Source organism: Melanotaenia boesemani, chromosome 4, assembly GCF_017639745.1.
Source record: "Melanotaenia boesemani isolate fMelBoe1 chromosome 4, fMelBoe1.pri, whole genome shotgun sequence".
Taxonomy (NCBI): Eukaryota; Metazoa; Chordata; class Actinopteri; order Atheriniformes; family Melanotaeniidae; genus Melanotaenia; species Melanotaenia boesemani.
Genome location: NC_055685.1, coordinates 32387375 through 32459463, shown reverse-complemented (window position 1 = coordinate 32459463; position 72089 = coordinate 32387375). Strand labels below are relative to the sequence as shown.

Below are 72089 nucleotides of genomic sequence, written 5' to 3'. Positions count from 1 at the left end.
TAAACAGTAATGACAGCCTACTTTTCCAGTCGTTGCATGCAGGCACCAGCGAATCTTCCATTCCACCTCGGGCACAGACCATCTACTCTGAAACATTCCCCTGCTCTTTAAAACCTCTGTGCTGAACTGTGAATATAGAATAAACATATGAGATGCCAACTGAGTTCTTATGGTGCATAGGTCACATCCACCAAGTTGCATATAACTCAATAGCCATATACTGTTAGATTGACCCAAAAACATAGAAAATGTTTCTAAAACTGGCAAACACCAATATGCCATCAAATTAAGCAAGATGTTAAGGTTTTCTTTTTACAATCTTCCAACAAATTAAAGACAGGGAAGTGAAATAGGTAGCTGCAATTAAGAGAGATAATTGGAGTTTAGGCTAGAACATGATATATTTTACGCCACTAGACTCGGTAAAATTGGGGACTCTGTTCAATTGGGGTCTGCAATATTCAGCCAGTCTGAATTTGCTTCAGACTGCAGTTAGTCAAACAAGCCAAACTTCTTCGATAACATATTTCACTCTTCTCATGAGGTGGTGCAGCATAAAGACAATTAATAATGACTAACTAGACTTGCTCCTGCTAAACCCAACATAAGATTGGTTATGACTAGGGGTGGGACTTAAATGTATTAATTACGGTTAATTAATTACAAAAAAAAAAAAAAGAAAATGTTAAAAAATTAAGGCATTTGATCGCAGTTTGAGTTCCAAACAATGCGGAACTTTCATCAGTGCACGAGTTCCTGGTACACAATTTAAGGGGCCATCCCCACGACGCTGGATTGCAGTAAAACCACAAAATCACCCTTTCATCCCCACGAAGCCAGGGTTTCGCCTACATGAAACGACCATGTCTGAAGCCAGGCACCAAAGTGGATAGATTTGAGTCCTCTGCCGTCTGCGGTACTGTGCGTACAGTGAAGCAGCACAGCTCGAGGATATGACGTCAGTGTGACGAACACGCACCCATTCCCAATCCACCCTTCCTCAAGTTTTTTAGGCTTTGTAATCCAGCGTTTTTTGAAGAAGAAGCTCAACTTCTTCATTAGTCCAAAGAAATGTTTCTCTTTTGCTTAGCAGTAAATCCTCAGCTATATTCTCTTCTCTGCTTCCGATGTGTACTTCCTGTAACACGCAGTGAGCCTTTATATGCGCTGTTTTGTTTTAGCTTTGGAGTGTTACTCTTTTAGCACCCCCCACAGCCTTGTAGTATGAACTACAGCGGTGTCATGGGGATGTTGAAGCCTTTCTCCTAGTTTTTACCACCATTTTCACACCTGAACCAGCTTCGGTGCCATGTGGACATAGCATAAATTGAAACACACATCAGAGCTCAGCCAAATTACCATTGCTAGTTTAGCTACTTTGGCATTATAGTTACCGAATTTTCAGACCCATCTAGTGACTCTAATAGATTTTATTTTTATTTATTTATTTACTTACTTACTTACTTTTCTTGTCCAGCATGGTAGCAGCAGAATGAGGGTCTGGATGCTTTGTTGTCCTGAACAAATTTGCTTTGCCAGGGTGAGATTTATGGGTATAAGGCTCCTCTTAATAATCAGATTTTTTTTTATTTATTTATTCATTTAGAGTTATGGAATTTATATAATCTTGATTGACCTGACCAGAGAGGACAGAAAAAAAGGAGAGTAATGAAGAGAAGTAAAAAATAAAATAGAAAAAAGGAAGAGGAGACAAAGATACAGAAGGCAACAACCCTTCAATCCAACCTAACACCAGACAACCAGCTGCTACACCTGTACAGTAAAACAAGAGAGAATTACAGCTTTTACACATAAAATAAGCTGACAATCATCAGGAGTTCCCTTAAAAAAACAAAACAAAGCAACAACATGTATCACAAGAAAAACCAAAACTAAAAACAAACACACAAAAAAGGGAGGAAAACATTTAAAAGTACTGTAATATGTTGTAGAGTCTTAATCTGAGAACAGCTGGAGCTGCTAGTTAAAGTACTTAAAATGACACTTCAGCTTTAGGTCAGTGTCGGGTTTGTTCAAGCAGGGATACATTGAAAACCTGCAGGACTACAGCCCTCATGGGACCAAATTGAGTAGACCTGGTCTACAAGATTCTCATCTTGTAAAGCAGGGCTACTCAGTTTGCATGAAGTAAAGCTTATGCTTGGATTCCATAACTGCACAAGCATTTTTTTCACTCTTGTTTTAGTCACAAGTGCATTGTGCCTTCCCATTAAATTAGCGGCAGTTTCTGATGCATCACATAGTTACTGCATTGAGTCACTATTTTCCTTCCTATGCTACTTCTATTTAGCCTTGCCTCTAGCAGTGTGTCTGTTTCTTATTTCTTTTTTTCACTTGTGGTTTTGGACAACCATGGTATAAAGATTGCATGTTGTTTTCCTTTTATGTCCCTGGATGATAGAACACATCGTTGTTAGGAGTAGTCAAAGAGTTTGTAATCTTATTAAAAGAGTGGTCACCGTTCAGTTTTCGAAGATAAATACGTTGCTTTTTTATCCATCTAATATGCAAGATTACATGTTCCAATTTCTCAGATTTTTTCCCCTCAATGTACAAGTGAAGCTGATTATTTTTAAAATAATATCAATATCTCTTTAATTGAAAAACAAAAATTGTTTATCTTTGTATTCTGGATTCCCCCCCCAAAAAAAGCTGTAATATTTCTTGTACTGGGTTTTTGTTGTTTAAAAAAACTATTCAAAAGTCTGAAAATATTCTAACAGCAGCCCCTCAGTTTTGTTTTAGAGCTTGTTGTTACCAGAAAGCCACAACTGTTGACTGTTACATGCGCCATCCTTCCTGTCAGACAGAACAAGAATGATTTCACAGATTAAATGACTGAAAATGACTGAAAGCTCCCTGAACCACTCCTGAATATAAACCATGTTAGTTCATTAAGCTCGGTCTACTGTTGATCTCCATATGTTGATTATTCCCTTTCACTCACACCTTTTCCCTTTTCTTTTCACTGCTCTAATCTTTGGTTTCCAGCACACACCCTCACAAATGGAAAGGTGCCTGTGTTCTGGTTGTTGTTATGTTGCTCATGTCAGGGTGTATTTTCTCTTCTTGCCAGTAATTGCAGCCTAAAACCCCAGAATGGTTTGTGTTCAGCTTTGCCCCACATCATGAGCACAACTGTTGCAGCCTCACAATTCTTAGCCTGCATATGCTTGGTTGGCTCAGGAAATATCTGGTTTGATCCAAGTGTGCCTGCATTGTGCCAGCTGTCTGGCAGACAAGCAAAGAACAGCTCAGATTCCTGTTCTTGTCACATAAATGACTGTGCTGCTTTTTGGTATCTGGCAACCTTGCCAGTGATGTAACTGCAAGAGATTCTGTAATTAATGGAATTTAAAAAAAAGAAGAAGAAGAAGAAGAGAGAAGGCTTAATCAATTTCTACAGAAAGTTTTCAGATTAATCAAAATTTCATACTTTATTGTATAGTAAATTTATTTTTAAATTGATAAATTTAGGTATTCCCACTAATCTACAGTTAAAAAGTCATAAAATCATAGTAAAAACACATTGTAGGCATGTTGTGTGTAGACACTGCAGCAGTATTTACAAGACAAAGTCATCTTTGGTAAGTCAATTTGCACACCTTGACTGAGGCAGTTTATCCGATTATTCCTTTCAGATACAGTCAGTCTCTGTAAGACTGGATGGAGAGAGGCTATGAACTGCCATCTTTCGATGTCTTCAGAATCTCTTCTGGGATTTAAGTGTGGGTTTTACCAGTCAAAGACAGAAAGTCACTTAAGCTTTGTTTTGGCTGTGTGCTGTGGGTTCATTAATGTGCTCAAAAGTGATTCATCATCCCAGCTTCAGCTGTTCCTGCAACCAAGAAACACTTTTCAGTAGCATGATGCTGTTACTGCCATGTATCATGAAGGTTAATAGCAGGTACTTTTGTTGGTGTTAGTGAGACACAGTGTTTGGAGTTTTGAGAGAATTTAAGTTATCTGATATACGACTGGAGAAAAATAAAGTTTCCAGTACTCTCACAGTTCCAGTTCAGCTAACTCCATGTGGGCTGCCATGTGCTTTTTACTGCAGCTGCTTCCATGTGGGCGCTCTACCATAAAGGACTGACTGATAAAGTGCTGCTTAAATGGCCATCCCTCTGCCAGGCTCTCAGATCTGTACGGAGGATTTCATGCCAGGCCTTTTGGACCTGACTTGCAGTGTGGATTCTGAGTGCCTTTTATGACACACAATCTTTTCTAAAGTCTTTCTAGTCCGTATGAAATCCAGACAGATCTCAAGAATAACACAACACACCTACAGCCTTAAAGTAAAGAATCAGCCTGAAATATAAATTTATCTTTTTTTTATAACTCAAAAAAGATGTGTAATGCACCTACTGTAAAAGAAACACAAAAGCAATTGTAAAATGCATCTCTCATGCATTATTGTTATTATTATTGTTGTTGTTGAAATTTTTTTAGCCCCCCCTCAAAAAAAAAAAAAAAAGCTGAACATTAGTGAGAGATGGGATGGCAGTTAATCCTTTATGTGTATGCGTGTTGTCTGCGAGCATAGTGGCCATGAAAGAACAGTTAACACAGCAGGTGGGTACAAAAATCACAATTTTTGTTCTGAATACATGATGCCCTTTTGTATTGATCTTTACCTCAAGGGAAAGCAAGTTGCTAATGGCAACAGACAAACAACCAGGATGGTTGAGATAAAACATTTCTACCATGCTGTTTAATGCATTTGTACGGCCAAATCATGATACATGCTCATATCAAGCCACAGTTTTTGAAGTAATTTCTAAAATTAATCTGAACTGTAAAAGGTCATCTCCACAGTGATAGTTAAACCAGATAATGTGCACACTTCTAACAGTTTTTTTCATGTGCACTAACCATCTCATCCACCCACAGAGCCAGTACACCACACATGCACGTTATATACATGCAGCATGTTACCATGTTGTGTTTGTTCCCTGCTACTCACTACTCGTTAACAGCTTTATGTAGAAACATTTAAAAAAAACTTTGATGAAGGAAGAAATGTAGATTTTACATTTAACCATCATAAAGTCTCAATAGTAAAATTTATAAGCATGCTGTAAATGCAACCTTCTCTATTATTATTTTTTCCTTCACTTCAATAAGCAACATAATTCACTCTCAGCTACTTTTATGCTTTTTCTTTACTTATTTTTATTCTTTTTGGATAGTATATGTTGATTTTGTGATGTTTTTATATCACCCTGTAGTGGAAGAACAGTCACAACATTAAAACTTCCTTCACCTAACCATTTGTACAGCAAAATTATAATACATGCTTATATGAAACAACAGTAATCTTCTCTGTATTTATATTTAATATTAATCTGTGTATATTAAATGCATGTATATTTATATGTGTGTGTGTGTGTGTGTGTGTGTGTGTGTGTGTGTGTGTGTGTGTGTGTGTGTGTGTGTGTGTGGTGTGTGTGGTCCTGAAGATTTTTGCTGTGAGGTAGGGTCCAAAGTGAAAAGAAAAAAAATGATCTTGTGCTGGTGTGTGTGTGTGTGGTCTTCAGCCATTTTTAAGGGTACTAGTAAATGTCAACACCTGCACGAATTCCAGGATGCAAGGTTTCCTGGCAGAACATTGCCCGAAGCACATCACTGCCTCTGCCAGTTTGCCTTTTTTCTCATACTGAGTTGTGTTCCAGTTCTTATGCTCAGATGGCTGTTGTAAACCCCAGACACAGAAAGTTGAAATCTGTGGAGTGCTCCCTGTCACAGCAGCCAACAAGGTATTCAGCTGTTTGTGCCGTCGTTGCTCCTATGTGACTGGACCAAATGAGTTGGCTCTTTCTTTGCGTACTTAACAAGGAGCTATAAGGACCTTCCCCATGATGCCAAATTGCAGTAAAACCCCAGAAGTATTTTAGTAATCCACCCTTTCATCCCCACGAAACCATGGATTAGCCTCCATGAAACGGATCATGTCTGAAACCAGGTTTGAGACCTCTACCGTCAGTGGTCCTGTGAGGACAGTAACTGCACAACTGGAGGATATGACATCAATGTGACGAACACTCACCAGACACAAAAATAATGGCACCAGTGACCAACTGTGTTGTGGGCTGCTCCAGACAGTCCTGGCTTGTGTACAGCTTTAGCACCAAAATGTACTGCTTTTACAGCACAGTGCTGCGCTGCTCAACAGCGGGAGCAAGCGGATATATCATTATCTGCGCATGCTCTACATCTTGTTCTAGCTTTGGAGCGTTACTCTTTAATCACCATAGCGCCCCCAACAGTCTTGTAGTATGTACTACATCGGTTTCGTGGGAATGGTGAAGCCTTTCTCATAGTTTTTGCCACCATTTTCACACCTGAACCGGCTTCAGCTCTGTGTGGATATAGCCATAATTTCCTTCTCTGCAGAATGTGACCATTCAGTTCCGTTCTGTGGCCTTTTTCGGGGAAGTGCAACAGAATTTTAAATTAGACATACTGCCTCAACTTCAAACTACAGTAACTTCAAACTACAGTAACTTCAAACTACAGTCCCATTTGCTATTGTTGTTTTATTTTTTATCTGTCACCTAGATAAAATTAGAATTGGTGTTGTGAGTATACTGTAAACATACATATGTGAGCCTGTTTTCACTGCTGTGTTTGGTCACAGTTGCTCAGATTGTCTTTCTGTGTCAGATTAATAAGCAGATTACTGTCACTTCACAAATAATTGTTTAGGTCCTCCTCTCACTCTAGAGTCTCAAATTTTTTACATTTTTACAACACAATTTAGAATAAGCACGTGATCTCAGTTTCTCCTGACAAGGAACATTTTGAGCTGTTTGTGAGATAAAGATGCTGCAAAGAGAAGAACACTGGGGATTTTCTGGAACGTTCTTGCTATCTTGCTGTTTTTGCTAAAGCAAAGAGTGACTTAGACAGATCTGCTTTGACTGAATTGCAGGACATCTGCCAGCAGCCTTTTTAAGGCAGGACTCCACTTATTAATCATTGTAAGTGAGAGCTTCAGTTCACTACATTCCTGGTTTAATTTAATCATTAAAAAAGCAAAACAAGTTCAACTGAGTCCGACTCAGAAATGAAATAGTAGCTCATTGGAAGTGAGACTGATTTGTGAGCCAATTAACCTCATTAGTCAACATGTAACTCAAGATTACATTTCATCCATCTTAAAAAAAAATGGTTTGGCAATGAACTCACAAACTGCTTACAGAAAATGCCAAACTGTGCTTCTAGTTCACAGGAAAACATTAACACAAATTAATCCATTTATAACACATATTTTTTTTAAAAAGAAGGCTACTGGTTCGTCTTTTTCATATGAAGCACCATTTCACTCTGACACGCTTTACCCTTGAAACAAAACAGTAGCTGAATAATTTCTGTAAAATGACTCTTTAAAACCAGTTCAGTCATTTCTTACTCATGTAGTCAAGGCTGAAAAAAATATGAAAGGATTAAAGTAAAGTTCATTCAAAAACTGTGCTCCTAGATTTTATGCTGTCAGTGCTAAAATTTTCAGATCGGAGCTGCTAATGGAAAAGGTTAGCCCGGAGCCCCGTGCTGGTTCACTGGATGGTCACTCCTGGGCTACTTTTTTTTTCCTAGAGTGAGGAGGTTCCATTAGTGGGACCTTAACAAGACCTGTTTCCTTTAAAATGTTGTGATGCAGTCATACAGCTATCAGCTATCACAATTTGGCCCGTGCCGGATCCTCATGCTATTCCATTTTGCTTTCACCACATCAACAAGCAGCGAATGTTCAGATGCCAAATCTTCAAAAATGACTGTCTCCAAGTGGGCTTTTAATGTTGTTGCTGTTTTTGAATATCTTGTAAATATATGGTACTTTTCAAATCAAAGAATTACCCAAATATATATATCTTAATACACACATTTGAGAATTTTACAGTCTTCTACGTCTCCTGATGGTTTATCTTCAGATATTAGCTCATTGGCAAAATGTAAGAAAAACAAGATGAAAAATAAAATGATTTGCCAATTAAATGTTTTGGACAAGTGTGTGTCTAATTTCATGTCACTTAACCTTATATGAGTAGATAAAAACCTATATACATGTATACAGTACATATATTTTATACAGCAGTAATAACTCAAATCAGTCCAATAGTTAAGAGTCATCAGAACCTGCCCAGCTTTACATTCTCTTCCTACAAGCTGCTCTCACAAATGATTTGTATGATTTCTTACTAAAAATAATTCACGGATATTCATACATATCTTATGAACTTGTGAGCCCATCAGGGCAAGGCAAAATCAATGGAGGCGCACTGTCATGTTGTCTGCAGGACTTCTCTGGTCATCATGTCATATCATTTTGAATGAAACCTGACCACTAATTCTTGGACTGGACTCTTGAAAGGCTCATTCAACACTGAACTGCCTGAACCACCCTCTTCAGAGTAAGTTTGTCTTACTAACTTTGGGTCGTTGTTTCAGGGCCCCTATAGGGATGACAAAGACCCTTAAGGGGTTGTTTGTCCCTATGCTGTTCACCTCCCAAATGGTAACAGCCACCAACGTGACCTAGTTGGTCTCTCTTTTTGTTCATAGCTGAGATTTTATTTATCCTTTTTTATATATATCCTTATTGGACTGTTTGAATTTTTTTACATCTGCCATTGGTTCTGATTTTGTTTTTGATTATTGTGATGTATGACCTGTATGTCTGTGATCTGGCTGCAAAACCAATTTGTCTTAATTTGGACTTAATTAATTAATTGGTTGGCTGGTTGGTTGGCTGGTTGGTTGGTTGGTTGGCTGGCTGGTTGGTTGGTTGGTTGGTTGGTTGGTTGGTTGGTTGGGTGGTTGGGTGGTTGGTTGGTTGGTTGGTTGGTTGGTTGGTTGGTTGGTTGGTTGGTTGGTTGGTGTGACATCTGGCTAGGATGCCTCCCTGGTGGGGTGTTTCAGGCATGTCTCACTGGGAGGACGGACTGGGGAGACCCCGGACACACTGGAGGAATGATGTTTCTCAGTCAGCGTGGGAACATCTCAGGATTCCACCAGACAAGCTGGAAGAAGTGGTTGGGGAAAGGGTAAGTCTGGGCTTCCCTGTTTTGGCTGCTGGCCCTACGACCTGACTCCAGAAAAATAGGAAAAAATGGACGGGTGGATGGATATTAGCGGAGAATTGAAATGTGCACACAAAAAATTACGTTATTAGAGAGCAAAACGTTCACAGATTACCAGGAAATTGCTTCTTTTTCTCTTAATCTTCATCAAGTAAATACATATGATCCATAGTTTGCTATCAATGTCGAATTTTGAACAAAGGTGCAGGCTCTGCAGGCACACTGATCGCTCATCTTGTGTGCATAACTTTTTGCACGATGTTCTACAAACAGGTAATGATAATACGTTGAACCCTAAGATATGAACATGCATTCCACTCGTTTTTTTTCTGAGAAAGATTTGTTATGCGTCTCTGTTGTTTCCACTTTTCTTCACAATGCTTTGTTTACTTCCACTTCAGTAAAGTCTCCGACGACATTCAGCAAACCCTGGGGAGCTTGTCTAGACTTGTATCCTGCTAGCTTTTTACATGCAGGTTCAGGGAGCCATATTAATAGCTGCAGAAAAAAAACAAACAAGAAAGCTAAAGCTACATCTGAGAAGGAGCAGGTGGTGTGGATGCCCATCCATCAAAACACAATATGTCTTTTGGAGTGTGTGATGAATGATGATCTAAAGGGGTTTACATAGTCTTTTTGTTGGATTCAGTCTCCCTGAAAGTCTGAATGTTATTGTTAGCTGAAAGGATACCTAAAAGACCTCAGTCCCTCTATTACACTGTGTTGCCCTCATTCAACACAACAATTTTTGGTCAGGCATATTTACAAAATGCATCCTTTTGAATGATGTAATACTTTAAATAGGAGGGAAGACCACAGGGGCAAATAATAACAATCCTTTAATTAACTTTCAGGAAGCCACACTGAAACCTTTTGTTGTGCATCTTCTCAAAGGAAACAAGTTTGCTATTTTGCTCCACAAAAAGGATCTCAAAACATAATTTTCTGCCTTTCTGTCTGGAAAAATATATTCACACTACAAGGTGAGTAAACTTTGGTAGTTTAATACAAAAGATCAACATTTAATCTTTTATTTCCAAATAAAATTTTGTGTTTTTTCCAAAACACAAAATTTGTAGGTAAGCAAAAGTATTGGAACATGTTGTTGACCAAGTGTGTCCATTTGCTCTCATTAGGGTTTTACCTGTGCAGAAAACATGTATGGTTACCAGAGTAACCAGCATGAAAACCAGAGAACTGTCTATAGGTGAAAAACAAGCAATTGTGAAGATGAGAGAAGCTGGAAACCCAATCAGAACCATTGCACAAACACTGGCCATGGTCTGTACAATTCTCAGGAATGTTCTAAAAAACTGATGTTCTAAGTAACAGACACTGAATGGATTAACAAAGGAGAATATCAGCAACTGACAACAGAAACAATGTGAAAGCTTTAAAGAAGAACTCTCTAACAACTGTAATAACCGACATCAGCAACAATCTCCAAAGGACTGGAGTAAAGGTATCACAATCTACTCTTCGCAGAAGATTTTATTAACAAAAGTACAGGGGCTACACCAGAAGATGCAAACCACTTCTTAGCAAGAAGAACAGGCCAGACTTGAATTTGCCAAAAAGTACAGGAAAAGCCACAAATATTCTGTGACAAAGTTTGATGGACTGATAAGATAATGATTAGCCTTTACCCAAGTCATGAAAAGGCTAAAGTTTCGAGAAAGAGAGGATCTGCTCATGATCCTAACCATACAAGTTAATCTGTGAAACATAATGGAGGTAACGTCTTAGCTCAGGCTTGCATGGCTTCTTCTGGGATGGGCTCATTAATATTTGATGATGTAATGGCAGCAGCAAAATGAACTACAGTGAAAGCCTGGGAAAGCATTTCAAAAACAGAATACAAAATGTGATGTCAATGAATCACAGACTAGATTCAGTCATTGCATAACAAGTGTTGACCAGCAACATGACAAATGATGATGCTGCAACTTTTATGTCTTCAATTACTTTTTGATTCAAGTGACTAATGTCTCTTATATATATATATATATAAGAGACATTAGTCACTTAAATATAGTCTATTTTAAGACATATAAACATTGTGAACATTTTTCCTAACTGGCATAATGCATGAAAAAGAGGGTTAGATTAACACCAAACGTTGACATTTAGTCTATTTCTAAAGGAAATTCTCCACCATTGTTATTTACCTTTATTAAAGTTGCACCCCTTAACATAATAACTTTTGTTGACAGGCTAAACATAGTAGTATGGACCTTATACTGTCATTATCCTTGACTTTTTTTCTCCCCCTCTTTAACTAAACTGCATTATATCCCTCTGAATCTATCTAGGATTTAATCAATTTTAACTAGCCACACTGAGGACTCTAACTTTATGTAGCTGTACATACAGTTCTGTCTCTATTTCTCATTCCAAGAGCCCATGGAGAAGCTCTGAGAGTGGCATGGAACATTAACACTTCATTGCAGTGCTGTTTCCACACATCACTCAGCAATGTGAAACCAGATGGATAGCTTCTTATTGGGCGAGCACTGCATTGTTGCAATTTAATTGCTTCTGGACCCCAAAAACGGCAGTTACCCAACCTCTCATGTGGGGTGCATGCTGAGTCAAAATTAAATGAATGCACTTCGCTGAATCCTTTGTATTTGGAAGAAACCACTTGCAGGTGTGTGTGTGTGTCTGTGTCTGTTTGTGTGTGTGTTTATGTCAGACACTCGTGAATCTAAAGTATTACGGTAATCATTGTAGTGAGTGGAAAAATTATGAAGTGGCACTTGGGATGTATTGATTAGATGAATGTGTTTTGGTTCTCTCCACTTCTGCTGTTCGGCTCGCTGCCACTTCTGCTCTTTAACCGGCTTCTTTAAGAGAGGTCCTGGAGTTATTCTCTTCAGAGATCCTGCCAATAAACCTTAGGAAATGTATGAAAATGCCTTTGAAACTTGGAAAATTGTACTTTTTAAGCCAACAAAAGGAGAAGCAAAATGTAAACCTTTTTACAAAATGTATGAGTACATAACATAATGTCTACATAACTGAGGCGATTGAACCCTGTCTCCCATCCCTCAGTTCCTTGGCTTAGAGCCATCCCAAGGCTTTTTCCATTGCCTAGTAACAGAATCTGCTCATACTTCTTTGACTCCAGCAAGCAAATCGGTCAATCTAGCTCCTGGCAGGCTCTAGGTTTGAAACCAAAGAGAGAGAAAAAAAACAAAAGAACATATAATATTTGTACATAAAATGCAATTGACACAGCTACATCTCCATCTACACATAACACCTCATGCAAACCTGCAGGGAGACTAAAAGAAGCTTGTTTTGTTGGCAGCCCATATTTTTAGCCATTCATGTGGCCTTCGCTTAATAGACCTTTTCATATTCTGCTCAGCAGGCTCATGTAGGAAGTCATAACATGGCAAGTTCAGCTTTAGAAAATGATGTCAGAAGACAATAAGCACACGAGACCTCAGACAAGATTTGACCACGTGCTGCATGAACTGTTTGTCCAGGTGTCCCAGCAACAGCATACAGAGTAGAGATGGGATTTATGGCTCTTTGAAGGGAGCCGGATCTTGAGGAGCCGTTCCTTTCAAAGAGCCATTCAAAAGACTGGCTTGTTCTCACAATATCTTACAAAATTTCACAATAAATAAGAATGACAAACAATCAAAATATGTACCTATATAAAATCTACTATACAAGATTAAATAATTATAGGAAAAATATAGATAAAAAAAAGGATAAACCTGAGCAGTCAGTGCAAATTCTAGTAAATGTTTTGGACAGAACTCACAGTATTTGTTTCCAGACAATACTCTCTGCCCACAGATGCTTCACATGAATGGAGTGTGTTGGGCATCAGACTTCTATGATGTCACAAATGTTATTTATTTTATTTTCATTTTACTCAAACTACTTCTTATTTACTTATTTATTCATTTATTTATTCATTCAGTTATTTTTAGCTGGAAGGGGGGTGAGGGGGTGGGGGGAGGGGTTGGGCTTGGCGTGTGTGTGTGTGTATATGTGTGTGCGTCTGACTGTGTGAAAGATTTCATTGAGTGTTTTTATTCTTATGTTTTTAATCATGTAAAGAACTTGCTGATGGCATAAAAAGTGCTTTATAAATAAAGTTTGATTTGATTTGATGCTAAACTAGGTGTGAAAGTAAAAGTTGCATCCCCATGTGACATATTTATTGAGCCACCATGTATTAACCGATCCTCCCTGTGAATGTTTTCTGAGAGATGCAAAACATTTGTTGCTGTTGTAATTTTATGATCTCAGCTGTTCATCTGTTGTTACAGTCGTTACCGTGTCCTTTAATGTTCCATAATGTATAAAAAAAGCAGCATTAACATTGAAATATGTTCATTCATATAAGCAATTTTCAACAGTAATGCTCTCACTGCACAGGCTGCAAAATTGTCCCCAGTGTTTTGCGTTTTTATTAGAAGAAAATCTCCTCAATTTTAAATGAAACATAGCCAACTGCTCATGTTGCACTTTGTATGCAGACAATTGTATCTCAGGATGTGCCTTTGGTTCACAAACAGTACTATAGCTCCACATAAAACTCCTGTCTTGAATGATATACATAGCCATGGGAACACTGACTGATTACACCCATGGAAAGTGGAAAAGCGATATCATGCAGTAAGAAGGTCTTCAACATGAGAAAGGTCATTACCACTTTCTTTTTCTTTCCCCATGAATTCCCTGTGGTGAGGGAGTGTGTTGAGTTTTAACTTGCATGCAATTATGCATGCTCAAGAAGAACATACAATCACACACACACACACGCTAACTCATAGTGTGATGGATGACAGCACATTTCCCCAGTGGCAAAGACAGTTCATGCAAACAGACAGGTGTCATCAGTAGTTAAAGGTCACGTTAACTATATACAGCCTTCCAAGACCTAACCAGCCTCTCACTTGCATAGGATTTTCTTTTTGCATATGAGATGGTTAAACATCTCTACTTTGATCTTCTCTGTCCAAAGAAGTCTTGTTGTTTGTTTAGATGCAACCTTGCAAACATTAGACAAGCTGCCATGCTCTTTTAGAAAGATAAGTATATGTCCTGCAATCCTACCAACCAGGTCATACTTTAAATTTTAACATTTAATGTGCTAATATTTTTTTATCATACCAACCATACTCTGTTTTTTCATATATTCTTTGTAAATGGCATTCTTTGCAAATGGAAGCAACAATTACTACATTTTTTGTAATATCTTACCTACAAGACATTGTGTTAACATACTTAAATGGTTCAGAGCAGCAAATAGCAAAACCTTTTATATTTATAGGGATGCATCACATCAGCTGATGATCAGTTAATCAAGCGCAAGTAATTGGTAACATCTGGCTGCTACTAAGGGTCTACTTAGTCGTTGACACACTGCCACTGCATTTTGACTGTTTCTGTTGTATAGATGATCGATTATAAGTTGTTCTGCTGATGTTTTCTGATGTTCTGATTTATTAAAACTTCTGTCAGCAAATCATGAAGACCATAATGACTTTTCCTCCATGACATCTGTTGTGGAATTTTTAGTTATCAAAGATCACACACTAAGTGAGAATCGAACAAAGTAGTTTTATTAAGAGCCGGCCGGCAATGAGAGTCACACAGTCAAAGGAGTTTGTCTGCGAGAGTCTGCCAGATACAAGTGAGCTTAGTTAATATACCAGGCATGAGCTGATAACATCACAGTAGGAGGTCATTGTTTTAAATTTCTCACATAGCTGTTAACAAATGTTACGGAGTGAAGGGTGCAAAGGAGGAAGCTCATTAAACTCTCAACATCTGTTGGGGGGATGAGAAAGGGGGGGAAGGTGTGAGAAGGAGTTCTTATCTAAATACACAGACATACAAAGTGTAACCTACAAACTATAAGGGTATATGAATAAATTTTCCATTACAATCCACCCCTTTGATTAAAATGTAACATATTAATCACAATTAAAGAATAAAGAAAAATTTCACTCAAGGAATTCCAAATCACCACTGTCATAATAGGGAGTGACATCCTCTGGGGTATAATGATGAACATGGAAATTAAATGTTCTGTTAAGCGTACATTTGATCAGAGGAAGAACACAGCAAAAAACAACTAGAACACACAAGAGAAATATAGTCAGGACAGTAGTAACCCTGGTCAGAACCAAGATCCAGGAACCACTAGTAAGTCAGTTCCAGAAATCCCACTCCTTAGAGGGCAAACTAGCATTGTTGCGGTCATGTAGGGTGTCCCAGAGATCAGTAAGGGCATCATGAATCACAGACAAGTTAGTAGATGTATCAGGGACAAAAGTACAACATTGATCTCCAATCAGAGCGCAAGTGCCACCTTGTGCAGCTAGTAGAAAATCGAGGGCCATCCGGTTTTGTAGGGACATTATTCTCAAGGCTTGGACTTCCTTTTGCAGCAAGCTAAACCCAGAATCCACCAGAGAGGTTAAATTTTCCAAAGAGATTGATAGATCTTCCACAGTCCATGCTAGTTCCCCAACCCCCCACCAGGGCAAAGCCATCATAAATCCTTTCATCTGTGGAGAGAAGATACCGCGTTTAACACGATGGGGGTGATGAAAGGGTTCGGGAAAAGGCCGTAATGTACCATTTGGGGTTAGAGTAAACGCAGAGACATCAGGGAGCAGATAAGCCAGATAACATGTTCCAGACCAATTGACAGGAAGGTAAATATAAGAGTGTCTGCCACATGTCCAAACCATGTTCTGAGGACATCCAAAGCCGGTATCTGATGGGATATAAGACCAAATGGTGTTAAGAACAGAATTATTGTACATAGGAAGGTCAGGAAAAGGTAAGAGAGCTGTAAGGTTAAACACAACGACTCCTGAGGCCCACTCTGTAGAGGGAGAACTATCAGGGAATAAATCACGAGGATTTAAAGTGAACGGGTCAGAGCGTTTGGGGCAAGGTGAGGATATACATGAGGCTGAAATGATACGCTGACAACCTAGAGTGTGTCCTAAAAAGAATAGTGCATCTGTCCCATTTCGCTGAAAACAAAGAGGTGGAGAAGAATATGGATTTGTACGATCCCTTAAGCGGAAGACAGTTCTGGATGAAACACAAGTGGAGTTTGTGTTGCTGGAAAACTCAGCTGGTCTCCTCCAGGAGAGGGGAGGGCGCTGGTGTGGCCAAGTAATGTTCCTAGGGTGTAATCTATTACCCATGATCAGAGTCCACAAAGTGGTATTCAAAGGGACTGGATATGGAATAAAAACTGATTGAGTGGGTGTGGCATGCGGCACCAGTCCACAAACATAGCAACTGTCATTTGTCAATTTATGAGCAGACAAATTGGCAACTTGCCACCAAAGATTCTCAGTGTGATCATGATGCTGAAGGATGTGGTTATCTCGGCGGTGCCTCCTGAGGGAGGGTGCTTCTGTCCCCTGCAGTCGTCTGGCGGGTTGGGACGAAGCTGGGGTGCGTTGTGTCAGGTGAGGTCCGGTTGGATCCAGGTACCAGAGGAGGGAGGTGATAAGGATGAAGAGGATGACGCACGACCATCCCCTCACGGCAGTCTGGGTGTACTTCATGTTGTCCCGTGGAGAATGGACCATCTCGCACGGGGCTGACCTCAGGGATTATTCTGCCCTGTGGTTGAGAGGTCAGCTGGAGTTGGGGTACTTTGAAACCTTCTACAGTGGGACGCGTGAATCCACGTGGACCTTTCAGCGACCTTCACGGCTGTATGAGTGACCAACAGGACCTGGAAGGGACCCAGCCACCTTTTAGACCGCCAGTGCTTTCTCCTCGTCTCTCGAACCAAGATCCAATCTCCCGGAACCAAGGAGTGAAGCAGATCTGATGCTGGGCGTGGCAGGGCCTCTTTCACCACACTCTGCACCTGTGAGAGAACTTTGGACAGATTTTGACAATAAGCAAGCATGTTACTTTCACAGTATGTGGTAGACACGGAGAGTCCTGGAGGATCCAGACCAGTGTAGGGAGGTCTGCCAAACAGAATCTCAAATGGACTAAGATTTGTCCGGGCACGTTTCCTCATTCTCATGTGCATAAGAATGAGTGGGAGGGCTTTTGGCCAAGACAGTCCTGTTTCTTCACAACATTTAGCCAACTTACCTTTTAAAGTGGCGTTCTCTCTTTCAATTGCTCCGCCTGATTGCGGGTGATAAGCACAATGAGTCTTAAGCTGGAACCCCAATAGTCCACTTACCTCTTTCAGGGCCGCATTTACAAAGTGTGAACCATTGTCAGATGAGACCTTAACTGGAATCCCCCATCTTGGAATGATTTCGGTCACCAGAGTCTTAGCCACGACTGAACTTGTGGCATGCTTTGCTGGAAAAGCTTCAACCCACTTTGACCACATGTCTACCATAACTAGACAATATTTCTTACCTTCTGCAGGTGTTAACTCAATGAAATCCATCATCAAATGATCAAAAGGCTGATTAGGTGGTGTATGACCAGCTGGAGGGCAGGCAAGAGGGCGGGCGGTGTTATAGCCTGCACAGATCAAACATTTTTTACAGTAATTTTCAGCCACCACAGTGAAGCCTTTTGTGAACCACAGAGATGTTGTGGAAGATACCATCCCCCCTTTTGACACATGGTCCAACCCATGTGACAACTTAGCAAACCAGGGGAAGAAATGGCGAGGAAGGCAAGGTTTTTCATCAACAGAGCGCCATACACCTGCAGAATCAGGGGTGCAGGAGTTAGCCTTCCAGACAGAGCGTTCCTCTGGAGTAGAAAAAGACTGGATGTCCCGCAGAGAACAGGGAGGAGAGTGATCCTCTTCTGTGAGAGGAGAAGAGGTGAGAATGTGCGGCGAGGCTGACAGAGCTGCCTGCTTAGCAGCCTGGTCGGCCAAGGCGTTGCCACGGGCAACAGAGGAAGTGTCATTAGTGTGAGCTTGACATTTCACTACAGCGACATCTGAAGGAAGAAGAATAGCGTCAAGGAGAGCCGCAACCTGTGTGGAGTTCAAAATAGGCTTACCATCAGATTTCAAAAAATTACGGTGACGCCACAACGCACCAAAGTCATGAACTACACCAAAGGCGTAACGCGAATCGGTATACACAGTCAGGGACTTACCTTGTGCGAATTTACAGGCCTCAGTGAGAGCAACAAGTTCAGCTGTCTGAGCAGAGAATTGTGAAGGGAGGGAGCCAGAGAAGAGAACCTGATGCTCATCACAGACAGCAAAACCCACTCTGTTCTTACCAGAATGGTCTCTGAAGGAGGAGCCATCACAAAAAAGAATGAGATCAGAGTTAAGAAGAGGCTCATCAGATAAATCTGGTCTCGGAGTGCAGATTTCAGACAGAACAGTCTCACAACAGTGATGAACACCATCTTCTGCGGTAGGAAGAAGAGTGGCAGGGTTAAGTGATGTACACCGTTTCATAGTGATGTTAGGCATATCGAGAAGAACTGTGGTGTATCTCAGCCATCTAGCTGCAGACAGATGAGAAGTCTTTTGTTCGAGCAAAATGATGGATACAGAATGAGGAACAAAAACAGTTAGTTCACTGTATCCCACAATGTCACGTGATGCAAGTACAGCCTTCTCACATGCAGCCACAGCTCTCAGACAGCCAGGAAGCCCCGCAGCAACAGAGTCGAGCTTGGAAGAGTAATAGGCCACCGGGCGCTTGTGAGAGCCGTGCTGTTGAAGGAGAACAGAAGACATGAAACCATGTTTTTCATCAACAAACTGAAAGAAAGGTTTGGCTGGGTCTGGCAGAGCCAGGGCTGGAGCAGAACACAGCGCTTGTTTCACAGACAGGAAAGCCTGCTCAGCCTCCGGGGTCCAGAAGAAATGGTCATGAGCAGATAGATTCTTACCATGTATACAGGAAGTCAGGGGGGCCTCAAGTTCAGAAAAATGTGGAATAAAGGCCCGACAAAACCCTACCATACCTAGAAATGACATCAGCTGTTTCTTGGTAACAGGTTTTGGTGCTTTCTGAATGGCCTCAATCCGTTTAGGGGTCAGGGCCTTGGTGGTGGCAGAAATGTGATGCCCTAGAAAGATGACTTGAGGCTGGCAGAACTGTAGTTTACGCAGACTGGCTTTATGACCCTCAGAATGAAGATGGAGGAGGAGGGCCAGTGTGGCCTCCTCACACAAGGAGGCAGAAGGACAGCAGAGCAGAAGGTCATCAACGTAAGTTAATAAAACTACGCCCTGTGGAAGCTGCAAAGAAGAAAGAGAATCTCTTAGTACCTCATTGTAGATTGTGGGGGACTCACAGTACCCCTGGGGAAGCCGGGTCCAAGTGTATGGTTTCCCATTGAACTCAAAAGCGAACCAGAATTGGCTGTCTGGATGAACAGGAACAGACGTAAAAGCATTTGCCAGATCTACCACGGAGAAATGTGTAGCAGTAGGAGGAATCTGCGACACGATGGTGTGGGGGTTGGGCATCATAGGGGCCCATGAAATAACTGCTTTATTGACAGCTTGGAGATCTTGGACAAAACGCCAGTCAGGTTTGGCTGGTGGTTTACGTGGTTTCATGATTGGGAAAATAGGAGTGCGAACAGGTGAATTTGGACAAGAAACAACAATACCACTCCTAAGATGTGAATTGAAGACAGGTGTAATACCCTCCAAAGCTTCAGGTTTGAGAGGATATTGCTTCTGGCAGGGGCGGTAGTCAGATTTCGGAGTGATGACTACTGGGGGGCAGTTCTTAACCAGGCCCACATCATGGGGAGAGGTAGCCCACAAATCAGAGGGAACCTGAGAGAGGGCTGGGGGAACAGGTGGCAAGGGTGAGTCAGCAGATAAACATGTCAGAAAATCATCATCTACCAACTGAACACTTTTCTGGCAATGAATCACAGAGAGCATGCTCTGCTTAAACACACCCAGCCTTGGAGAAAACAAAACTGCTGAGTCATGAGTGGATTTCCACTGAGACTCTCTGAGAGCAGTAGCAACAAAGGGGCCCAAATCCTTCCACTCAGTCGAGTGGGACTTGGAAAGAGACACGTGTGGGTGTGTGTGAAGTTTAAACAACTTCTGTTGGTCAGGACAAACTTTGGACAAAAGAAAGGAATGTGTAAATGGATGCTCACCTTGTACTGAGCAGGTTAAAGGTACCGTGAATTTTTCTTTGTCATGATGGCCTCCAGCAGACACAGAAATAACAGTCTTACCACTGAGTGGTGGTGTGGGATTTAGGGTGCCTGTCTTAAGAACTGAGTGAGTTGCACCACTGTCAACCATAAAAGAAACTGGTTGATTATTTACAGACAATGTAAACAAAGGAAAACGTTTATAAGCTATAGCAGCTAAATGAGTGTATGTGTGTGTGTATGTGTGTGTGTGCATTTCACTTCCCTCAACAGTTGCTGCAGCGAAAACTGTGGTGGGTGGAGAAAAAAGCTCCTCTGGAGTCCTGTCTCCCGGGTCCGCCCCTCAGTCAGCCTGCTGGTATTCCTTCTGGTGGGTGGGCCCATTATCCTGAGGGCAGTTATCCTTCCAGTGTCCATATTGGCCACAGCGATGACACGGCCCATGTCGTTGTGGGCAGTTATCCTTCCAGTGTCCATATTTGTCACAGCGATGACACGGCCCACGCTGTTGTTGGTTGCCGCCCCTCTCTCGTCTTCCTCTGCCCCTTCCTCTGCCTCTCCTATCCCTATTGGATTGTGGCTGATTTTGGGAGGTGAACAGAGTCAGGGCTGTTGACATCTGTTTTTCTTTCTTGGATTCAGCTTTTTTCTTGTTTTCATCCATGTCAGGAAGATTTTTAGCATGTTCCATGATTTCAGAGGGGGACCAAGGGCGATAAACCAATATGGGGCCGGTGGGTCCTGATACTTCCACCATGGGGGCACTAAAAACCTCAGTGTCTTCATCTTCAGCAGTATTTTGTCCCAAAAATAGGCCCTTTGCAGTCTGTCCAAATTTGTAGAAAGGGGAGGTTGCTGACACCTCCGGTCCGTAGATCTTCCCGGACTTGGTACGTGAAGGGCTGGTCATGTCTGCTGACGGTCTTTCGGTTCCCCCTGTAGCTTGGCCATGGTTGGAGTCAGTGGGACCCGATGTCTCATCTCTCCATCGGTCCTCTGGATGACGCTGCTGAGGCTGCTGGGGCTGTTGTAACACCGGGGGACAGGAGTCCAGATCTGGATCCACCTTCAGCGCCTGTAATCGTTCCTGCAGTGAACGATATGGAGAGGGTTGTGAATGTCCTAAATTATTATTATATGGTGGAGGTGCACTAGGCAGGGATGCATTATCCCTCCTGTTTCCTATATCTCCAGTCATATCTAATCCCCCACCCATTTCTTTAGTATTAGCTTTCCTAACCCTACATTCACTCTCATTTTTCCACATTTCAATGCATTTAGTATGCCGTTCCCACTTCTCTACATCCGTTGCCTTGATTTTCTTTTTTTTCTTTTTCTCATCCCAGTCCTTCTGTGCTGCCTCATTCAGCTTATCTAATTCCTTCTTACTCAAACTCCCGTTCTCTGGAAAACCATGTTTCTTTGTCCAGTAAGTCATGCAGTCCGTACAGTCAGGTCCATATTTCTTTTTCATATCTCTTAAGATTTGGGAGTCCCATTTACTCTCCTTCCCCGTCACAGCTGTGTTTCCCATTATGCAGCTAGGACGTCTCCTTGCTGGATTTTTCTTCTTCGAGGAGCCCAAACTCAGGCACAAAAATTGACTAAAACGCCTATTATTACCACCGAAGTTTTCACCTCAGTGCCGGACTAACTCTACTCTACCGCAATAGAATAGTAATCTACCTTGCCTCACAAGATAGCGGGACCCTGCGAAAAGGAGCAGTAAATGGGAGTCTGATATGAAAACTTCTCACCGTGTGTGATTCTGGATGCTGCTCCACATGCAGACTTCGTTCTGGATATCAGTGGTGCCTGAACGGAGTTCCTCCGCCGTCCCCTGATGGTTAAGGCTGACCCAGGGGCTGAAGTATCCTTCAGGATGATCAATCACGGGTTCTGGTCCTCCGGTCAGTCACTCAAGATATCCTGTTCGTGACGCCAAATTGTTGTGGAATTTTTAGTTATCAAAGATCACACACTAAGTGAGAATCGAACAAAGTAGTTTTATTAAGAGCCGGCCGGCAATGAGAGTCACACAGTCAAAGGAGTTTGTCTGCGAGAGTCTGCCAGATACAAGTGAGCTTAGTTAATATACCAGGCATGAGCTGATAACATCACAGTAGGAGGTCATTGTTTTAAATTTCTCACATAGCTGTTAACAAATGTTACGGAGTGAAGGGTGCAAAGGAGGAAGCTCATTAAACTCTCAACATCTGTTGGGGGGATGAGAAAGGGGGGGAAGGTGTGAGAAGGAGTTCTTATCTAAATACACAGACATACAAAGTGTAACCTACAAACTATAAGGGTATATGAATAAATTTTCCATTACACATCACATAATAAAGCAGCCCAGTCTGATTCCTTGCTTTGGGGTCCTGTGCTGCATTTTTTTAACTTGATATCAAAATTGTAAACTTCTTACACTCTGTTTCCACCTTCATTGCCTCCATCCTAATTGATTTCCATTAGGTGAAGCATTTGATTTTTCTTCATCGATCAATGGAGACCAAAGCTGTTGCCTGAATTTAACTTTATTTTCAGCCTGCATGGATGTGTAACCTTTCCAAAATATGTGGTTTGCAAGAGTTTTATAAGTGAAGCAAAGCAGTGTAAAAAGAACATTCCTGCACGTTTCATTGCACTTGAATGCAGAAAATAGCACACAATTCTTCTTTAAAATATTATAAAAGTGCACAGATTGACAACTGCAGACAACGGCTTGTGTCATATTAGACAATTCAGTTCAAAGGTTTGGACCAAGGCAAGCAAGTCATTAATCTGCTTTTCCCCCTATGTCCCCCTTACTTTCATCACTGATTGCAACCAAAGGAAGAACAGTGGACAACTCTGCTGTATTTAAGCCAAAGGCCTGTTTACTTGTTATGAGTTTTTAAAAACTAGTACAGACAGAGCTGTAAGCTGTTATCTTTCTTGTGACTTGAGTAACAAAATAAAGGATTTTAGTTTCTGTATGTGCACACATTTGGTTGGGTTGTGTGGCCTGCAGCTTGGCAGCTTTATAGGTAATGGCTGCAACTATGTATCAGGAAGAGCTGTGTATTCACTCTCCTCTGTGACCTTTTTCATGTTGTTTCTCTCAGCAGGAAATGCAATATTGCCACTGCCTAGGGCTGCTGAGCTTCTAATGTGGTTACTATTGTCTTTTCTCCGACATCCACCCACATGTCACTATCTCTCCATCTCATTCTGTCCTGATTCATTCTTGTCGCCCAGGGTTCTCCCATCTCTTTACCCTGTTAAGACATTTCAATATTTTATTCATCTTCTTTTTTTTCTTCATCCTCCATCTTTCCAAATCATAGTTCAATCTCTACACTTGGTCAGACTACATTCAGAGAAATGTTTGAAAATAATTAGACCAATTTCTACTTGTGATTTTAACATCTGAGTGATTGCAGGTGAGGATGTCTTTTTTATTCACCTAAAGCGCTGGCTGGGCTGTGCAGAAAGAGAGCAAAGGCAAGTGCAAATAGAGAAATAGAAATTAAATTAAATTCATAAAAGAGAGAAAAAAGATTATTTCCAACTGATGAAAGGAGACATAAGAGAGAGAGAGAGAGAGAGAGAGAGAGAGAGAGAGAGAGAGAGAGAGAGAGAGAGAGAGAGAAGTCAGGGCTTGCCGTTGTTGTTGTTGGCTACTCCTCCCTGCGCTGTCCCTGTCATTTACAAAGTAGCCTATCAAACATCCCTGAACCTAATGCATGGAAGTAGAGCCACCTCACAGAGCCTCACTGCATACATGCATGAATGACCATCTCTATTTGCTGTCCATCACACAAAAACACACACTTATAAGTAAAGGGTTAACTATGCAGTAGCAGAAACACTGGTTCAGGATGAGGTGCTTGCTCACTCTGTCTGCATCCTGATTTGGTAATTTATGGCCTGTGATTACCTCAGTAGCTTCCACACACACAGATATATACTTCAGTGGCTTGCAGTATTACCACAGCTGTCCCTTTTAGTGCTGCAGTATGAACCACTGGAGCAAGTGATAAGTTGGGACGAGAGAGGGAGAGGACTGAATGCAAGAAAGTAGCAAAGTAGAGAGGGACAGGAGCTGGCATATTTTTATTTCTTCTGCATCCGCAAGGTGTTATCAGTGAGAAAAGACCACCACAGCATGTAATAAGGGAGGGCCATAAGATGGAAAGCAAGGAAAATAAGGAGCAGAAGGATTAACTGAAAGGAAAAGACTGAGAGGAAAATGAAAAGTAAACCCTACATGGTGTCATACTCAACAAGAGTCTCCAGAAAAAGTGAATTAACTTATATGCAGAGACAGCCATAAGGTAGGGAGATTGCACAGAGACAGAGGGATCATTCTTTCCCAGTATAAACCTGTGGTTCTTTGGGGAAATTATGAGGGATGCAAGGGGGGCAGTAAAATAGAAAGGCCTCCAAGGTTGTGTATGTGGAGAGGTGGACTAACAAATGTAGTGGTATAAATAGCAAGTTCAGGCAAAAATTCAGAAATATTAGAGAGTAGAAGAAGAAGAAATTGAAACACTTATATCACTGAAAGAAAGTCTTGGCATGAAGGACAGAGAAAGCAGTTTGAAAGAGGCAGTGTTTTATATTTCAAGATGTGAACTGTTTAAAAAATGAGTTCTTGCTTGTTACTGTCGAGCAAATGTGGCCTCAGGCTCTGTCCCTGGTGCTGAATCAGAGGGAGCATGTTGCATGCAACAGGACTGAATTGCTCCATCTGTTTTCACTTTCTGGGAAAGAGCGTACAGACAACAGAAGGAATGATGGAACAAAAGGATGACAGCATGATGAATAGACAGTGTTAGACTTCATATAAACTACATGTCAAACCATGCTGAAGCTTCAGCAGCTGAAATAAAGACAGGAGAGAAGAACTGGCAGCTGAGCTAGTCAAAGACAACAGGAAAGATGTATAAGCAAGGGAAATAAAATAGAAAGAGGACATTTTAAAATTTCTTTCCCTCTGAATATTATCTGAATATCTTTTTGTAATGTTTTTGCTGACAGATATGCCATTACTATTGTCTTATGAACTGTTGGCCAATATTATGTCCTGCTAGAATAGCTGCAAAGGCAAGATAGCGAACACCTGTGTTAGCTCACCATTTTTATTTACGTTGTACACAAATGATTGTGTCAGCTCCCTTTCGGGCAATTATGTGGTGAAGTTTTCAGATGACACAGAAATCCTCAATCTGCTAAAAAAGTAATAGCAAAGTTATAAGCGAAGCATGTGCAATGTAAAATATGCCTTCCATGGCAGTACAATAGTGATGTCCTGGCATCTTAAAATCAAAATCACAATCAGAATCAGAATACTTTATTGATCCTGGCAGAAATTGTTTACACATAGTTGCCCCATACCAAATAAAGAAATGATAAGATAAAGATAAAAGTCTCAATAAGAAAAAGTACAAATTACAGTCTATATGAACAGATACAGAATAAATCCTGCCAGTGAGTACTATGTACATTATTATCAATATGATAAACAATAAAATGTAAATGTAGTGCAAAGTGCAAATGTATATCAGTGGATGTGGCTGCTATATGGAGGAGTTGTATGGTTTGATAGCCACTGGTAGGAAGGACTTCCTGTGTCATTTAGTGGAGCATTTAGGTGGTATCAGTCTCTCACTGAACATGCTCCTGTGACTGATCAGCAGGTTGTGAAGTGGGTGGGAGGTATTGTTCAGTATTGTCTTTATTATAGACGACATTCTCGTCTCCGACACCTCCGTCAGAGAGTCCAGCTCCATCCCTGCAACATTACTGGCTGGAATCAGTTTGTTCAATTTATTTGTGTCTGTAACTCTCAGCCTGCTGCCCCAGCATGCAACAGCATAGAGTATAGCACTGGCCACAACAGACCCATAAAACATCCTAAGCAGTGTTTGGCAAATGTTAAACGACCTCTAAAAATAGAAATGGCTCCTGTCCTTCTTCTAAAGTGCAGTAGTGTTCTTAACTCAGTCCGGATTATTGTCAATATGCACTCCAAGGTATTTGTAATCCTTCACCACTTCCACATTAATGCCCTGTATTAAAACAGGTGTCGCTGGTGTTTTGGATCTCCTGAAATCCACAATGCACTGGTTGATCTACGTTCCTACCCTCAACTATAGTCACAAGCTGTGGGTAGTGACCAAAAGAACAAGATTGCAAATACAAGCGGCCGAAATGAGTTTTCTCTGCAGGGTGCTTTCTCTTAGAGATAGGGTCAGAAGCATGGTGATCCGGGAGGGGCTCAGAGTAGAGCCGCTGCTCTTCCACATCGAGAGGAGCCAGATGAGGTGGCTCAGGCATCTGGTCAGGATGACTTCTGGACGCCTCCCTGGTGAGATGTTCTGGGCACGTCCCACTGGAAAGAGGCCCTGGAAAGACTCAGGACACGCTGGACGGACTACATCTTGCGGTTGGCCTGGGAACGCCTTGGGATCCCCCCGGAGGAGCTGTTGAATGTGGCTGGGGAGAGTGAAGTCTAGGTTTTCCTGCTTAGGCAGCTGCCCCCGCGACCCCACTCCAGATAAGCAGCAGATAATGGATGGATGGTTGGAAAATCAACAATCAGTTCCTTAGTATTTGTCACAGTAAGCTGCAGATGATTCTGCTCACACTATGTGACAAAGGAGTCCACAGCAGTGTGATATTCCTCCTCATCTCCTCAACTGATACATCCAACTACAGCAGAATCATCAGAAAACTTCTGAAGGTGGCAGGTCTCTGTGGAGTAGCTGAAGTCAGATGTGTAAAGGGTGAAAAGAAAGGGGGAGAGGACAGTACCTTGTGGTGCCCCAGTGTTGCTGACCACCGTGTCCGACACACAGTGCTGCAGATGCACATACTGTCCTCTTCCGGTCAGGTAGTCCACAGTCCAGGACACGAGAGAATCATCCACCTGCATCGCTCTCAGATTCTCAACCAGGAGGATGGGCTTGATTGTATTGAATGCACTGGAAAAGTAAAAAAAACATAACCTTCACAGTGCTCGTCGGCTGGTCCAGGTGGGTGTAGACATGATTGAGCAGGTAGATGATGTCATCCTCAACTCCAAGACAAGGCTGGTATGTGAACTGAAGGGGATCCATATGTGGTCTAACCATTGGTCAGAGTTGATCCAGTATGAGTCTCTCAAGGGTCTTCATGACATGCAAAGTCAGTGAATGGGCCTCTAATCCTGGGGCCACCGGGACATGGGGTCTTTGGTACTGGAGCATTGTGGCCAGTTCAATTTCTGACAAAGAGTTGTCTCTGTAAGCTAATTGGCTAGTTAGCTACTAACATTAACGTGAACAGTAAGCTACTTAAGCTACTTGTACTGATAGCTGTAATGTTCACAGTGATGGCGATTCCATTGTTCTTAGCACACATATGTCATGTCTTTGCTGTAATTTTATAACAGGAGTTTCATGTTTCAGTAGGAAATGTGATAGCGCTTTGTTTAATAACGCTATGTTACAGTCTTTAAAAAATGTGTTCATTTTTAATGGATGAGTTTGTTACCAATCTCACAACATGTGCACCTTGGCAAGCAAATATATTAAACAAATCAATCTTGAACATGTTGGTGATGGACATAAGACCTGTGTCTATGGTTGGCAATCAAAGAGATGATCTAGCAGTTCAACCCAGAAAACCATGATATGTACCTACCAGTACAACCTTTAGAACTATAAGTGAGCTGTCATCCTAATTGTCTTTATTATTAGAATGCACATAACACTTACAGATAACACTTCAAGCTGGAAGCTAACATTAGTTATATATGAAAAGCTAAATGCTTTAAGCTACAATTTACATATGATCTGATTAGTCGACTAATCGCCAAAATAATTGGTAACATGTTGATTATCAAAATAATCGTTTGTGGCAGCCCTAATCGGCCCAATGAGACAGGTCCAACATGTTGAGTCAAAGTTTAACTTTTTTTCAACTCTTTTTAACTCTCAGTTAAAAAGAGTTAAAAACTCATTGAATGTGTTTGTAGCTCTCAGAAGAAAAGACACCCTAAGGACTGCTATTGGTAGCAGATTTCATAATGCTTCTTTAATATTAAAAAATAATAGATTTTTTAAACGTATTTTGAATGAATAGAAAGTGTCAGTGTGACAGAATTAGAGTGGTTCAGGGAGACATAAAGAGACATAATTTTCACACATGGATTGGCCACCACAAGGTCAAGCCCTAAATACAATTGGGAATCTATGGGATGTGCTTGAGAAGGTTTTGGGCTGTAGTCCAACTCTCCCATCATCATTACAACATCTCACAAAAAAAATAATGCAACTCTAGATAATGCAGAAGCTGGAGTTTAGATTTAGCTTTGATTATGTGTCATAATCAAAACAAAGGGGATCCAAGGGAATATTGGAGTAAAGGACTTTGTTGTTGAGTGGAATTTAGTACATTCTTGTTACTATCAGTATCCCATGAAAGACACACAAGTTAAAAGCTTTTTCAGATTGAGCTTTTAATATAATTATATGTAGAAAATGTAGAAAAAGTAGAGTGGCACTGTTAATAAGACTGAAAATATTCTTACAAACAAGACATGTACACTACCGTTCAAAACGGTAGTGTATATTGTTCCCTATTAGATTATTTTACTCGATACTAATGAGCAGAAACTGGATATAATGAGAACAACATGGGGCAAAAAAAAAAAAAAAAAGACTGATAGAATAAATTTGTGAAAGTTTTAAGACAAGAAAGCTTTGGTATGTTTTCCTTTCGTATGACCAGGGTCTAAATGATTCTACTCTTGATCTTGATAACAAGCCCGATAAAATGGACTTATCACATAAAATCGACTTGTCCTTATCTGATTACTTTTCTGTAGACTCTCCCATTTCTTTCTCGTCCTCCTTTTTCACTGCTGTTCCTCCGAGGTGCCATAAGTCCCAGGGAGGCAGATCCTAAACCCATGCAGATATAAAATACAATAATAGCCCCAATCGCAGAACAACAATATACTTAAAATCTTTTTCATAATCATCTATGACATTGGATATATGAAAAAGTTAGATTTGGGGATCCTTGTGCATTTACCTTAGAATACCTTCTTTTAAAAAAATAAGATCAAAAAGTTTTCTGTTTTATTGTTCAGTAGTAATTCAAAGCATTTGGCTGGTCTGTCAAACTAATTAGCTCTGCTTTTTAAAGTTATAACAGGACAAAAACTTTAATTAGTGCTTGAAATGTCTGAGTTACCTGATCAAAGCCTCATAAATCCTGGCCTAAGTGTGCTCTACTGAAATTATTTTTGTCCAAATGAAACCCAAAACTTGCATGAAATATTTAAAACTAAGTTTTAAAACTTTTAAAAATTATTTTTCTATTGAATTAATTGATTTTCATTTAATTTGGAGCACTATGTTATTTAGGTTGTTTTTCCAACTAAAAGTGTGCTTTGTTTAAACACACTGTTTAAACAGAAATCAAAGACTGTTTTCTTAGCTATGCATCGGCACACTCCCTTGTGTATCACTCAGTATAAATCCGTGATGTATATCTCTGAGTACACTGCACTGACCCAGTAAATTTTCAATTCTTATCATGCAGCAGTGCAGACTTGACTCTATTGAAGTTCATTTCTATCAGTCCTCCCACTGACCCTATGCAAATGCTATTTCCCTCTGTGATCATGTGACAGCTCTGTGGCAATATAAATAATGTATATAAGAGCAAAAGGAGCACATTACTGGGTGCCTTGTGCTTTATTTAATTCACTCATTAATTCAATATATATATATATATATATATATATATATATATAGAGAGAGAGAGAGAGAGAGAGAGAGAGAGAGAGAGAGAGAGAGAGAGAAAGAAAGAAAAAAAAAAGGAGGTTTAAACAGTGGACGTTCTGTGTGGAGTGTGCGTGTTCTCGCCTTCCCCATATATGTGTGGGTTCTCTCCGGGTTCTCAGGCTTCCCCCCACGGTCTAAAGACATGCATGTTAGGTTAATCTGTAACTCTATAACCCTCTCTCTCTATATTTATATATGAAGGGAAATGATGGGAACACTTAAACAACACAATGTAACTCCAAGTCAGTCACACTTCTGTGAAATCAAACTGTCCACTTAGGAAGCAACACTGATTGACAATCAATTTCACATGCTGTTGAAATTGAAAATGAAACAGATAACTGGTGGAAATTATGGGCAATTAGCAAGATACCCCCAATAAAGAAGTGGTTCTGCAGGTGGTGACCACAAACCACTTCTCAGTTCCTGCTTTCTGGCTGATGTTTTGGTCACTTTTGAATGCTGGCGGTGCTTTCACTCTAGTGATAGCATGAGACGGAGTCTACAACCCTCACAAGTGGCTCAGGTAGTGCAGCTCATCCAGGATGGCACATCAATGTAAGCTGTGGCAAGAAGGTTTGCTGTGTCTGTCAGTGTAGTGTCCAGAGCATGGAGGCACTACCAGGAGACAGGCCAGTACATCAGGAGACGTGGAGGAGGCAGTAGGAGGGCAACAACCCTCCGCCTTTGTGCAAAGAGAAACAGGAGGAGCACTGCCAGAGCCCTGCAAAATGACCTCCGTCAGGCCACAAATGTGCATGTGTCTGCTCAAACGGTCAGAAACAGACTCCATGAGGATGGTACAAGGGCTCGACGTCCACAGGTGGGGGTTGTGCTTACAGCCCAACTCCATGCTTACAGCCCAACTCTGTGCAGGACGTTTGGCATTTGCCAGAGAACACCAAGAATGGCAACTTTGCCACTGGCGCCTTGTGCTCTTCACAGATGAAAGCAGGTTCACACTGAGCACATGTGACAGACATGACTCTGGAGATGCTGTGGAAAACATTTTGTTGCCTGCAACATCCTCCAGCATGACCGGTTTGGCAGTGGGTCACACAGCCCTTCATGTGCTCGCCAGAGGTAGCCTGACTGCCATTAGGTACCGAGATGAGATCCTCAGACCCTTTGTGAGACCATATGCTAGTGCGGTTGGCCCTGGGTTCCTCCTAATGCAAGACAATGCTAGACCTCATGTGGCTGGAGTGTGTCAGCAGTTCCTGCAAGACAAAGGCATTGATGCTATGGACTGGCCCGCCCGTTCCCCAGACCTGAATCCAACTGAGCACATCTGGGACATCATGTCTCGCCCCATCCACCAACGCCACGTTGCACCACAGACTGTCCAGGAGTTGGTGGATGCTTTAGTCCAGGTTTGGGAGTAGTTTTTTTTTTTTTTTTTTTTGTAGTTTTTGTAAGTCATTTTGTTTAAATACAAACATCACAATTTCATCAAACAATATCAACTGGACATGCACAAAACAGTACAAAACAGCATAAGTAAGACATACTTGATGATTTTGGCAGCTTGTTCACAGACAAAGTGATGAGACAGACATTTTTGTAATGAACAGAGTCTCTGCTTTTAAATGACACCTTGTTTGTGTAGTTTCTTGAAGTGGAGAAATTAGCAGAAGCTCTAAGCTGTTCTCATGAATATGTTTTATGTGGATACCAATGCTTGGTAGAGTCTTTTAGCTGAGTTCATGTTCAGGATTGGTGATTCCTCCTGTGAGCAAAGAAAAAAAAAGATAAAAAATAAGAGCAGCACATAACGAGAACTTCTGGCACATAAAATGAGGCTCTGAGAACGTTCAGGTTGAAATTACTGAAACATCTCTGGACCCAAAATCTGCTTTTCCAGATGAGCAAAGATAATCTGTACTGCACATATCTCAGCTGCCCCCAATATAGGAGGCTCCCATGAAAATCAGTGAATCAGTGATTCTGAACTGACCCTTAAAATAACTTTAAATGTGCATTGTTGTCTTGTCTCTCTGTTCAAGAAGTTCCAGTGCCTGTTTCATAGTGTCATTTGACCCCCTTGGTCCACAATAGGATACAGTAGCCATGTGTTTAGCTGTTAAATCTACAACTCTTCATTTGAAGTTAGTATGTTTCACTCTGCCAGGTATAAGATGTCTTATCAGGTTTTGTTATATAGGCACAAGAAAAATTTTTGTCAAGATACCATGGTAATGCAGCTTCTGTTTTGTAATACACAGACATGTGACACATCAGGATGGCAGCTATATTGACATATTCAATCAGAAGAAAAGCCATAACAACACAATCAATAACAAAGAACACAACAGGACTACAGAAGTAAGTTTTATTGGCTCAGACAAAGGATCTGTCACATTTGCAATAGACATAGACAACGGACATGTAATAATGACTTTTGCATACATGATAAATGGAGATGGAGAAAAAAATGGAGAATTGTGAGTGTGTGTGTGTGTGTAGTCAGTTTTAATAAAGGAAAACGACAGTCATGTAAGTGAGAGGCTAAATTATCTTAATTGCTTTTTTTATGTAAAATTTTCCATCTATTACAAGACTAACTGTGTAAAAGCTTTTTGCCACCACAATGATGAGCAGCTTCAAATGAACAGAAAATCCCGTTTCTGGAGTGTGGTAAGGTGCAGTAGAGAGGGACTGAATGTGGAAATGGTTGTTAAGGGGACTTTCTCATAGGTAGTGCTCAGCAAAGCGAATCAGCTGAAGTGTGCACTTTACTAGCAGCGTCTGCTTAATGATGTAAGCTTCTCTTTCACATCTAGCGTTACATGAAGTTGAGGAATTTTAAGTGTGTCCCAAGGCAAAGACATCACACTGTCCATTTTCAGAACATACTTGAGGTTTTTCTATATCATGAAAAATTTCTTTATCTCTTTCTTTCACCCTGGGGGATGAGGAATTCAACCCTTTTTCATAGTAAGGTAGATATTTCTTTGCTGTTTCCCATCTTCAGATCATATAGCTGTTATGTAAACACAAGGAATTGACAGTTTTGGTAATGCATGTTGCTATGGGTTGTAATCCATATAAACCTGCCATTGCAGATGTAACAATATCCTCCCTAAATAAGCAGCAGCAGAGATGCTGCCTCTTTTGCTCACTACTTCCATTAACGCCGCACATGGGTCATAATTGTCTTCAAATCGGCTGTTGTTAATATCTATTTATGAACAGAATGTATTGAATAATTTACGGGAAGAAAAGCTCTAACTCTAACTAACTCTAATAACTGATGATTCAAAGGTGTTTTTCTAGAAACGCAATGTTATACCTGCTTAAATCAAAGTAATCAGGAGCTAAAATCAGATATGGTATAAAGTAGCTTAAAGTAGTTTTTGGGCACTTGATTTCTTAGTTGTCAAAGATGCCAGTTTAGAAAAGCATGCCCTGAAAAAGCAGGCATCTGTTGGACTGGGATCACATCCAGCTCGTCATGACAGACTCAAGCACAGAGCTGAGGTTCATCTCAGTTTCAGCTGTGTGCTGGTAGGGTGGAGACAGACGTTTGGTGTTACTGATGCTGCTTCAAGTGAACATGCAAGAGGAGAATTACACAAATTTACACAATCACTAGGAAATATTATAATTTGGTAATGAGCACCTTAGAAAGATGTTCACTTTAATCATGTGACAATTACTTTTTTTTTTTTTAATTTCTCATGAAAGCCAGGGGTATAACTAGTGGGAGGAAACCCTTTTGATTCTAGGCAAACTTATCAGATAGTATTAATATGGTTTTATACCTCAAGCATGCATTTATTTATTTGTTTATCAATTGATTCTTTGTAAATGACAATGATGTGTTCCCCCTCTGTGATACTGCAAGAAACCAAATGACTTAAGTATTGCTGACTTCACCCTCAAACTAATTAAGAAAAGGAAACATTGATTAAAAGAAAAATTAGCAGTTGGTTTAGTTAAATCCCCCAGATAATCCTGCATAATAAAACTGACACATGGACAGTATTTAGTCAATCAGATGTCATGTGTATTTCACCTTTTCTGCTGCTTTACAGTTAATGTATGGAAATTTGTTTTGTTGAATGATAAAACTACAAAATAAGAATAATAGACATTAATGAGATGAATTAAAATGATTAGAATGATGTAACAGATGAATGATGAAAGATAATTACAATATAAAAAGCATTCTCATTTAAAACAGAATGGAACAAATACTCAGCAGATTAAACATGTGACAAAAACATCTGTTAAAAAAACAGGTATGTCAGCATTAATTTGATCTGTTGTCATTTTTTTCTTTACCAGAAAAAAAAATAAATAAATAAATAAATAAAGTCTTACTCTATTAGGTGGGGTGGGGGTGTTAAACGGGTAACCCCACACTTACATTTATTATTACTATTACTAGTGCATTTTATCACTGTATTTTCTTGACTATTTTACTGTATTTTCACTATGTAATGTACCCTATTTCATTTTTTTTATTTAACTGTTATTTATCAGTAAATACTTTATTGTATTTGATTTATGCCACATTTATTAATACAGGGAGTCCCGTTGAGACACACATGCCTCATTTGTGAGACAGTTCTAATAACACAGAGCTTCAGTATTTCAAAATATTTTATAGGTTGAAAACAGACACATAAATGTAGGTAATTTATATAGTTTTTACTTGTTTTCATCAGGCGTCTCCATTAGAGACACTAAATCTTTCTCTGAGCTTATCAGGACCTCTGTTCAGTGAAGTCCTTTATCCCAGCTACTCTCCATAAATCCACCATGATCCCCCTACAATTTTCTTATTCTTTTCACATTTCTTTATCTCTGTTCATGCACCAACCAACATATCTCTTCTTCCTCTTTGTTTCTCCATCCTCTGCTCTCTGAACCCCAGGCACACGAGCTGAATTTTGACAAGACTACAATTCAGTCCAGGGACCAGACCAGGCTCGCCCATTTACAAATTAGGTCCTCCGATCCAGAAATGAGCCTTTTTTTATTATATATAATATATATTATTATAATTAATTATTATAAACTTATTATTATAATTTGTATACATCTGAAAATCATTTAAATTTATTTAACAGCTATTTTAAACAGCTATTATAATTCAAATCTATTGCTGTTTGTGCCCTTTTGGCGCTGAGAAAACTGATCTATTGAGATATTTACAACTTGTGTGAGACTGTATATTAAATCTATACATGGATTTATAATCATCAAATCTCGCGAGAACATAAATGGCACTTTATATTCTGTAAGTTATCGCGATATTTGGCGTGAAATCATTGGCTGGCTGTCATGAAGGAGTAGTAGACTGATACCTTTTGACAATAGACAAACGGAAATGTTTCAACAATAACATGAAGAAAAGAGCATGTTTCAAGCTTCAAGTTGCAAGAATCAACCACTTCCAGCAGCTTGGATGATTCCAGAAATGTAACCTAGCAAGATAGTAACCATAGCACCCACAGGTGTGTGCCCCACCTAATCCTCTTTGTCTTAAGTCATCATCTGTAGCTGGATTAAACTTAGTTCTTACTCATGATTACTGACTGTAGTAAGTTGAACATTACCTTTTTACAGACAGTATTTTTGTGTGTTTTTTGACAGGTTTATGTTTCCTTGATATTTTAAAGTGTTGAAGTTGCACAAAATTAAACATGATCAGTTTAGTTGCCTTTCTCTAATATGAATTTATACAAATTTATGGACCTGTTCAGGTTAGTAACTGAGCTCTTCTCAGTTCCTCTTTGACTGTATGTAGATGTTTTTTGAGAAGTAAAAGCATGATGAAAACGTCTGGACTCAGCATCTGTGTTGTTCTGTGTGAAATGTGATGCATGGTGCTGAAAATATCGCTCATAAAACCGTTGTTAAGTCTGATGATTGGTTGAGATTTGTAGTGAATGAAATGTTCATTTTTCTGTCAATCACAACTGATATCAGCTTGATCCAATTTAAGGCTACGTGTCGCTAAATTTTATTTATTTCATATTAGAGGAAAATGGTACTATATCCCTAATCTGCCTCAATATGGGTGATATATTGAATTATTAATCTAGAATTTTGCCTTATTTAAATTCAAAGAACACAGCTGACCTGTTACTGTGTCTTGGCGTCAGGACTGTGTGTATGTTAATATCAACGTCTAAATTGTTACAATTAAATGGTGATCATTGTTCAAGGACAACTGTCCCCACTTTGTCCCTCTACAATACTCCTTTATCCGCTAAAAAAAACTTCATAACTGCACACTGGAACAAAGGTCCTCACTATTTTGCATGGCAAAAGGTTTCTTTCTTTCATTAATAATCCATTCAAGGATTGAGGGATGGAGAAACCGAAACCACAGCATAATCTGTGTTTTTAAGCAGAAGTTGGAGAAGAGCGTGCTTACGCCACTGGCATAGGTGGAATGAAATCCTGTTTCCTAATTTCTTTTTTTGTGTGTGCTTGTATTGAGCGTTGCTGTACACGGCAGTATTTCACCTCATCAGACTGTTTGGATAAAACAATGACTGATGAAAAAGAAGATGGTCACTACTTAACTGCTGCAAGCTGAAATATTACTCCCCATCATGACAAATTAGTCCCACATTTCACCACTTTTCTGACATATGTGCACATTTTCTTTTGTGTTACTGCATTTATAGTTTTGTTTTGTTGTATGGGATTAAAATCTCCTTTAGAATTATTGTGACATTGACAAGACTAGACCCTTTAAGTACCCTTAAAGACATAACAAGACCTTATTTGGTTTGATCATGTGAGTTTTGGCATGCTATCAAAACAGTGCTCAACACTTTTGATTCATGAGGTTGATATAGAATCGAGCAGATGGACTCTAGCAGCACAACACTGTAAGGATTTAGCAGCTTTCTTCCTTTCTTTTTGTGTGTGTGTGTTTTGTTTTGTTTTTTTTTTTTTTTTTTTGTAAGTTACAATGCATGATTTTTCTGCTGCAACAATCTATGCTGCAACAAGAATAGTTTTTTTTTTCTTGCAAAATCATAATATGTATTGTGTTACGATCCCAGGCCTGCTGGCCGAGGTCGTATGGCTAACAGCAGCGTCCTCAACAAGAGATGGCAGCTCCGCCCGCTCACGCCCTTCTGGCTGCATCCTGATTAGGCTCCCTCTACACCTGGTCAGCTGCGTTGATCCCGCCTCCCCTCTCTGCCAGCCAATCCGTCACTCCAGTCGGGACTTCAAAAGGCAGGGGAATACAGCAATCGAGGCAGCTGTGTTCTTTCAGGATCACAGTGTGCCAGGCTGGGATTTGTGGTGGTTTAGAGATCGGTCTTCGTGCATGCTTAGTATTGGATTTGGATGCTCTTGGAGCTAGAACTTTGGAACTGTGAACAGAGAGTTCAGGGGTGATAACGAGCGGAGAAGCTCTCACCTTCTGTTTGTGTTAAGTTTCCTTTGTGTTTGGATTTAGATAGACGCTCACCTTTTTGTGAGTCGCTTTACGTTATTCCTTGTTGTACAGGTTTTGGTTAAGTTTCCTTTTTGTAATTATCAGTAACTTTAAATCGCGAGACGGACATTTTTAGTTTATTTTGGTATTACTGTTTAAACCGTACTAGACGGACACCTTTGGTTCATTCTGTTGTTTTGTTGTTTGTTTTTTTGTTTCTTTACCCTTGAACCTGGGAATTGTAATAAACATTAGTATTATTATTTTAGCAATGTGTCTGACTTTGTTTTGTTAGGGACCCAGATCCCCTAGATCGCCCCGGGTCATAACATATTGGACTAATATTAAATGAAATACTGCCACTGTAAGGTCTTTACCTAATTAAACATTTATGATAGATTTTATCTGAAAGTGTTGATGCTCTCCTGGCCTTCCCTTTAACTTGTAACCTGCATCTGTCTAACAAAAGAACAAATTTACTGAAATCAGGATAACAGATATGCTTTAAAAGAGAGGGCAACACAATCCTTCACAGCAGTAGATGAGGAGTTATTGCAGGAATAATATAATGCATGAAGGACTTTCACCACAGATGGTTTACAGCACTGGAGAGGAAAATGATCAAGTCTCAAATGTCATTTTAAAAGGCATCTGTTTAGGTGATGATTGGAACTTGCCTTAAAAAAACACCATCAACTTTATGAGTGCAAGGAAATAATGATTGCCTGCTGGTAGAGAAAATTGCCAATTACAAAGAGACAGGTATTGAAAGTAGAAAAGGTAGTCTTAGAAGAAGGACTTTTTCCCAATAGAGGATTGGATCCAGGGGCTTCTGTTCTGATGCTGGTCTGACAAGACTTGATTTTTTGGATATTCATGGAGAGAGGAGCAGAGTTATCAGCACTGCAAGAGGAGAAGAGCTTTAAAATCACTCTGCTACAAGATACAATACCATGGAGGATTGAGTGGGACACGTGGATCAAACCACCACAAAACCTGCAATGTTTTATGGTGTTCAAAGTTCTTTTGGCTCCAGAAACTAACTAATGAGAGGTCTAACAGCAAGTCATGACGGAAAAAGTACTAGATCTAGTACTAAATGCAGTCTTGTCGCATATCATGCCATCTCCTGTGGTTCTACTTCTATTTCGTCTTAGGTCAATTTATACATCACCTTTCTTTCTGCCCTTTTCACTCTTCTGGTCTTATTTCCCTCTTAGATAAAAGGTTAAGCTGTTGCAGGAAAACATATTCTCTGCTTAGTCACCATCCAATGATTAATAACTCAATTCAACTTTAATTTCCCTTCCTGAGAGGAGACAGAGGAAAAAGGAAACAGAAGCACAACGAGGAATCAAATAACAGCAAAAATCAAAGCAAGATAGGCGGCACAGAGTTTACGAGTGAATGGAAAACCAAATACCCCTGCTCAGTTATACAATGTATCTCCCAAGATGCACATTCTGAGCTCATGGGATATTTCAGTCAAGTCTACCTTTTGTTTAATAATTAACAAAGCTCCTATTGATGTTTTTCTTGCACAGAGTCCCACACTACATTAACCACAAAAGGCTTGAAAAAATAAGATCCCACGGTGTTATCTTCTCCATTTTATATGAGAGACAGAGCTTGGAGATGAATAGATAAAAGTGAATAAATTCATATACAGTCATTGATTTGAGTCCGTGTACAGTATGTCCTCTATATGCACTCTAAAGATGCTTACTGATGTTTGAGCCCAACAGCAACATATAAGGGTTCAAAACAAGTATTTCACATAAAAGATGGATTACTTAAAATAGCACAAGAAAAACATATAAATCTGAGTTTTCAAAGAAAGAGTGGGTAGACTGTGCTTAGAAATAAAGCAGCCCAACTATATAATATGGGTTGGTATTGAATACTGTCAGAGGGAAGAAGCACGCAGGGAACTGTAGAAGAAAGATGAGAGGAGAGAGCAAAACAAGTAAGAAGAAACTTGTACAATGTATGTTGGAAACTGAGACAGTTGGAGAACAACCAACAAAATATGACGAGAGAGTGTGATCCACACAGTGAGAGCGAAAAAGAGAGTGCTTCTGATTACAACAGAGGAAAGATTGTCTTGGTGACATATTAGTTCAATCAAAGTTGAAAATGAAAAGGCAGAAATATTCCACAGCGGTGTCTTCATTCATCCTAACTGGTGCCAGCCTTTCGTTTCCACCCCATGCACCATTATACATTACAACCTGCTCTCACAGGAAGATATGAAAAAAGAAAAGAAATCACTGTATTGATGCTGGAGGAAAGCCAGTGTGTAGTTATTGTCATTGTAACAAGTACATTTGTCCCAGAGTGATGTGATTCAGTGTCTTCACTACATTTTATGTATTTTCCAGAAACTTGTTTATCTTTAAGGAGACATATGATGCCTCAATCTGAAACCCTTTTCCTGATGCCCTGATGATTTCCCGCTGATAATAAATAATCTGAGGCAAGTTTTGGTCCTGATTACACAATGAGATATTACAAGTATTTCTATTTGAAAGACTCATTTCACTGGAGCTCATTTCAAAGTGTGAACATGACCCAGCTCAGAACCTGTGACAAAAACGGAGACGAGGCAGGATTTCAGTCAAATATGACAACAGTTTTTATAAAAAAAAGACATGCCCAACAAAACAAAGATATGAGGTGTGAAAGTCAGTAGTATCAGTGTTTCAACAGATCGATGGGTGTCAAATAGTGTCATGCAGTGATGAAAGTGTAAAACCCAAACTACAGCCAACCAAACAAAACAAGGTGCCAGTAACTAATGGAAGGAAGGATGGGGAAGAGGAGCAGCAGACAGTATTTAAGTACTGTCGGAAGAACTGACCAGGTGCTCCCTTTCATCCGGGGAGTCCACCCACCAATCCCTGCAAAACAAAGCAGAACAAGGACACAAAATAAAATCAGGCCCAACCAGTATGCGAGGGCGGTCACAGCTGATCTGATCCTTCTTTAATGTAATGGGTGCTGTTGCACATATCAGAAACAAGACACTTTCAGCAAACAGCAAACACCATAGGAGAAACATCACTATGGTCATGAACTTGTGAAGAGAATGCAGGAAATCACAAGTTATGGAGAAATAAACTTAAAATTCACTATGAGCTGTACAAACAAGCTTGTGTAATTTTAACAATGAGCTGTGGAAGGCCAGATAGCTGCATTTATCTGAAATAATTAACAAGAATGTCAATTATCCTTGCACTCTGTTTGGTATGACTGATAAACTTATAAATCCTCCCAAACAAATAAGCCCAAAACTTCTTTTTACTGAGAAATGCAATGAATTTGCCAATTTTTTTGGTGAAAAAAATCTAAGCAAGTATTTGAACAATTACATTAACAATAGAGCTGGTTGTGTACATGATTGCAAAATTAAAAAGCAAGTTATTCTCAGTCTTATGGTACATTCACATCAACACTTCTGAATCAAATCCTATTTAATATGTGTGGAGAGTCTGGTTCGTCATACTATACTATACTATACTATACTAGTACTATTTACTACAATGTAGCAGAAACCAATGAGGAAAATTTCTTTTTCACTGTTTGTCTTGTCTTTTCCTTCGGTAATTCTTGATGCAGCGCCACCTCAGGCAAGGAGGGGGTTTGGTTTGTTTAGTTAAGTGCAAAGTGAAAGCAAACTCAAACCAACTGAATGTTGCAGCAACTAGTTTCTAGAGAGTCTAGTGGGCTATAAGGTGTGAATGACAGCAATTTTACAGGCCAAGTCACACCATAACTCTCTCACATATCATTCATTCTTTCACTCTCCACACCACATTTTCCAATTCAGGGTCGGGGGAAGTTGGAGCCTTTAGCCTTGTTTCCACTAATGGGTGTGAGGCGGTGCAGGTGTGGATTTGGGTTGTAAACTGTAATTTTGTTGTATATGGTATCGTATTAAGGTATCATTAATGTATGAAGTGCAACTTAAAGGAGAAGGAAAGCTCCAAACTGAAGTGCCAAAAAGCTACAATCCTAAAAGTGCTCTTTTTTTTCAAAAGTGCATGACTATCTGTGATTGTGCATGAGTAAATTTCACATCCCTTTGTGTTATCTTTAGTCTTTACACATCTGCATGTGTCATTCCCAGAAGTGGACTGCCTGGAGCTTGTCGGCCAGCTGGCCCTCTGTGGAAGCTCTAACCCAATAAAATGCTGACAGACTGACAGGCAGCAGCTGCGTAACCTTGCCAGATCAGTCTGAAAGCAAACTTTCCCATTTGTTGTTCACTTTGCTGATTTTCTTTTGGTTCCTTACTTGACTCTAACCGTGTGCATATTAACAAGGATGACATAGAGGGACTTTAATGAGTACCTTAGGGAAAAATCTATTTTAATATGTTCAATAGTGTAGTTACACACTTTTAATAGACTAGTCTAAGTCATATAAGCCATTTAAAGACATTAATGATAATTTGATAGAAAATGTATAATATTAATAAATAAATATAAGTATTTTTAGGGACTTAATATGTGGAAACAAATTTAAAGGGTATTTTACATGTTGACATATTTCAAGTTTTTCATGTGTCATTTAAAGCCATTTATTCCTGTAAAATGTCAAAAAACTTTGAGGATTAGTCATTAAAATTTTAAGATGAAGACTAAGAAGTCTTTCAGACTTTACAACGAAGGCTGAATTCTGTCAGAAACATTAAGGTCCTGGGAAACATGTTGGTCGTATGGCTAATGATTATCATAATAACGAGGTTGGATGGGATTTTAGTTTGTTTGTTTTGTTTTTGTCAGCTTAATAGAAGTCAGTAAAGATTTAAAAAAAAAAAAAAGGCGCACAAAAGCATTTTGCTAACACCCAAGATGACTTCAGAAGCCATCACTCTGTGATATAGACATATAGAGTCTGCACTTTTTCCACTTTTCTCATTATGAAACCAGGTGAAACCTTACATTCAAAACACAAAGCAGATCCAGACTGTGGAAAGACAAATAAGCCCCCATCCTCCAGCCCCTGTTCTACATGAATATTTTAAGTTAAAGTGAGGCAGGAACAAGGAAAGTAACAGCATCGTTTGTCTTTTATCTAACATTTGCTAACAGCACAAGACAGAATGAAAGCCAAAAGAAATTTAAGCTCCTTAAAACCTCTATTACTAACAGCTTTACAGTATAGAGACACCAAATCTAACTAATGTAAAAAATGTTCATTTTGTTTAACTGCTGGGCAAAAGGACTATTTAAAGGCTATTTACAAACTATTTACAGTCTACAGAGGACGGAGAACATGGCGTCAGAGAACATCATTATGTTTTAGCAGGAGGCTGAGGCTTTTTAGATTTTTCAGAAATTATTTCTGGTCCGCTTCTTTTACTAGATTCCATATCTGCAGGCAGCTGCTCTTTTGCCGACATAAAATACCAAATGCTGTGCTGTTGTTTGGCAACCTTGGGGAGTCGCATATGATTGGTTAAGGAACCAGGAAGTAGGAAAGAGCTACACAGTGCACCGAAGTTATTCCGTCACATAACTCTTATTTTGAAAGGAGAAAAACTTGACAAAGACATTGTTGATGTAGAGAGACATTGTTTATAGGGAAGCTTCCTTTTATTCTTTGCAACAAATGAGAACATTTTAAATTATTTTTACAGAAAAAAATTTACTTATTTAGCCTTTAATTTTTTGTTTAATTTCCAATATAAAAATCTATTTGTAAAATTAATAATTTTTTTCCTGTGTATGATGTGAATGATGTGATATGGAAATACCTGTTGAAGTTAGCTTTAAAAGTTCATATTGCTCAAGAACAACACAACTGTGGTGCAATTTAAAAGAGTAAATGCTGGTAATCTTCTTACACAAACACATACCATATATTCACATCATGCTGCAGGATGCACACACTGTGGGGAATTACCTTTTCTCCAGGGTTTATGGTAGTCCATGTGCAGAGGGGAAATAAGGTAGTCAGAAATTATATTACCTGTTTGCCTGTGCACATGTCTCTGTGAGTGTGGAGAGACAAAAACGTATAAAACATAATAAAACAGATTTGTTTCCATACACAAAAAGAGATAAGGAAGAGAGCCTCTGGTTTCTGTTTCATCAGAGCAGATATACTGGACTCCACTCCCCTGTGTCTGTCAGATGCTTTATGGCCAGGACCTGCAGATAATCTCACACACAAAAGCACACACCATTCTTTATGCATATAGGATTATGTATCTGTCACAGTCGTATGAAAGTAAATTCAAAATACTACATCTTAATTCTTAGTTAAATTCAATTTTGATAATGAGACAAGCAAATAAATCAATGTATGTGCAATAAAAAAAACCCTCCAGTGCAACACTTCCCTAAGTTTACGTTATCCAGGCATTATCTGGAGGACGGCTGTGTGAAAATGCAAGTCTCTATACAGGCCAGACTGGACAATGAAATAACACTGTCAGCTCTAAAATATAAATTCAGGTAATGTCCAAATGAGCTGATATGTGAATTATGCAGTTAAATTTTCATACAATTCATGGTCAATTAATGCAATGATAATGGCTGCTTTACACTCTGTTCTACTTAGGTATTACGTATTAATTTAAACTTTTTCCTTGTTATCACAGACAAATCTAGATTAATGTAGTAGGTCAACATAAAAATAGTCTTTGTTGCAGATTAATCCAAAGCTTTCCCCACCATCCTCAATGTACTTTAAACAGTAGTACAGAGTAAAGGGCGGATGACACAAATCAAAGAAACTAAATAGAAGGAACTAACTGGGAAGAAATAAACAAGGTAATGTTTAAAAGGTACAAAACCTGTGAGTACTGAGTGAATAACCTGGCCCACTCCAGATGGGTAATAATATGCAAGATCAAACAAAAGCTCTTAGAGGCACAAATCAAGACCTCAGTAAACAGAAAGAAACAGAAAATCAACATGTTTTCAGACAAAGGAACACAGTTTTATGTCAGGACTGCAGCGATTGGTCCAGCAGGAGGAAACCAGACGAACTATATAGCAGACGATAAAACATGAATATTTGCATAGTCGAGGAGACTGTCCGTTTTTAGAAGATCAGACGATATCCATAACGGTAAGTTACTGCAGACAATGATCTGATCTAATTCTCTGAACATTGTCTAGACTTTATGTGTAAAAAAGGAATTTAAATTTACTACAAGAAAGAATTTGTTTTTGTCAGACCAACTGTCACATTTCTCCAGCACCAACTAAGAGGAAATAACAGTTAACATCAGATTTACACATTATTTAATTATTAAAATTAAATCTCTGTGTTACAGACACAGTTCTACATAATTAAGCAAACAACTTCTACATTGATAGTTTAAAAAATTTGTCAACTAGAAGTTCTTCAAATGATGGAAATTTAGGATTTGGCAATTTCTAAATTCTCTCTAATCTCCTTTACTGTCTGCATGTTCGTGTTATTTATTTATTTATTCAAATATAGGATTTCTGTACAACAATTTACAAGTGAAGAATTCTTGAGTGGAATCCTTTGGTAACAATTATTAGTACAGAGGCAAGTAATGTATGTTGACAGTAACATGGTTGCTTACATGAACGCAAGGTTGAAGAGCAGGTATCTTCTCAGCCTGAGCAGATACTGTGCTGATAGCAGGATCATATTGTCATTAAGGCTGCAAACAATCTCATAAATTAGAATAAGCCCCCAATACTGTTGCTGACAAACCCTTTTGTGTAATTTAAAAAGTGTTGATTGTGTTGATTCACTAAAATAAACATTATTTTATACGAATATGGTATAATCAAGATTTTATACCCGAATGACTCGTACAAATTTATCTTCTACCAAGTGCTCAACAGCTAGACTCACATTCAGTCATGATCATAAAACACTGCCCAGCCAAAAAAAAGTCATCACCAAAGAAAAGTCATCACCAAAGAAAAGGTCACACATTTATATTTCATTGGAACGCCTTTAGCGTTGATAGCAGCAGCATTTGCTATGGTCTTGTTTCAGAAAGTTTCTGCAACATCACCAGATTTATTTACATCCAGCGTTGCATTAATTTCTCATCACCTTGATGCCATCAGATCTTGTATTGATGATGGGAGATCACTGCGCATAGCTTTTTCCAGCACATTCCAAAGATTCTCAGTGGGGTTCAGGTCTGGACTCTGTGGTGGTCAATCCATGTGTGAAAAAAATGTGTCTCCTGTTCCCTGAACCACTCTTTCACAGTTTCAGCCCCATGATTCCTCATATTGTCATCTTGGAATATGCCCATGTCATTGCTAAGAAAAATCTATTAATGGAATAACTAGGTCATGCAGGTAGTCAGCAGACCTCATTCACTGGACACGTACTGTTGCTGAACCTGGACCTGACCAGCTGCAGAAACTCCAGATCATAGACTGCCCCCCACAGGCTTGTACAGTAGGCACTAGGCATGATGGTGTTACACCTACACCAGGTTCAGTCATGTCCCACTGCAGTCACACTCTGGATCACTAATTATCCACACCTGTATCCAGTTACTCACCCTGCCAGCCATGCACCACAGCAGTCAGTCCCCAGATTCCTAATCATCCACATCTGTATCCAATCCACTCACCCTGCTATGTATTCTCCAGCATCACACACAGTCGTTGTTGGACCTTGTTGTTGTGTCACTACTGGACTGATCCTCTTTCCTTCTGCGGCTCCATTTCTCCAGGATGTTCTGTCATCTCCTCCGCTGGCTCTCCCAGTTGTAAGATCATTCCTCCTGTTCCTTTCCAACAATAAACCTTGTAAATCATCATTCTGTCTCCGAGGGGTCCGTACGTAACAGATGGCTGCATCACTTCATCTGCCTCTCTTCTTACTCTGATGCTCTCATCACTTTGGACTCATCAGACCACATGGACCTTCTTCCATTGCTTATCTTCCTGGAAAACTGAAGCCTTTTTCCCCAATTAGCCTCACAGATTAGTGGTTTTCTTATGGCTACACAGCTGTTCAGTCCCAATGCCTTGAGTTCCCTTTGCATTATGTGTGTGGAAATGTTCATACTGTCACTGTTTAACAGTGTTTTTGTGTTTGTTTGTTTGTTTGTTTGTTTGTTTGTTTGTTTGTTTGTTTCTATTTACTCTGATTTCACCAAACGTTTAAGTGATTGCTGATCACCATCATTCAGGATTTTTTTTTTATTTTAACCACATTTCTTCCCGGAAAACAATGATTGCCAACTATCCTTCCAGTTTTTAATAATCTGTTGGACATTTCTTAACCCCATTTTATTAGTTTTTGCATCTCTGTAGATGTTTTCTGTTATTGATGCCAATGATTTGACCCTTCTTAAACTAAAATCTTTACCATGACCACAGGATTTGTCTTTCCACATGTTTTTTTAAAGAAATGAGAAGCAACTTCTTGCATCAGTTGGGGTTAAATAACTTGCTGCCAGCTGAAAGACAATCATCTATACAGTAATTATCCAGGAGGCTCCTACCTATTTGCTTATTTAAATCCAGTCTACAACCTTTGTTGGCCAGGGAGTGTAACTTAAAATTTGGAGAAAGCAGACCCAAAAGGTTTTTTGCTTCCAGATGCTTTTACTGTTTTTTGGGTAAAGCAAATCAAGCTTTTTTTTTTCTTTTTTTTTTCACATCAACAGTGTGTCCAGCGATGACATTTTAATCCACCATCTAAGACTCATACTGGGCCACAGCGATGCCTGTGAGGGTTTCCCAGGAGTGTAACAACTGTAAAATATGCTCACTTATTAAAATATCCCTAACCAAAGCTTATTAGCAGACATTGGTTATACTTGCTAATACTAAAATAGAATACACAACCTTTTTTATTTTCTTTACTGTATATAACAGTGAACTACATAGTGGGGTGGGCTGTTCAGTGAGAATCAAGCAGTCTATCAGTGTTGTTCTGTGCCTCATTTGGCTTCCCACAGTCTCATTTACCAAATCACATCAATTCGGCTCACACTCCTTTAATTACACAGTATTGATTTGGTGGCATTCTGCAAAAAGGCTCCATTTGTGTGCACATGCACTAACTTGTGATAGTGCATAATATAAAGACTGCATTTGTAGAAATATTTGCCTATCAACAGATTACCTGACATGTGTGCTCTACTATTTATGCTACATTTTATTCCGTGTACTCAAGTTGTCAGAGTCTCCACTTTTTAAATACTGTTTACTGACATGACACAATAAAGAAAATATGTTCTACTATTTTAGCACTTTTCCATGTATGTTGCAGTTTCTGTCATTGTTTGCATAGCTTATCCAGACAGTCATTTCGCCATGAGATCATAAAATACTCAGTCCCCTTCACTGAGCTCATGTCATTACACTGTATGACTGTTTGCTGTATGACTAGTGAATCATCTGTTTATCTTTCTACAATGTAGCCTCTGTATAATAGGCTGTCTCCTCTACAGAATGTGTTATATTAGCATTTACAAGAGGAGGAATTCTTACAAAACGTCCTTTTTTTGTTTAATGTCTGAATCTTTTTTTGTCAACCAAGAGAGGACCAGTGATTATGGGTTCTGTAAAATCGAGCTAGGCCTGCAGCCATTTTCACCCAACAAAAAATGTCTTTTTTTTTTGCCTTCTATTGAAGATTTATCCATCACTCACAATTCCTCAGGCATACTTCTTTTCCATTGACAGAATCTGTACTGCACATCAATCAAACTGGCTTTTGTCTATAAACATATGGGTTACGACATCTTGTGGGTTTTCAGCGGTAGAACCAATGTTGTAATGCATCATTGTTGTGTATATCAATACACATTGTTTAATGCCCATGTTGATCCACAGAGCAAAACTTTGCGGTTTTGCAAATATTATTTCATTTCTGGGTGTAATGCTTTGGCTTAGTTCATCCACCCAACAGTGGGAAACTGAAAACTGAGCATTGTAAAAAACTTGGTGTTTTGAAAGGGTGTATACAAATCCATGATCTTTTCCCTTATGTAGGACCTAAAAAGTCCTATGACTTCTACCACTTTATAATGAGACAAGGTTGGTGTGGTTGCATGTTTATGATGGTATATCTCATCTAAGTCTATTTCTAGTTTACAGTTACTGCAAAACTCGGCAGCACGAGTTCTGACGAGGACCGGGGGGCGGGAACACATTACACCGGTTTTAAAATCGCTGCATTGGCTCCCCATGCGCTTCAGGATTGATTTTAAGGTTCTCTTACTTGTTTATAAATGTCGTAATGGTCTTGGGCCTTCTTATTTATCTGACTTGTTTTCAAATTATGAGCCCTCGCGGACCCTGAGGTCCTCTGGTACCGGCCTTTTAACTATTCCCAAAGTTAGATCTAAAACACACGGTGAGGCCTCGTTTCATCATTTTGGTCCTCAACTGTGGAACAGCCTGCCAGAGAGCCTCAGGGCTGCAGAGACTGTTGATGTTTTTAAGAAGAGGCTCAAGACCTTCCTTTTTAGTTTAGCCTTTTGATTTGACTTTATTCATTTTCTGTTATTTATCTCATCTTATCTTATCTTATCTGTCTCATTTATCTATTTTATTTTATTATATTTTATTATAGCTTCTTAACTGTTTCCCTATTTTATCGTTGTTTTAACTGTTTTAACATTTTTAACATTTTTAACTCCAGTGTTTCTTTATGGGGACCCTAAACTCTGGGAGTCAAGCCTGCTTCGTCTGCCCTCTGCAAACATGGCTTGACTGGCTCCTGGTGTAAATGGGTCCCCAAAAATGCCGTTTCCTCACAGCAGCGCCAAGCCAAAGACAGATATTAAGAGTTTGTGTGTGTGTGTGTGTGTGTGTGTGTGTGTGTGTGTGTGTGTGTGTGTGTGTGTGTGTGTGTGTGTGTGTGTGGATGGTTGAAGGGGGGGGGGGCGGGGGGGTGGGAGGTGTTTAATCTGTCACATAACTGGGTGTGTAAAGGGCTTATTGTTTTTGTTCTGTGATTTTCTTTTTTTTTCATGTTAATATGCATTCATTTCTACTATGTAAAGCACTTTGTGTTGCCTTTGCATGAAAAGCGCTTTATAAATAAAATTTGATTTGATTTGATTTGATCAACGCCAGAGCCAGAATCCTGCTATGAATATATAGCAGCAGTCTCTTTGACAAAGCAGATTATTTTTTATTTGTGTTGTGAGGTTATTCTCTGCTATTGAATAACCTTTGATGTATTTTGCTGCATTTAAAACACATGTGGAAGAGTTAGCCAACGCTTTTGAGAATTTGGACAAATGCACAGATTTTGGTTTGATTTATACAAATCTTGCGTAAAATCAGACTGTGTAATACCAATTTTGCAGCAAAATGCAGGCTGCTTCTTGAGGTGCACAGTTACCAGTAAAATTATTCAGTGCCCATTGCACAGGATTCCCTATGCAGTGGGGGTTGAATAAATTTGTTTGATGGCTGTATGTGACAAACTTGCAGTTTGAAAGTATAAAAAGCATCCCTTTAGAAGCTTGAAAATGATGGTAAAATAGATGCTCAGAGACTGTTATGATCAAAGTACTTTCAGCTGACATTCATTCAAATGTTAATATTAATCATTTTCTTCTGTAATCAAAGAGGAAGCACTCAAAGAAGATGAAATTTCTTTTCATTTTTTTTTTTTCCCCCCAGGTTACAGCTAATTTCGAGTATACTGAAACCCTTGTAAGTGACCCAGACAAGGCCACCTAAGTTTTCCCAAAATGGAAATATATATTAAATTTGACTGGCTGTAATATCTACTGGCCATGGAGATTGTAAAACCTTGGCATAAATTATTCACATCCCTCTTAGCATGTAGGCTGAAATCGTTTATGTTTGATCTCAGTCATTTAGATGAGCTTGCCTGAACAAAGGAAAAATCCAGGGTAATAAGATAATTCACACACACAGTGCACATGAGACTTGTGTAAATGAAAACAAAGCTGATGGGATTAGATGGTATTATATTTAATTATATCATCTTTTCATAAAAAGCTGCTACAAAGCAGCATAGTACAATAATTGTCCATAATATATGAGAATAACTGACAATAAAAAAAAGTGCTAAGTATATTTTTTAGGGTATTGTGTGTGTGGTTTTTTGCTATTTTTCATCACTGTATTTGGAATTATCGGCTGTAAGTCAGATTTATTTTTGGTTACGGTTGGACGCTGCCAAGGCTGCCCTAATTCTTACTCTCTGCTTAGCTTTTATGGACAAAATTTCTAGGTGCAGCGGGGGTGTTGAGGGGGTCCAGTTTGGTGGACTCAGGATTGGGTTGGGTCTGATCTCCAGCTCTCACTGGAATCTCAACTGGAGTCACAGCTGAGTATAAGGCAGCTGGGATGAGAATTAACACATCCCAATACATTGATAGAATCGTCCTCAGCTGGAAGAGGGTGGGGTGTCCTCTCCGGTATGGCAATGAGATCTTGCCTCAAACTGAAGAGTTGAAGTGTCTTGGGGTCTTGTTCACAGGCAAGGGACTGATGCGTGAGGTGGACTGGTACAGTATCGGTAGTGATGAGGACTCTGCATGTGGTTAAGAAGGAGCAGAGCCAAAAGGCGATTTACCAGTCAGTCTTCATTTTACCCTCACCTACGGTCACCAGCTGCAGCCAGTGACTGAAAGAACGAGATAGCGGATACAAGCAGCCAAAATGAGTTTCCTCCGCAGGGTGTCTCTGTTCTTCCTTAGAGGTAGGGGGAGTAGCTCGGTCAACCTGAAGGGACTCGGAGTAGATCCGTTGCTCCTCCATACTGAGAAGACCCAGATAAGGTGGGGAGCTTGAAGAAGGGAAGTTTGGGCCTCCTTTCTCAGGCTACTGCCCCTGTGACCCAACCTGCGATATGCAGTAGAGAATGAATGGATGGATCTACGTGTAACTGATAAAGACCTTTGAAAACTGAGTTTTGTTCAAGGCAGATTCAACTTTTTTGAAAATATTTAGTTAAGACACTAGAGACAAGGTCTTTACCATTTTGCTGTTCATCATCCTTTTTTAGATTGGACCTGGGGTTGTATTAACTGAATTTTTTCCTGTGTTGACCAGTTTTTTAAAACAATGACGGAAAAGATCTGTCATTTTGACAGATCGCAATTCACATCCGTGACCACTTGGTAGAGAGTGAGCATATTAATTAGCTATTATCTCTCTTGATGCATGACCTCATTGGCTGCACTTGGAAAAATGACCACTACGGATCACAGACTGGTGCAGCTGAACCACTGCTGCAGAAAGAGCACATGCTGCGCTAGCGAGTGCTAACGGGATCAGGAAACCTGTCGCTCAGAGAGTCTTGCCGACTTCTAATCACTTCACTTTAAGAAATGTTCCCTGATTTCAAAACTCGGGCTGAAGTGTAATTGTAATTCCAGTCTCCAGTGTAGCCACACAGCACTGATTCAGCCTCCAGAATGACATCAAAACAGCAGTGAGAAGTCGTCTGTCTGAGGCAAAAGTCCAAAAGCTCATGAAAATAGCCTCTGCAATAATCCTACTTTAGATGTTTAATCATCATACACAGGCATGCAGGTGTGAGACTGTGCGCAGGCAAACTGTTAAGTGCAATAATTTAATTTAATTGTTTATAGCTACTGTAGTGGGGCCACAGTCAGTGGTCTTTGTCACTGCGGAGAAACGTTTACATATATTTATCTGCTTGATGTGTGATGGTATAATGTGGATTTTCTGTTCAGCTTTTTTCGGTATGAATATTAATAACAATGAATGAAAATTAAATGCAATTGAATATGAAATTATTACCAAATAAAAGATTGGTGACAGGTAAAAATAGACTATGATGAGGTTTTTATGGCCCCGTCAGTCAAAATTACCTCTGGATTGAACACTTATCCAATTATTATTATTTATTATGTGTTCAGATCAAAATACATGTTATTATTATACAGTACAACCTTTCAAAGAAACTTGTGTTTTACATAATACAGGCATCTTTCTAAGGTGCTTTATTCATTTGGAAAGCTATAACTTTGTTCATTGCAGAATAGATTGCCAATGCACAGACATGTTCATTGATGCAAGGCTGGACTGTCCCAGGACAACAGAGAGCATGTGAGGAGGACAAACAATTCAAAGGAGGGGAGAGGCAAGAAAATCAATACACCTCAGGAGGTGTTTGCTACTGTTTTAAGGATTTAAATATTGGATTTTAGAACTTAAATCAAGGTTATCTTTGGTTAGCATCAGTTAGTTTTGCCAACAACAAAATTCAACTTATACAAAATCATTATTTCTTAATATTTAGTTAACTCCCACTGTTCTTGTTATTTCTCATGTTAGCAGGGAGAAGTTTCTGTTGTCTTGAAAGGATTATTTCCATTAAATATGTAATGTAGTTATGCAGCAGGCACTCTAACCCAGGGAAATCGCTGTATTTGTGCCCTTTGTCTTGCACACTTTCAGATTCTTATTGCTTTAAAATGCATAAGAAAAGTTTTGTTCTCTTCAAAGACCATTGAAGAAGAAAGAAAGGAGAATCAGTGGTAACCAGTATTCTTTGTTATTGAGGACAGAGACTGTCCGCCATGAACAATGTACTGCTGCAGGCTCTGGTTGCTGCTGTGGCTAATACAAAGTTTAACACTGGAAGTAAAGAAAGTTAAACTTTCTGAATTTTCACCCTGAAATCAGCCAGGGAGCCTTGTGCAGCATAATAAATAAGCCCCTGCTCTAACTGCTGTAACCCCGTCTAGTTCTCCTGCCTCACCCTGTCCACTCAGCTCGCACCTCTCCATCTCCCTCCCTGATCTCTGCTGCTCCTCCACTATGACTGTCTTCAACTTGTCATCATTTTTTAATACCAGACTGCTCAGTCACTCCCTCTGCTGCCTCCCTTCTGACCCTGGCACCTTTTATTCTCTCATTTTCCCTCCTCTCTCTGTCACTAGACCCTTTTAAAATATTCTTTTTCTTTTAATTAACAGACACTCGTGGTGCTTTGAAGCATCTCTGATGACAAGCCAAAGAAAATATCATTTTTCAGCCTTGCCTCAGTCTCTTAACTTTTCTTATCCTCCTCATCTGATTGTGTTGAGTCTTCTTTACTTTTACTCAGATCAATAATGAACCTGGAACTGAAATTTTTTTCCATCCATCCATCCATCCATCCATCCATCCATCCATTCATCCATTTTAGTTTTTTAAATAAATAAATCTTATGAGACTGAGAAAAAAAGCCGCATGGGATATGAAGCTGAAATAAATCCACTCCAGTCTTTAGTTCTGATTTCACACTCTTCCATGTTATAGAGGCTGTTCATCATTCAGAGAATGGGCTTGGTTAAATCATTCACAGTCTCCTCTTCTTCCTCCACACTGACCCCTAACCTGCAGAAGACACACTGCCTCCTCTAGGAAGACATTTCTCAGGGCAGAAAAGTGTCACTAGAGCATTTATCACTGAGAAATTAGCTCTAAACTTTATCCACAAAAAGGGGCCAAGAAGAGGCAGGGTAAGAACGTTTAAAAGGTCAGAAAAAAATTGAAATACTTTATTAATCCCTTTAGAGAGCCCTCAGGGAAACTTGGGAGCTTGTGTAGCTGGTATTACTCAACCTTTTAGTGATACAAATATCAGACTCACTCACATCATTTTGTACTTGCACAGTTCTAAGTTTAAAAAAAAAAAATCTCAGTAATCATTTTAATTCAGGTGGTATAATCATCTATAACACCTTTGCAAATTGGGAAGTGTCACCATGAACACATTGTAAACACATTTCTATTCATTTCATGGCTCTAATTTTGCACAGCATTTCCTCTGATGAGCCAGTCAGTACTGAATTTTATTTCAAGTTAAATCTGCCATCATGCATACTTTTATAGAAAACAATCAACTAAATTAGCATTTATTTACTTTTTAACGGAAGTTTTAAAAGAAAAACAGTATTGTGGACAAATCATGTTTTTATTCAGTCTGCAGTGCAGTTGTGAGATATTAGAGGTTAAATTATGTGTTTAAAATAATTAAAGTTTATATATAATGACCCCTCATTCAGTCAGGATGAGCTTTTTATCACCTTCAACTGTACTGTAGACAAGAGATATGTACAAAAGTTAAAAATAAGAACAATTATTATCATCTTCTTTTGAGACTTCTATAAATAAACCAAAACAGAACATTCAAACGAACTGGCAGCTAAAAATAAAAGGCAAAAATACAGTTATAATCCAATTATAGCATTAAGGCCAACATGTCTGAGTTAAGATAAATGTTTGATTCTGACAAGCATCTATCAAATGGAGCTTCCTGGTTTTATTCCAGAGACGAGAAGAATAAAAGTCAAACAGACATGTAATAATCCCAGTTCCCATTTCCCAAAATTTATCCCTGCTCAGCAATGTTCTGTGATGGCATGTTCTTTTCTCTATATTAAAAAAACATGTAGTAAGTTATGCAAAATCATTATTCTTTAATATTACTTTTTTTCCAGCAGCCTTTCAGCAAATATTACCTCAGAGAACATTTGTGCATATTATGTAGGAAAGATGAAGGAGACTATTATGATAATGTAGTTAATGGGCTTTCTGTTGTGTTGGTAAAACTTGGAAGTGATTTGAACATTATTCGCGTTTTTTATTTGACAAAAGAACTCCAGTTTTCCCCATTAGAGGTCTGGGTTCTTTTGCTTCCTCTGCTTCCACTTGCTGTATAAACTTTCATCCTTGTGTCATTTCAACTGGACATTATTATTTTCTTTTTTTTATTACTATACAGTATAAGTCAGGTTAAGTCAGCAGAAGTTGATTAGACATATTTGACCATCAGCGGCGGAGCTGCATGGAGCTTTGAGCTTGACTGTGTCAGCGTAAGCTGTAAGTAACATTAATTACATTCGTCAAATAACCTGGAGCAACAGTCATGCTGGCAGTCAGGCATGAAATTTATCTGGTGAATACAGTAAGAGTGAACGTAAATCTTTTTTTATTAGCTGACAACCATTTAACAGCTACTCACCATGACACACATATTCAAGTAATGCCTATAATGATCCTGGAGTATGAGCCTGAGCTGAATACATCCTCTAAATCACTCATGGCACACAAATGAGCAACAGCATATAAAGCTGGTTGTATGAACGTGCATAATTGGCTGTGTAATGTTCTCACATAATTGATTATTGGGATTCAGAGGAAGAAATGGTTTTCATGTCAGTATTTTTCAACGTGACAAGGGGGTTGTGAATATGGCCATCTGTTGATCAAGAAACATGTATTGTAAAAGGCAACGCATAAGAAAGAAAATGTATAGAAACTATCCATACCACTTGGGAAAAGAGTACAAAGAGACTGGCTTGTTGGAGTTAGAAGCCATTTGTCATGCTTCACTGACCACACATTGAGAGAAAACTTGGATTTCTTTGTTAATTAGTTCACTGCTGAAAGCACTGAACTGAAGCGGAGCCTTAGTAAATGCAGAGCAGCAAAGGGCTAATGACCTAACAGAAAAGATTTTTGGGTGATTTACGATTGTGCTGACACCATAGAAGCACACACAAAGCTAAAGCTGTGTAGAGTATTTATAGTGAATCACTAAATGACAAATTTTGGAAAGAGCACTGTTTAATATTGAGAGCAATAAAATGGACTTCTATACTCTAACAACCTCACAGCCTTAACTAAACTTCCTCCATTAAAACTCTATACCTACTGGCCACACGAGCATGTTCTCTGCTCTCCATCTCTCTGACAGTTCTTTCACTTTCCAGCCTGTGATGGACCTATCCTTCAACAAACAACACTCTTCTTCACAGTGAGGGATCACCTGTCAGTGGTTTTCTTTCTGTGTGTTTGTTTATGTTGTTTATTCTGCCTGCATACTGAGCATCAATGAGCTTTGAGGGGTTTCAGAAGAAGTATTTTTCTGAACCTACACATTCTTGGCCATTGCAGCAGAGTTTTACCTCTGTAAGCATATTTCACCGTGTTCACTCTGTTCAGATGGGACAGATGAAAGCTGAAGAGAAGTGGGAAGCACAGGAAGAGTGAGAGGAGGTTACAAGAACAGCTGATCAATGAATTGAACCATTTATCTACCGAAATGTGTTTGCTGTTTATGAACTCAGCGGTTAATCAATGACTGATTAAAGGTTAATTAATTTATCCATTTGTCCATTTTAGGTTCTTAAAAATAACAATTCTCAGCTGTTTCTCTCAGAATTTGAACATTTCTTTGTTTTAAAGTGTTAGCTGTTACCTTTTGATAAAGAGTGATGGTAATGTGATATGGCATGAATGGAGGAGGTCAAATATATAGTGTATTTAGAGCTGCTGGTGTCATTTCTCTACTACTGTGTGTTTACTGTAGCCTTGTAATGCAATCAAAGTACAATATATACCTTTGTATAACAGCTAAAACCAATAAAATATGTATTCAGTTCAGAAGAACGGCACCCTTAATAAATTATTCCCTGTGTTGTCATTTTTCACCCTATGGCCAGAGTACCAAAAATCATCTGCAACAAAGATGCTAAATATGGTGCAGATTTGACAGAAAATAAACTTGTCCATGTACATTAAAAGTTGTGCCGGATATTGTCAAAGAAATGCAAAACTGGCCATTAGAGTAAATAGAATGACGTTCGCTTTATGTGCATTTTTTATTTTTAAGATACACCGTAAAAAAGGGCAATATTAGTTTTTCTGTATTATTTCAGTTTCCCAATATTTTTTAAATAGACTGCAAATTTATGTGTCTAATGTAAAATACCATGAAAAACCTGTAACTGTGAAAAAACATATATATATATATATATATATATATATATATATATATATATATATATATATATATATATATATTTTAAGAATTAGAATTATATTTTACACAAAGAGACTTTCATAATCCATCTTCACAGTCATCATAATATCAATAAAATGTCATTTTGAAATAAAAGTGTTAAGAGGATAAAGACGTAGACCTTGGGCATGAAGGACCCATGTTCAAGTCCCTGGACTGGCATCAAAACTGAACCACACTCTTTAATTGGTATTATATGTGTCTTTCAACATCTTTCATTAAAGGCTAAAAAAATAAAAAAAATTTAAAAAACATGTCAAAGTAAAGGTATAAACTGTATCATTTTACTATAGTTTTATGATTTGTTTTTTGTTTTTTTCTGTTTTTCCACTGTATTTTTCAGAACATTATCAAAGGGACCACATAGGGAGCTTTAAACTAAATGAAGCCAGTTTTCAAAAGGAATACATGAACGTAGTTTGACTGCACCACTGTCCACTTGCTATTGAACCAAACACCACCTCAGAACGCTGCTTAGACCTGTATTACAAATTAGATAAATTTCCAATGAGCAAATATGATAAAAGCTTTACTTATGAGCCAATATTTAGTGCAAGAGTTTTAATGCAACATGGCAAATCTTAAAAATCCTGTTGGAAGTCAAACATGTCACACATATCAAACATGTATGTGGGCAGAATGAAACCAAAATCTGAGGATGGCTCGGATTCTATGCAGTAAAATTTATTTTTCACTTTAAATCCTTTATTTTACATTTTGGGAAAGAAGTTTATGGGTCTAAAAGTTCTTCTTTCCAACTAGTAACTTTATCATGAACACTTGCAAGACATTTTCTAACTGTGATAAAGACTTTGCCTGTTCACTCACAGCTTAATGGCATAACCTGCATGTCCAAAATGTAAACCTGGTCTACTTTTCTAATAAAACAGCTGAAAGTGCTTAATGTCCATCCAAACAAACAAAAACAAGAACCTACATTCCATTTTTACCAAAAGTGCTTGTAAACACAACATTACACACAACTACTGGATGTCTGACTCATCAATCAATCACAGGCTGTCAGGATAGCAGAGATAATCCCCACTTCATTTCAGAAGTTAGACTGAAATCTGTCAGACATGAGAGGTGTTACATGAAAAATGTGCCGTGGAAAAATTTATAACAAACTGTGCTGACAGCCACCTGCCCTTCAATGTCAGTAAAACAAAGGAGCTTGTTTTGTATTTCCAGAGACAGAAATCAGGACAGCAACAGAGCTGTTGAAAGATTTGTCATCTGTGTGCACACTGCTGAGCTTTTGAGAGAAGAAAATAAATTGTATGTAGCCTAGTCAAGGTTCTCTTTCATTTGTGCTTAAAAATGCCAGTGGTAAGGTGAGTGGGGCTTCTTTTATTTGTACATGTTATAAATCATGTGAATAGATGATGCCAGCCTTCTGAATCTACAACTGCTTGCACACAGGCCCACCTAACCCAAATCACCAACGCTAAAAACTTCCATCACCCATTCCATTTGTGTGAAAAAACTGAGTGTTGATAATGGTACAGAAGCAGAGATGTTACTGTTTTTAAGACCATATGTTAATGTTTTAGCTTTCTGTTGGAAAATTTTTAACTCTAGTTGATATATTGTTGGTTTGGTTGGTGTTTACTGAAGAGTCAAACCGTGTTAGAATTACCTCGTGAATTTCTTCTGATCAGTGATTCCAAAACTGAGTTATGTCTGCTGCAGAGGCTCCTTATGCAGATGCAAAGTAGCAGATGGGAGGCTGCTCAGGGAGAGGTGACTCAGCTATTTTATATAAAGAGACTGATCAGAACTCTTCAGTTGAACTCATTTGAAACATTTGCCTTACAGAGAGAAATAGTGGCGCAATAGGATTATATTATAGTTGTAATTGCCACAAGCTTGAGGCTGAATCAACAGGAGGACCTCACTGTAACAAAAAGTGCCCTTAACTTTCTTAGCTTTAACCCAAACAAGATAAGGAGCAACAAATTTTGTGAAAAATAGCTTTTTCACAGCTGTGGCCACACCATCACCAGAATTGTGAAAACTTATGGACAACAGGGAGGCTCAGGTGTCTCATTAGAGGGACAAGAGGCATGTGGTTCACGTTTTTCCCTTCTGCTGTTGCAAACTATGGCAACCTTATTTCAAAGGTAGACATGAAGAGAAAGCAAATGATTTAGACCATTTATTAAATTGAAAATTATACAAAGACAACATACAATATATATATACACACACACATATACACACACACACACATATACACACATATATATATATATATATATATATATATATATATATATATATATATATATATATACACATATATATTGTATGTTAGTGTTATTAGTGCTGGGCAACATTTAAAAATTTTAGTTGCAATTAATTGCAAAAAATTAAATGGCAACAAACTTTCTATATTTATCATAATTATAAGTTGTGTTTTTTTCAAACACATTTGTAATATTTGCAGTCAAGTATATTGGCCAAGGACCCCTTGACACATAGCCAGAGAAAGACTGGAATCAATCCACCAACCTTCCGGTTCCTCGTGAGCTACAGCCGCCTGTTAAATAGAAACTGAGTGTTGGCAAATACAAACTGCTACAAACAGTTAAGCACTGAGTCAAAAAAAAACAGAAAAACTTGTGTAAAGCACAGTAACTACCTTTCCCAAAAAAATCTTATCCGACAAATCATGGACGGGAGACAAAAACTGCTTCTTAGTCGGCTCGGTTCACAATCCGAACAGCTGTGAGTGAACGGCTCTTTATTGAACACACCCACATCAAATTAGTCTGGTCACACACACCTGGGCCAGTAACTCTTCAAATTAGGAAGTAAAAGTACAAATTCACAAATCAATGAAAAACAACAAGATTAAAATGTATGATCGCAAGTTTACAAAACACAAAATAATATTTGGGTGCATCTGTCAACACAAAACAATAATTGAGAGCATCAGTCAACACTGAGCAGCAACAAAACAGTGAAATGTCCAGGTTAGAGTTTGCATCACTCAGCATCCCTGACCATTCTGATACTCCAGTGTCTTATTTTTCACATTATATACCGGTTTTACTTGAAGTTGTCCTGTTGTACTGCAGGAATAGTAGGAAGATGATTTTAGACTTTGCAGATCTACTTGAAGCTTTAGTCTATACCTTTTCCAGTTTACTTGAAATTAGCTGCTTTCACTGTTTATCGGGCAAAAGATCATATTTGTACACTATACATACAAAATGCCTCTGCATGTTAGTTCATGAAATCATATAACCACACCGAGTTCTCCGCACCAATCTTCAAAGATTAGGTTACATCCCAGCTACTTCAATGAGATCAGTCTTCAGCTAAAAAAATAATAATAAAAAGAAACTATTAGTACTGACCAATTACTATTGTATAACTTTAGTTTTTTAAAATAAAATAATATAATTACACTCTTTTTCTATAGTTGCTATGCGTGCCCGATAAAGGGTTAATGCAGACTTTTTGCCTTGTGAGTGCTTAACTGTGAGTAAAGACCCAGTCAACATACTTCCTCTCCTCTTTAATGAGACACCTGAGCTTTCCCATATTTCCAAAGTTGTAGAAGTTCTAATGATGATGTGGCCACAGTTGTGGTGTGGCTGTGTTGGCTTCTTATTTTTCTTCTGCGTTGGTTTGATTTGAGTCAAAAGTGGGAAAGTCACAGATATTTAAACTCCAGCTGCTGATTTAGCTTCAGGCCAGTGAAGATAAATATACTTATTTATAATCCTGCTGTGCAAGAATCACACATTTTATAGACAGGAGTGAGGTCTATGTTTTAATCCAATACATTTAAGAGTTCTGATTAAAATACCTCAACTACCTCAGATATGTTCCACGTTTTGTACAGCAACTGCAACTGAAAGATCTCCTGCAGCTTTGATATGGTGCTGCATATATGGAGATATGTAAGAAAATTCATGTAGTGATTCTGTGGACGGGGGTGGGAGCTGCTAAGCTAAAAAGAAGAAAGAACTATTAAGGTGCATTCACACAGATCAGCAATGTATCACCTTTCCACACCGTAGTGTTGAATTGTTAGTGCTTTTGTTTCTATTTAGGGCGTAATCACATCAAAATGAATGCTCACATGTCACTCATTAACTTAGGTTGCTTAACCACAGCTGGTTGTCTGTGCCGTCTTATCCACAAATAAACAAAAACATTGCCATCTGCAGAGACCTGAATGCACACCCTCTGATGACAACACCACACTCTCATGCACTTACTTCCTGCAGTATAACTTTATGAGCTATTGTGGACCAACAGACCCCCTTGTCTGAAAGATGTGCAGCAGTGTAGAAAGATTTTTCCTTTTCATATGCTTGTGACAAATTTCATCACAGGACATCAGCTTGCAGTGGAAAATAGGTATGGGCAATACCAACATTGTTCCTTTCAATACTATAACATTAGTTTATGGTAATGTATTACCAATGTTGCTACCTATACTTTTTGCCCCTCAAAGGAAAATTACATGATCGTACAATGTACATTAATGTGCAGAAATGTGCTGTGTTGAATCTTTTGGATTTGTGTGCTGCGTTTGATGCTGTGGATCATGCCATTCTTTTAAATTATTTACACTGCCTGGTAGGATTCAGGGCTCTGTTTTGGGGTAGATTTTTCATTAACAATCATCATGGATGTTCTCTGAGGCTCTGATCCCCCCTTTTAAAACATGCAAAATGGTTTAGTTTACATAAGTACTGGTCAAATGAGTTCTATTTAGTGATCAGACAGCCAGAAGTCATCTGTCCCCAAGAAAGGGAAATATAGATACAATAAAAGAAAAGAAAGAACAAAGGGAGAAAAATTGAAGTGATGAGGAGCAGCTGCTTCTTCTTTTCTTTGAGAAGAGAGGTAATCATCACACTTGAGCTAACATACAAGGTTAGCATTAGCGTGCTTATAGCAGCAGCAGTTGTCTCAGAGTGAAGGCAGCAGGTCAGGCTTCATTTACACCAGTTATTAATAGTTTTACTGAGGTTTTTACATAAAAGCTGATTCAGCTGAAAGGGTCTCAGCAACACTTTTATCAAGTGGCTTCTTTTTATTGAATGTTGTCTGTTATAAGCAGGTTTAACTAATCCTGTTCCCAGTTTGTTTGTATGGGGCCTGTCCTCTTTGACAAGGAGGACATGGGGACGGATTGTGGACCACTGATGAACACTGATATACTCATGATTTGGCTCAAAACAAAGTTTTCTCATGATCAACAAAGTATAAGTGTCGTGCAGCAGTGATTAAAGCCATTCAGTCAATGCATGATTATCCCAAGTAAACAATTACTGATAAAAAGAAAATAGTTGTTTACTTTTACTAATTTTGGTTTACTTCGTACAATAGATTACCACTTTAGCTGTAATAATAACTTTTTTTTTTAATAATAATCCTTTTTTAAGAAGGTCTTTTCCAGGAATGTGCCCCTGCTTGGCCCCCCATACATTTTTTTAGACACACCACTGACTATTTGTAAAGAGTTAAACTACAATTAACCATTTTTACATTTCTGGAAATATCAAAGTTCAAGCACTTATAAGAAGGCAGAACCCTACTTACTTATTTAAGTAAACATGTGACATTTGGTTTTTACTATGTGTTGACAGAAAGGTGGTGATGAAAGTTAAAAAAAAAAGAAATAAAAAAAGATTTGGTAATTGTATTCAGCTGATGTAGCAGATCCACCTGATGAAGTGGAGACAACAAAGGCCCTTTAGACTAAGTTTAAACTTTTTGGCCTTCCTCCTGATTTTCCCAGTAGTTCCCCTTTATTCCCCCTGTTTTATCTCATCTGACTCTTTACAAAAGGCTATTTGAGATCACAGAGGCAAAAATAAGGGACAGATTTTTGTCTGGCTCTAAGTGCACTCTACAGTACATTTCGGTGTAATCACAGTCTGCTGACTAATACAAACTAAAGCATGAAAGTGCCTCTGTGCACAAAAGCAAACTGTCTTTATAACATAAAAATATATTTAGGCAATTTTGTTTATTATGTCCTGATTCAGATCCAGAGCAAAACAAGAAATGATAATAGCTCACTTTGAAGACTGACTACAAGGGCTGGTTTGCAATTATATTTATGTGTTTCCTGTAATTCCTACTAAAATGGTTAAAAATGATTCTTTAAAAGTCAGTATTGCACTAAGGCTATTTTAATGATTATATTTAAAAGTGCAAAATGTGAACAAAGCATCTATAAATATCAATAAAGCCTTCTGCTTGTGGTGTTATGGTGTATTATTACCAATTTTTGTTGCTTACATAACTACAGAAATGCATTAAGGGCACCGCGCCTTCGTGCATTATGGTGAATAACCACAAGCAGGCTTTAAAACACCCAAATGGACTCGGTGCTGATGGATAAACATCTGAAGATGGGCATCATAAATTCAGACAGACACAGACAGGCGGATGGGCAGATTTAAGTAAAAAATTTCCACAAAGTCAACTTTTACCACAGTTGGATCATATTCTTCCCAAGTATAAATATGTAGGTGTAATGTTCTCATCACACCTCTGTGATTGCTGCTCCTTACGGTTACAGCACGCACCCACGCAGTTGGAAAAATGAATGCTGATTTAAGCATAAGACATGATGCCATGCACACACCTGCTATTACCAAGTGATCTCACCACATGCCACAGCTTTTGTGGTAGATACAGATACTCTGCTGTTATGCTTAGCACAAAAAGTAAATTGAGTGTTTGTTTGATTATTTATTTGTTATAACAATGCTTCCTGGCAGCAAATCTTATACTGTGAAAAATAGCCTGTTTATTTCCCTTTAAATGGAGCCATATTTGTAAGGACCATGCATTTGTGGGATGAGCAGCAGATTTAAGTATGCGAGATGATGGAAGTCTGGAGATGTCTGAAGAAATAAGGCATATTGCCAAGAATCACTGTTACAATAAAGAAAAACAGAGCAAACACAAGTGTCCTGACTTTTTGTGCTAAGTTTATTATTCTGCTTTTTATTTTTGAGTATTTACAGATTCATTGAAGCCATCTGAAGTCATAAGACACCTTGAACTACTAAATTACATCATTGCATTCATTTATAGACCAACTCAGACAACAGTACTGAACAGATCTGTGAGGTTCTGGTTATTACAGGCAGTTAGACTTTGGGGCAATCATTCTTGAGCCAGCACAGATGAATATTTATTTTATTGACTCAAGTTTTTTTTTTAAAAATAGCTTAAAAAAAGTTGTTTTCAGCAGATATTTACATATATTAGCTGTAATAGCTTTCAGATTTTGACACTCATGTGTTACATTTACTGTCATGTCAGCAAAGGGAAACATTAACATTTTACCATTCGTAACCATGAATTGTGGCTCTACCAGTAGACAAAATATAGATTTTCCATGTTTTCTGGTAAAGCAGGATTTAGTTCAGTGTGATATTTATTCAAAATACTAATGTAGATACTGCCCAAATATCTCTTTAAAATAAGTATTTATCATGTTACAGTCTTTATTTAAATTAAACGTAAATGTTTGCAGCTAACATCATGTTAGTGTGTTTGAGGAACAGTGTAAATAATTCATAAGTAATGTGCTGCAGCTTCAACATTTAATATTGCAGCACTTACAGGTTTTTTCTGCAGCAATGCCAAAGTTTGTCACATCACATTCGGTCTAGTGTGTATGTGTTTGTGTGAGTTACTCATGGTGTGGGAATGTAAATCTGTTCAGTCACACTCTGGGGAGACATCTCTCTTTGAAGAAGATAAATCATGAAATTGTATACTTTGAAAACTACTTCATTCTACTTTTGTGTGTTTGTAAAAAGTTAATACACACATGGCAACTCTTGGTATTATTTATTTATACAAGTAAACGTCTAATCTTCTTTGAACAATGTCTTTAGAAAGAGACACAAATATCAACAGATGAATTTTACTTAAGCTAAAGTTTAGTTTACTTCATGAAAAAGAGAATCACAAAACAGCTCAGCAGTCAAAATATCTGGAAATGTTCCGAGAAATAATTTGTTCATTTCCAACATGTTTGTACGGAAGCGTATTGCTTTCACACAAAACAAAAGAAGTAAAGTTTTTTCTGTTTTTCAAAAAAAGAACAGAAAAAGAAAAGAAAAATAACATTGCTGTGGTTTTACAAGCTAATTTCCAAAGCTTGTCGGCGTTATTAATGAATCATTATTTAATTTAAGCACATATGATAAATTCAACTTATCAGCACAAGCACCATAAACTGGAAGGTTTATGTTTAAAATGATCTTGACCAATAGCAACAAATTCCAAGGTTTAACTTTACTGAAATCTGTGGGACAAGATTTTCCAAACCCCTGAGTGTAGCAAACATTCACTGTAACAGCATTTGGATCAGTTTAATGCACAACATTGCATTCATTTTTACCAACATCTTGTTTTGATGGTGGAAACACCAGATGACTGGACTGGCAGAGACCAGCAACTCCGGTCATCGAGGGCCACTGTCCTGCAGGATTTAGATGTTTCCCTAATGCAGCACACCTGATTAAAATAAAGTCGTTCTGTAACTGCTTGTTGTCTTATTCTTCACAAGTCTGTTAATTACTCATTAATTCGAATCAGGTTACTCAGCTCAAAGATCAAATAAATAAAATAAAATAGAACAAAGCAGCAAGTTCTGATCACACAAAGTTGTCTCAGCATAACAACAACAGCATCACGATGTCACATGAGAATGGGCTGTTTCATTAATGGATAGTTAAATCATTACAATTAATGTCCTTAAAATTATTAATAGGCTAATTAGGCCCAAACATGTATTTATTGTTTAAAATGATTAATTTTAACAGTCATGGCTGAAAAGACAGAGTCTGAGTGGGTGATTAAAGACAGCAGCCTTATTTTCACCAGGTTGCAGACACGGTGTGGAGCCAACGCAGTAACACAGTAATAACAGTCTGTAGCAAATGCAACTGATTTTAAATGAACTTTATTAAATTCTATTTTTGTACATGATTTAATAGGCATGAAAAAAGTTTTGTTTGGTAGGAAAAAAACAGGTTTTGCCTGATGAAGATGTAATTTTGGCCCACCATTCAGTTGATCTGAAAAAATGTGGCGCCTGGCCAAATTTAGTAGCTGATCTCTGGCCAACAGTCTCATTAAATACTCATAACCAGTAGTTCTCTATTGTTTTCCGTGAGACATAAATGAACGTTTCATAGCACTTTACGTTGAACCAGAAGGTTGTATCTGCAGCCAAAAAACCATCTTTGTCCTAAATGTTCTGCTAGAGAACCAATTGTCATTGGGGCAGCTGTGGTCACGGTGCCCTGATTGGTAATAAAGGTTATATAGGAACTATACAGGCTTTCTTTGATTGACCTTAAATTGAACATTTTGCTCAGTAGCCTGCGAGAGATAGTGTCTTTACTCGGAGACACTATCTCTGGGTAAAGGGCTGCAAAGGCATCCCTCTGTCCCCTATTCTGAGACCATTTCTCCAGCCTTTATCTTCCATACTGTATGTGCAGGGAAGAAATACACATGGTAAGGAAAACCAAGCAGAGCTTTGTACTATTGCTGGAGCATGAAAAGGCATTTGATTTCAAGTGAGACATCACCGCCTGCATAATGGTCACCCATGCACTTCTATGTACTCCGATAAGAGAGCTATTCTTGCTTCCCTGTCCTGAAGAAGTGGGGATGCAGCTTGAAAGAGTGGTTGGTATGAAACTCAGATAGGATTTACAGGGCAAATTCAATGAGAAAAGCAGCTTGCAAAAGCTTTCCTCATGCACTGAGAACACAAAACTGTCCAGTCTTTTACACATTACGTTTCCATCTAGTTGTTGTTAAGCATATTTAAGCAAACCTGTAAATATAAAATGCTCATAGGGTACAATATAATTATCAGGTTTTATTATAACAAAGTTGTAGAATGGTCATGCATGACTGAAACACAGAGCAGTGGCTGATAGCAGAGAACAAGACACACACACAACCACTTGTTTGGGCCAAATACAAGAGAAAATGAAGGAAGGTGTCAACAGAAAGCACATTTTCTTTTGAGTCAGCTATGTCGTTGCTTCTGCAGAAACAGAAAATGCTGACCTCTCTTGTGGTTAGTCTTGACAGAAACATCACCTTGTCCAAATTATGTTGGAAAGAGTTTTTCTCATATTTATGAATATCAACAGAAAAAGAAAGGTTAAAAAAAACACTTCAAGCAGATGCAGAAAGTTTTTAAATTTTAATGTTTCCATCAGCCTTATATAATATGCTATGTCAAAATTCTTTGAAAAAACTAAAACATATCAAGTGTTTGATGGGACCAAAAATCACAAATGCATTAATCATCAGCTTTGAAGCCATTAAAGCATCAGTTCTTGTCCTTGATCCAACCTTTAAAAAAATAACCTGAGATAGTCCGGTTTTTTTTTTTAGCTGAGAAAGACTTGCCTTCTTCCAGCAGAAGCTGAAAGAACAGAAGGGGTTCATGGATCCTGCAGAAGAGGAAATTTATCCAGCCATACATTTAAATTCCTGCTTAATCCCATTTAAGGGCACAGAGGGACAGAGGGGGTAGAGCATATCCTACCTGCTATCAGGCGAAAGACAGGTTACACCCTAGACTGGTCGATCAGTCCATCACAGGGTCATCACACTCACTCACTTCAAATAAAATATTTGTTTACTGGTTTATTTTAAGTGAGAAAGAAATATTTGCTACTTTAAACAATTATATAAAACAAAGTTTAACATCATATTCTTGAAAATCCAAATCAGTACAGCCAGTTTGACCATGCGGATTTATTTTTTCTTCATTTTTTAAACATATAAACAAGAAATCTTAGAGTTTTTTTCCTTTAAAGATTTATTTAGCAGATCTTTTCAACATTTCTCACACTCAGTATGTTGGGAAACAAATCAATTACCTATTTCAGTTTAACGTGCAGCAACAACCTTGACTGAAAAACACATTTCAAGGATAATATTCTGTTACTCTACTGTATATCAGAGGAGAGGAGAGATGAAAAGAGACCTCAATTGTTGTCAAAAGGTGATGAGTTCTCTTTTAAACTAAAAAGTTTGTTCAGCATCCTTGAAGTTTTCATTTAGTATTTTCAAAGCCAGATTGATGTGGAAGAAGATGTAGAGAAACATGTATGTATATGTGGACATCTTTTAAATAAACATGACAAACATAAACTGTGGATAAATTGCATTGTCCATCCATCTGTATTGTAAGCTGCATAACCACATGCTGGCAAAAGATCATCTGACTGTTATATTCCTATCATATTTTTACAATTATTTAAATTTGCTGGGACAAAATATACCAGGATGATATCTTATACCTGTTAACACAACAAACAGCAGTATTATGGGCATGACGTGCAAGGAGGTACAGACCAAAAATACCATGGATCTGCTGAATCACAGCATATGTTTATATGCGACCATGTCCGCTTTCATTTCTGCTATATAAATTTATAAGGAGGTGAGAAGAGATGGCAAAATGTGTTAATCCATGGTCTTTTGTAAATAGAAACCCTTTTAACCAGCAGCTCTCACATGCAACTCATTGCTGGTTCAAGACTTGTCCCATTGTGTTTATAATAGTTATTGTACTTGTCAGTTTGTCTGCCTCACAGCAGCTTCAAGCCAGATGTTTATTTATATTAATTATTTTTATACCTACCTTCAGTTAAGAAGCAGAAATTGGGGAGGTGTTAATGTTTATGCAGAATAGGGAGGGAGGGAATGTGTGTTTGTGTATGTGTGTGTGATTATGTGTGAAAGAGACTAAAGTTCAGGTGTGTTGTAAATGGTTGTATTATATAATTTGGTGTGTGAAGGCTTGTTTATCTTTATTACACTTTAATGTGGATAAATTGTTTTTGTTATGTTAAGCACTTTACGTTGCTTTGTGCATGAAAAGTGCTTTATAAATAAAGTCTGATTTAATTTCATCATTACTGCATTTCTCGCATTTTTGCGACACAGTCACCTGTGAAGGTTAGGCATGAAGGTAGAATAATTATACATTATTAGGTCTACATCTTACAAAAACGGTTTCAAAACATAAGACTTTCCATATCTTTAGATTCATAATTTTTTGCTGTCATGTAAAAACAGCCAAAGATACACCTGACTCAAACTGATGGGTCATCGTTGGGAGATCACTTTCATTTGAATGACATGTGTTGAGCATGGAAATGTCTACAACCTGCAGGACATCCACCCTCAAGTTCTGGAACCAGGACATCCCTGGTGTCTGGGGAATTATTCTAGTAACTCTTTTTAGTAGATTTGGCAAAAGGTCTTAAAAATATAATTTAAAAGAAAATGATTAATGGGCAAGATGTGCTGGTATGGCTTTACACACAAAACAGAAGTCATACAATACAAGTGTTGTTTTTTGGCATCATTTGTCTCCAAGTGGCCTTGATCAAGTATCCGTATGATGCATTGGAAAGGACTGAATTTCTAGCAGAGTCCTACTGGCATGTTATTGCAGGGAAAATAATTTGTTATGCCTCTTTGTCACTGCACGCCTATTTTGATCATGTTCCTGTAGCCTAGCTGCAGCCTTGCAGACATCAGTAACTTTAATGTGATGCAACAAAAAGAAAAATGCATCACGCAATTTTTTTGTGATCACTTTGTTTTTCTTCTAATGTATTTTCTACATCTTTTGTACAATTAATCTCAAAGCAGTATTTCACATTCACATGTATCCAGATCATTTTCTTTTCGTTTAGTTTTTATTTAAAAGCAACCAGCAGATGCTACATGTTTAAAGAATAAAATAAAGAATCTCACATTTGTAGTTTAATGTTTTCTTTACATCCACTAATTTAAAAAGCTAATTAAAGCTTTTTCATATCACGGCTGTGTTTACCTGCAGCTCACATTTCTTTGCTGTTTTATTATGAATTTTCAGTCATATATTCAGAGCATATCACACTTAGTGCACCGCTGCTACTCTGCTTCCAGATGGCTTTAGTATTTATTAATGAACCATTAAGGTTTAATTCCTTGAGGAAAATGATCCTGTGTGCCCCAGTATTTGAACCCATTGTACACTGAGTTAAATCTCAAGGGAGAAAAAGTAAAGTGCACTCCAAGGACAAGACCCGCCAGCTCTTCTCTGTGTCATGAAGCTGTCATGCCTCATGTCTTTCTATGCTCTTATTCTTTCAGTCCACCTCCTCCAGTGCATATAAGAGGCTGTCTTCACTGCTTTTGTTTTGCTTTAGCTTTCTCTTCACATTTCCTTTTTCTACATGAAGAACCCATCTTCTCTTATATAGAGAGACTGCAAGTGTAATTTGGCCATTTCTTAGATGCCTGGTAACATCCCTGTATAATAACTGTAGCTTGTGCCTATTCATTTTTTCTATCAGAGAGCAAGCAAAAGAAAACAGAGGAATTTTGACAGCAGTAAACCTTATTGACATTTAGACACTAAATTGTAGAATCAATTACCTGTTCATTTTGCAAAAACAAACAAAAAACAAAAGTTCAACCAACATCCTCCCAGAAATATTCAGAATTTACTGGATCATGTTTTGATTGAACAGTTTTACAAAAACAGCAGGACATAAGTATAGGTAAGTGGTAATTATGATGATATATAAGTGATGAAAGGGCCTTTTAATTTACTTTCATTTTGGTAAGATTAAAAGATTATAGTGTAACTTCAATCAAAGTAACTTGTGAATTAACAGAAGCTCTTACAAATAAATCATTGTTTTTCAAATGTAGAAATGGAGGAAGAGAGTGCTTATGCAGCTAGAATATATTGTAACTGCATTTATAAAGTTGTGATATAAAGGATTGAAGTCCCTTTTAAGTATTGAAACATTGACAAAAACCACGCCTTTAAAATCCCTGTGAAGCAACTGAACACCTGTCTGTGGCGTAATGAGGTTGGTGTGGTCACATGGCTTTTGGCATGTGGTAGCAACATATTGAAACAGTGCTTGCAACACTTCTGCTTCATGGGATTGATACTAGTCTAGTTTTTTGCAGGTAAAAATGATAAACTACTCAAATAATAGCAAGAGGTTATCTTTTTTCTCAGAAGTTTTGGTCTTCCACAGCCTGCGGGAAACGATGCAATGCCATTTATTCACCTCGTCTTAGCTTACAGGTTTGTTTCATAGCTTTAGTTCTTTGTTCATTGTAAGTCTCCAGCAATAGGAAATTATTTCATTGGCTTATTTTAAGAATTGTTGTAGAAAAAAAACTTGAAGAGTCTGGATAAGTGAAGTTTAACAAAGTCTTGTTAAAAGAAAAGAGAAATCGTGGTTGTACAAGGAGAGAATGTCGCTATCAGATTCTTAAGGAATCTGAGGAGGCTCTGAAGAGTAAAGACAAAAGCAAGATGTTTTCTACTCCGTGTTGTCAGGATGGTCTGAAGGAGCAGTGAAGACAGTCTGCTTCTCTTTGATAATAATCTGGCTCATCTTGCAGATGTCCTTCATTTAACCCAATGTCTCCTATGAGAACCATGCTGTTCCCAGTCCTGGGCCAGATTCTCTCAGGTCATCACTTGTACTAATACATAAGTATACCATGAAAAAGATAATGCATAAAGACTATAATGATTATAATGGAAAATGTGTCATAAATTTAAGTAAGATAAAGTGAATATTAAGTGAATGATTAAAAATGCATAAGGACATTTCTTCCAAAGAGTATTTGCTTAAAGAAATTATTAAAATCACCACTCTTGTAGGAATAGCATTAGATATTTTTGGAGGAGCTGAACAGTAAATGCTGCGGGTAATTTCACATCCAGACTCTTGTTATTTATAACACAACAAACAAACAAACAAAACTTAGCATAGCCAGGTTTTAGGAATCCAATTTAAAGTAACTCCTTACTCTCACTTT

At 38.5% G+C, this 72089-nt stretch overlaps 1 protein-coding gene across 1 annotated transcript; it reads right to left on the bottom strand.

Moving 5' to 3' along the window:
• Positions 1-16709: 16709 nt before the first annotated feature.
• Positions 16710-19549, bottom strand: LOC121639043. The gene is made up of 3 exons (XM_041984209.1): positions 17793-19549; positions 17496-17603; positions 16710-16991 (listed from the first exon to the last, which is right to left on the bottom strand). Exons 1-3 carry the CDS (start codon positions 19534-19536, stop codon positions 16711-16713), a joined length of 2133 nt encoding a protein of 710 aa, XP_041840143.1. The 5' UTR covers positions 19537-19549; the 3' UTR covers position 16710.
• Between the last annotated feature and the right edge of the window lie 52540 nt (positions 19550-72089).

What these genes read in the sequence shown, in the direction of transcription:
- LOC121639043 (XM_041984209.1), bottom strand. Translation starts at nt 19,536, where the DNA reads ATGATGCCCAACCCCCACACCATCGTGTCGCAGATTCCTCCTACTGCT. An exon ending in CTGCACCCCTGATTCTGCAG is followed by an intron (nt 17,604 to 17,792) that starts GTGTATGGCGCT and finishes TGATCTGTGCAG; the next exon opens with GCTATAACACCGCCCGCCCT. An exon ending in TGAGTTAACACCTGCAGAAG is followed by an intron (nt 16,992 to 17,495) that starts GTAAGAAATATT and finishes ATCTGTCCAAAG; the next exon opens with TTCTCTCACAGGTGCAGAGT.